The sequence below is a fragment of the Echiichthys vipera genome (genome assembly GCF_963691815.1).
Source record: "Echiichthys vipera genome assembly, chromosome: 8".
NCBI classification, from domain to species: domain Eukaryota; kingdom Metazoa; phylum Chordata; class Actinopteri; order Perciformes; family Trachinidae; genus Echiichthys; species Echiichthys vipera.
In genome coordinates this window covers 13,814,521-13,886,609 of record NC_139833.1, presented here as the reverse complement: position 1 = coordinate 13,886,609, position 72,089 = coordinate 13,814,521, and the positions used below count along the sequence as shown (strand labels likewise).

General features: G+C 42.6%; 1 protein-coding gene across 1 annotated transcript; it reads left to right on the top strand.

The window, feature by feature from the left end:
- The first annotated feature begins 11,705 nt into the window (after positions 1 to 11,705).
- On the top strand, positions 11,706 to 71,505 carry efna3b (ephrin-A3b). Its single transcript, XM_083918225.1, has 6 exons — positions 11,706 to 12,095; positions 12,400 to 12,620; positions 61,990 to 62,282; positions 63,959 to 64,024; positions 65,110 to 65,187; positions 71,175 to 71,505. Exons 2-6 carry the CDS (start codon positions 12,511 to 12,513, stop codon positions 71,291 to 71,293), a joined length of 666 nt encoding a protein of 221 aa, XP_083774351.1. The 5' UTR covers positions 11,706 to 12,095; positions 12,400 to 12,510; the 3' UTR covers positions 71,294 to 71,505.
- Positions 71,506 to 72,089: the final 584 nt, after the last annotated feature.

Here is a 72,089-nt window from a genome sequence, read left to right as displayed (position 1 = left end):
TTATCCCTCGGAACAGTGAACATCTCTACAAAATGTCATGGCCTTCCATGGCCTTGTTGAAATATTTCAGTCCGGACCAAAGTGGCCGACCGACAGACTGACAATGTCAGCCCCATTGCTGCTAGAATGGTTTAAAAATGATGGGCAAATCTATAACATCTATGTAGGAAGAATACTTTAAATGACTGTTTCTGAAATTCTTAATTTGCCTACGTACCTTTGCATCAGCCTGATATTACTTACATTCCTCAAGTGTTTTGGTTGCTTCTGTTTTGTCTGTTATGAATGAAAGTGTACGGTAGTTGGTGCATTCCCATGCTACGGATGTGTGCTCAGGGGTCACATGGAAAAGACAGGCAGGTCGACAGTAGCTTGTTAGTAGGCTCCAACTGTGAGCGCGCTGTGACATTTGACCTGACTCTGGAGCTGCAAACTGTTAGGAGTTCTCCGCTCTGTCTTTCTGTGACTCTGCAGCAAGAAGTCCAGGCCTAGGTCAAATGTCAGGGAGCAAGAAGTATGATAGTAGATGCAAATTAGATTGCTTCACAACATTTTACTATATGTATATTCGGTCATGCTATGTTGTCTGCTATTAACCAACCACTGTTAGTGTTAAAAGATAAAGGTATTCACTTGCATGCCACTTTTAAAACAAATCTGTAACTTCCACAATTATTCTACCTCTCTAATGTAGTAATAAACTACAGATTGCTTGTTGAGTCATGGTCATGAAATGTACAGCTGTTATCAGATCTATCATGGCACTGCACACGGTGTGGGTTTGTATGTGTGGGAGTCATTCAGGGACTTTACTTTGCAAGATGCTCTTTTCTATCCTACCTTATTCGTTATGAGGTTTTTATGTAGAAATAAAACCTTTTAAATAGTAGTCCAGAAGTGATGTGATATAGAGGTGCACATTATAAAGTCCCCCGGACTCAAAAAGGTGTTTTTCTCATTGTTACTTGATGTTTGAGCATCACTGTGCAGAATAATAATAATAATAATAATAAGTGTGTTGAGTTTGACACTAGAAGTGTGATATGGAAACTTGAAGCTTCCAGTGCACATAGTCTTAGAATGACATCTTGTGTCAAGCAGTTAAAATTTGGAAATGAAAAATATTAGCATATTTATAATTTAATGGATTTTTTTTATTGAGTGAGAAGGAATTGATGTTTTAAGAATTTTTAAAAGGGCAATTGAACTAAATTGAAAACACCAATTTCCTTTAAAGAAATAAATTGTTTTGGTGGGCACTGGTTGGGGCGCTGACCACAAACTGCAGCAACGTCCTTTCTTTGAGTTTGGCCTGGAAACTTTGTTGCATTTTGTTCTCCATCTCATCTTTCTAAACCTGTCAATTTCTGTCGTCTCTCAGACAACTCTCCAATAGAGGAACAATATGCTCCAAAATAAAATAAAAATGATAGTCATGTGCAATCACTTGCATTGCGACCACCCAGTGTTTATCGTATTATGTTGCTTCATGCTGTGTATCTATTTATGCCAGAAACAAGATCTGGCATTGACCACCCTCAGCTCCATCCAAACGTATCCCTCATTATTCCCTCCATCTCTGCGGTCTCATGAGGGGACAGGTATGCAGACGACAACAGTGACAGACTGATCTGCTACTCAGTAAGAGCAGGGAATGAGGGGGTGAGCCAGAGGAGGACAGCCAAACGATAAAGAGGACAAGAGTACAGCTCAGAGCCTGAGAGTAAAAAAAGAGAGAGGGGGCTGAAAGCAAGATGAGAAGAGGTAAGTGGTTTACAGTGCTGTATATATTGTATGTAGGAGGAATGGAGAAGGAGCAGCAAGACTAGGAAGCACTGACTGGCTTTGGTGAAACAATAAAAATAGTGCTGACATGGTACAGTCAATGTGTGTGTTTGTCAGCATGAATGCAGGGAAGTGGGAGAGTGGAGATGAAAACCTTCCCGGAGCAGTGATAAAAGCAGAAGGAATGATGTGACAACAAAGAACAGAAGTCAAAGTGAAGGAAAAGGGGCAGAGCGCAGGTTGCTTTAATTACGATTCCACATGTTAAATCACACCTATTTAGTTAACTGCTGATGGGATCGATGGGGGGAAATTGAGATGGGGAAAGGGAAAATGGAGGGAGGAAAATGTGGGATGAAAAGTGGCAGAGAAGGACCGTAGCCAGTGGCGGGAGCATGTGGGGAGAATCATGAGGGGAAATAATGGTTGCCATGCAAAAGCAAGAGCAGTAGAGAACAGAGGTAAAGAAGGACGGAGGGAAAAAGAGGGATGGCGGGTTGCAATGATGGATGTGCTGCTCTCGTTTTGTGCCCCCTAACGAAGACTCTAATTAGTGTTTGTGTAATTCCACACTGTCTCCTCCGCCTGCTCATCTTAATTAACTACATTCATCTTCCCCTCCCTCCATCCATCCCTTTCTCTCGCCCTCCCTACCTCTGCCCTCCTAAAATAACATACTGACTGTCTGAACCCCACCTGGACGAGACCTGCTTTTACTTACCTTCTCTATTTCCCCTCCCCCCTCCTCCCTGACTCGCTTTTATTCCCCCTCCCTTCTCTCCATCCTTTCACTGTATGAATCTGATGTCTCTTTCCCTTTTGTTTTCTTCCCGCCTTACCTCGAGAAAACTCTAGTCTCTTTTTTTCCTGCTCTGTCTCTCTTGTAGCTTACTGTGTTAGTGCTTGGCTGGCGTAAAAAAAAAAAAGCCTGCCCACCCCTGAGAGTCTCCAGAGCCATGTATTGCAATGGCCTTTTTAGTAATTCTGGTCATTAATTTAATCTATAGGCTCATGAAGTAGCAACAACACCACCAGAAACACGTGGCTACTCCAAGTTAGTCATACATAACCCTAACCCTAAAGCCAAGTGACATCCCCCTCCGACCAAAACTGCAAGCCAATAAATTCAGCAGTAACTCTGTAACGAATTTTGAGGACGACAGGCAACTGAAAAAAATCTGGCAGCCAATTGGATGTAGGGTATAGTAACACAAGTGTTTGAATGGTGGAGCGATGGGGGGGTGTGAAGGGCATTTACAGATGGAGATGACAGGGCTGTTGATAACCGGTCTGTATTCTGTTATTATCATTAGCTATGGATGGACTGGAGTACCTGCCATCATTTAGCCCCACAGTCTGAAATTCCTTTCCTGCCTTCAGCCTTTCAGCAGTCAGTCAGTGTGACAAAGGACTGCTGGGAGTCAGAGCCTCTGTTTCACAGCACCCCATCTCCACACACACACACACACACACACACACACACACACACACACACACACACACACACACACACACACACACACACACACACACACACACACACACACACACACACACACACACACACACACACACACATACAGTCGTAAATATTCTGCACACATGGGTACCCATGCACACAAACCCAATCAGACGAGCTGCAGAGCAGGGCCCTTAGCACTCACTGTTGCGCAAATCAGGTGCCACTCAAAGTCGCTACAAGAAAAAAAGATTGTATTTATGTCTTGTGTTCTATATTTGTGTGTGTGTGTGTGTGTGTGTGTGTGTGTGTGTGTGTGTGTGTGTGTTTTAACATGTTCGTGTATATGTGCTGATGCTCTGGACACAGCAGTATAAGCTCTAGTTTGCTGAGAGCAGCAGAAAGGTTTTTTCATCCTCTTAGGTATGGGCACCAAAGACCCACTAACACCCATAACGCATCATCACAACCCAGAATGCATTTCACCCTTTAAATTTGCTGGCTGCCTGTGCTGGCCCAGATAGCCATCATACTGCCCAAATGGAGAAAAGGCACACGCATACACACAAATGCTCAACCTACACCCACACACATGCTACATTGATAGCAATTACAAGTCAATCGGTCCCACCTCCTGCTGAGGGTGAGAGGTTAATCTACCAGGGGTTTCACCTGACAGCGCTTCCTCGTAGCGGCCGAGCAGAAGGAAGAGAGGGAGGCAGAGAGCAGTGGGTAAATAGAGATAGAGCACGGAAGGAGGAAGCCAGGAGCAATAGGGCGACAGAGATAGCTGTGGAGACAGAAATAAGGGGATTGAGATAGAATGACAAAGAGGAAGCTACAGGCAAGATGGAAAGAAATGGAGAGAGGAAAAGAAAGAAGAGAGAGCAACAGAGATACAGGCGTAGAGGACGCTGACTGTCTACCGATCATGCCCAAAATGGGCAAAAATCTCCCCACTGTCCTTTCAACTTCCTTCACAGATATGTCACCATCAGAAACTCCAAGGAGCTGTCCTAGAGGGTGGAAGGTCCCTTTAGGCATTGATCTCAGATCAGCTTAACCACTGCAATACCTAACCTTTAACAATAAAAGGAAAATGCAAATCTGACCTTCGATGACAGTGCAAGTTAAACCGTTTCCCACTCTCCTAATCTCGGTGCCCACTGGGCTCAGCGTCACCTGTGCTGCTGCTGTGGCTGATGAAATGTAGATGTTACAAAGAACGGATGGCAGCTGGCTTTTTCATCCTGCACCTGTTCCTTTTACATGTGTGTCTCTCTGAGCATCCGTAGGGGAGGGGGTGTTCTTGTATATGTGTTTGTCTCTCCGTTTGTGAAAGTGTGCTGTTTCTGTGCTGTCTGCAGAAGTACACTCATGGGGGCTAATACAGTACTGAGACTTGTGATATATGAGGCATCAGGAACATTTGTCTAAATAGCCCAAAAGCCCATTCATAGACAAAAGCTTATAGCAGCGCAGACACACACACACACACACACACACACACACACACACACACACACACACACACACACACACACACACACACACACACACACACACACACACACACACACACACACACACACACACACACACACACACACACACACACACACGCACGCACGCACGCACGCACACCCACCATCCTATAAGTGGTCTAAGCTTTTTACATTCTTGCCAGGTCTGTACTTTGTAGAACCAGTTGACTAAATAAAATGAAAAACATGAATACAGAAACATAATACAGATGCACATCGGTTGCCTGGCTATTGCCAGACTAAGTTCACATTTTTCTGGGAAGACTGCTTTTAAGAGGCGAGCATTGTTCAAAAGGCTGCACGCAATTGGACAGTCCTTCAACCAACAAGACCAACGATCCGGGTGACTTGCTCCATTCGTTTGGCCACCAGCGGGGCAAACTGGTAGATCAAACATTTACCAAAACCAGTTGGCAGTAAAGCAAATACATCCTTTCTTTGGAGGAATTGCTCCAGAGCAAGTTTTTGCTCAGTTTTCAAAGTAAACTTGCCACTGAGATCATTTAAAACTGCTGCAACAGCTGCATAAATGGGTAGCGTTTGCTGCGCTTTGGTGGCCGCCATGTTGAATGTAAAGTGTAAACATAAAACCGCTTGCGAGGATTCTCTGTCGTCATTGGGTTTAACCAGCCAATAGCGTGCCAGGTGAAAAAAAGCCAGCTTGGTGATTGGATCCAGAAAAAAGGAATAGCAAACAGGAGGAATCCAGCTGGTAAGTCAGACATAACATCTTTTCAAAATATGATTTCTGGGTCCAAGTGCTCGGTTGAAACAAAACAGACTGAATTGCTGACCATGTGAACAATAACGATCACCTCTTTTGTCAGTTAGAGACCTTTTTCATCGGTAAGAAAGAGGTAATATGACAATTATGTTGTTTTTTTAAAAACTCAGATCTGTTCAAACGAGGAGCACGGCACTGTGGCGTAGAAATACGACCGGCTTGGACCCGGAAATCATATTTTGAAAGGGCGTTACGTCACAAGTTTACAGCCGGATAAACCTGCTCTTTTCCAGACCCTGAGCAAATTCAAATTTGCCGACAGAGGGGGTGGGGATACCCAGTAGTAGCACTTAGGTGTTCTGCATTATGCAACGAAGCAATTAACATCTTATCATGCTGTAAAATACTGAGAAGCCCCGTTAACACTGATTTTGGATCAATATAGCAAAAATAGAAGCTCTTATTGACTGGACATGTTGAACTCCTGATGGGAGTGGACTTTTAACGGCAACATCCACAAGGCATGTGGGGTCACTGAATGGTTTTGATGAACGCATAAGGGATATTTTTGATGGCAGCACCCACAGCCACATCATCAAACTAAAACAATGGTAATCTCACATCTGCTCATCCTCACATATTGTATTTAATTTGACCTTTTCTCTCATTTTGGTTATGGTTTGTTGCAGTCAATGTACATACAGCAGTGCAGAACTGTGAATGCAGGTATAATGAAATAATGTGTTTTTGAACATTAAAGCATGTAGACATGTTCTAGTATAACACAAAATACAACTATGTACCTTCTCTTTTCATGCCAAGTTTTGCTCAACGCCTTACTGACACTTTTCTTTCCCCTCTACTTGTCACCAATGTGTTGCATGTGGTGTGATCTATCACAGTTTCTCTTTTAAGGTATAAATGCATGGTAGATAAATGCTATTACTGGTATTGCAGTGGTAAATTAAAAGTATGAACTATGAAATGTTATTTTTAGTAGGTGAATCATCAGTAAACACATTAACTGCTCTGTGCTATGTTAGTCATTCATTTTAATTCATCCGTCAAATATGTTGTTTTTTTTTGCACAAAAAATAAAGATTAGTATTATTTTTAGAGATGTATAAACTCATATTTGCCATCCAGAATGTAAGTCAAGTGGGCTTAGTTACTTTATGGCACAGTACATCCCCTGTACATCCCCCTGTTATTACTGAGGCCCTCCTTCCTCATTTTCTTTCCTCTTCATCACTGTAAACTCATATCTCCCTTCACTAATGTGATCTATGTGATTAATGTCTAAGATCTCTGTTTAAAAGATGCAGAGTAAGTGAATGCAGTTTGTGTGTAAGTGTGCTCGGTAGAAAGAGGAGGGTAAAAAGAAAGATTTGCAATTGTGTGTCATTCTCTATATGAGATGCTTGTCAGATTTACATATCTATGCTATGGTAAAATGCCTGCAGGGCTGCACAGCCTGAATTAATTAAAAATTGCATTTATTTATCCAAAAAAAGGACATAAAACTTCATCTCGACACTTTAATAGCAAATGACGGAGGCAGAGAGTGTTGACTCATCAGTGTGGATTTGTGTGTGTGTGAAGTGTCTTCTTAAAGCATCTGAACTTTTCTGTACTTTTTAAATTTCCTTTTTCAAACAAATCGCTCATGTGCTTTCTATGGTTCAGTGCGTTAAATATCATGTCTGAAACGGGAAACTCAGCAGATTCTACTTTTTTGGGGGGGGGGGGGGGGGGGGGTCGGTGCCGACCTCCTCCCTCTTCTGAAATTTGGGATCATCCTCTCGCAGCTACTGACACTGACTTCTGATGTGGAACTTAAATAAATAAAATCATTTCTTCATGGTAATTTCCGTCAAACCTGCCAAATGCAGCCCTAAATATTTGACATGGAAGAAGAGAAGATCAGTGAGAAGTGAGATCAAAGGAGGGGGTGTGTGTATGTATGCGTGCGAGTGTGAGATGGGATGGTGCAAGTAGTGATGAAACGTACTCTGCAGTGTGATATTTTTTTTTCACCACCAAATTCCGCTCCATCTCCTCCACACATGGGAGTAATCCAAACTCAAACCAGTGTTAGTGTCTGTGTGTGTGTATGTGTGTGTGTGTGTGTGTGTGTGTGTGTGTGTGTCTGCCTCCAGCCAGGAGCAACTATTCTTCATATTCCTGTCACCTCTTCTTCTCTCTCATCTTCCTCTGTCTCCAAAACAACACACACACACACACACACACACACACACACACACACACACACACACACACACACACAAAACGATTGTATTTGTCTTTATCAGTCCCTCCATTTTCCTCGCCCCTCCTTGTGTTCGGTCTCCTTCGTTCAATATTTCATGCTGTTGAGAGCGTATCTATTCTGAGCTCTCTCTCTTTCTCTTTCTCTATACACTCCCTCTCCTCCCTCCAGTCCTCTTAAAAAAAACCTCTCTCTACACATCACTCTTGCTGTCCTCTCCCTCCTTCTGCACCTCTATAAATCTCTCTCTCACCCCCTCACTCTCTATATCTCATTGCACTCCTAATGTTCTGTGCCCAATCTAACTCTTTCTCCCAACTCTGACTTACATTCTCTTCCACCCTTTCATTTCCTTTTCCTCCCCCTCCCATCCCCTCTCTCCTCTCCTCTCCTCGGTCCCCTCTACTGGCTCAGTTTGCGTGACTGTTCAGAAGTATCAGCTCCTCTTCTCCTTCCCTTAACCCCTCACTCCATCTCTCTACTCTTCCCCCCTTGGATTCCTCTCCAACCAAAACACAGAGAAAGCCCTGTTCTCTCTTTTTGCACCTCTTTCGTTTCTCGCATCCCCCTCCCCTCAACCCCCCCTCGCCTTTCTCCTTCTCCCATCCAATCTTAGTGGCACCTCTCCTCCTCTGCCTCATCCTCCTCCCTCTTTTTTCCTCCTACTCAGCTCCATCTCCACCCCCCCTCCCCCCTCCAAGCCTTCTCCTTGCTCTTAGCCTGCACTAGTGTTGTTTTAGGCACAGCAGTGAAAGGTAAACAGAGAGATTGAAAATTCGTGTCAGTCAGTCGGGTGAGAGAGGGACAGGGAGGGAGGGAGAGCAGCAGAGGTGGTGAGGGAGCGGGAGGAGGCGGGGGGAGTGTCAGTACAATTTACTAACACAACAGTGAACAGCGAAGCAGGCCAAGACACAGAGCAAGCGGGAGGCGGAGTGAGAAAGACTCCCAAGTTCAAGAATGCCATTGAAATGCAACACACATACAAGTGTACAAAGAAAATATATAAATTGCTTACTGTATATTTACATGATGTTTGTGTACATGCAATGGTGCTGCTGATTTCTTATGTGTATTGTTTACTTCCAGGGGCCCCAGAGGGGGATGCGAGTCTTGTAGGGGCCTAATATCCAATTATCAGCACTATGAGAAAGCTCCGATTAGATTTTGAGGTTGCAGAAAGGAGCACTTGACAGATGTGTTGTTGGCCAGCTCTGGGTTGAAAATGTCATAAGAGCCTAAGTGTCACCGCATGCAGTCAGCCCCGAGGTCGTTTCTCATAATAACCCCAATACAAAAGTAATCCAATAGCACTGCAACCCACGCCTTGAAAATCCAACCTGGATGATGTGAATTGACAGGGGTGTTTGCTGAAACAGAACATGGCAGCATCTGTTTCAAAGAAACCGAACGGAAAAGCGAGAAGTGGACTTTAAAAAAAAATTCAAACAAGTACCAAATCTCTGCTTCCAGTGGTGTTTGATTTCAAACTTTCTCGTCCTGCACCTGATTTACAGTTTCCTTTTAAGATGTAGCCACACAGTATATTTACAACCAGCCCCTCTGTAGCTGCCATACACTCAATCATCCATGCTCTATAAGCTGGAATTTAAAGGTTCAGTTCACCTAAATGGCCAATACAAATTTCCTCACTTATTTCTAAGGGTATCTAGCCATTCAGTAGTATAGTTAAATACTCCTGAGTTTGCTTGGGACCAGACTGAGACCACCTTCTCAAAGGGTCTTAGTGTGGTTGTTTTGGCCCACACCCAAGTGCGATTACCGTGTTCACACCCGCCCAAATAAATCCAACCATGGGGGAAACAAACCTGACTCCAGTTTAACCAGACTTACAGGCGCAGGTGTGAAAATACCCTTAAAAGGAATTATTCGACATCAAATATCCAGGCCATAGCTGTTACCCCTTTCCATGCCTTATGGTAAGGTAAGCTAACTTCCTGTTGGCTCTAGAAGCTTCTGATCTAACTTTCAACAAAAAAAGTGAATAGGATAGTTACCAGAAATGTTGAAGTACAGAAATGTGTGAGACGGACCCAAAACATAGTCTTAATCATAAAATATGTACCTATGTTTATATGGACATGCATACTGTATATCTGGGCATACATATTTAATTGCACCCGGTGTTTAATTATGCTGCTGTGATACAATACACAATAGAGTGTAGTGAAAAACAGAAATACATCACAGAGAGAAAAAAAGAGAAATGATAGACAGAGGAGCGTGGAGGCAAAGGAGGAGTGCTCATTAAAACAGAGAGATGTAGAGAGGGAGAGAGAGGCAGAGGCAGAGAAGGCAGGGAGACCACCAGGGACAACGCTAACAACAGACAGAAGCAAAATAGCAGAGCCAGGTAGCAGAGATCGCAGTGGAAAAAAAGTTTGCATTGGAAATGGGAGAATAGGTGAGGAGAAGAGGAAGAGAGAGGAGAGAGAGACCGAGGAGGGGATGAAATGGACAGCTCATGAGAGAGGTGGAAGGACTGGAAAAGACAGAGGGATTCCCCGATGGCATCTCATATCACCCTCTTTCTTGCTCTCCTTCTACCTATTTCCCTCCTTTTTTCTCCCAATAAATCATTCTGACTTCTCCTTAACCAACTCATTCCCAGCTGGCGGCAAGAAAACTGTAACAATCTTCCTCCTATCTGCTGTCCCTCTCTCTCTCTCTCTCTCTCTCTCTACTCCCTCTCTCTCTTTTCCCCTCCTCCTGTCTCTTGACTCTTTCCCTGTCTGGCCTGTTCCTTTCTCTGTCTCTCTCTCTGTCTGTCTCTCTCTTTCTCTCTCTCTCTCTCTCACACACACACACACACACACACACACACACACACACACACACACACACACACACACACACACACACACACACACACACACACACACACACACACACACACACACACACACACACAGACACAGACACAGACACACACACACACACAAAGCCACACGCACACACACGCACAGACATACACACACGCACACACACACACACACACACACACACACACACACACACACACACACACACACTGATGCACAGTTTGTGGCAGTGGTGGTGACAGTGGGGGGCAAATTACTGAACATTTTTACCATGTCTCCGCAGGACAGAGCTACAGGAATATGTAATATGAGCCACATCACATTTGCATGAAAATAACTCTAATGCTATAATAACTTAATTTGCTTGAATACATTTTAGATGCTGAATTTAATTAACGGGATAATTTGCACAAAATAAAACAGCAAGTCACAACAGCAGTTTGACCAAAACTTGGAGAAAGTCACTATAATGACATCAATGGGAACGTATCACAGCTTGTATTTATTCTTTATGGTCCATACATAGTACAGTATAGTGGTTACGTGAGAGGACATGAGCGCGTGTGTGCGCGCGCGTGAGCATGCATGCGCGTTGATGTGCTGCAGCTATATGAGGCTTGTGCATAAAAGTGCTGTATTTGACTGACTTACAGTGTCTGGTGGATCCATACAAGAAGGAGGAGGAGGTGGTGGTGGAGAATTTAGTGCGTGCGTGAGTTTATTTGCTTTTTTTAGCCTTTGTAATGAAAATGCAAAAGTGTGTGGGTGTATGTGTGTCTGGGTCTAGAAGATGAGGAGGGGGATGAGGAAGGAGGTGGGGGTGTAACGTTGAAAAATAGGCTGCAGATGGTGGCTGCAGACGTATCTGGCAGAGGGGGGGTCCTACTTTTACACCGGCAGTGGAGGTCGAATAGTTGACAAGAAAAACTTCAAGTCGCAGTAATGCCTGATGTGCTGCGACTCGGCCACAATATTGAAGGAATGCGCTTTTGTCGCTCGCGGTGGGTGGAGTTAGAAAGTGAACGAGCGCTGCCTACCAAACAGAGAGAGGGAGAAGGAGGAGAGAAAGAGAGAGACGGGTGGGCAGGCTGCTCACCGTAAACGATGGTTGTCGGATAGAGTCTTGAAGACCTAATGAAACTGGCTGGATGAATTGTTTGCAGCGATTATAGAGCTCAGTAGCGCCGGCGCGCTTTTGCATCTCGGATCAGTGGAGGGCAAGAAAAACTGCAGCAGCACGCAGATAAAAAAAACAGTTTTATATACATCTATATAAGAAAAGACGAGGACTTGCTCAAGATCTATTATTTTACCACCACTCTTAATTTTCCTCCAGTAAGCCTTTTCACGGCAGCATCAACTCTTTTCCCAGCGCCAGGACCTTGTTTCATGTCCGGAGGTAGACCGACCTCCCACTAGGACCAAATACCGGCCTCCCGGACTCTTCTGACGGGCTCAGAAGCAGCAGTTCCCGGTGAGAAGAAGAGAGGAACGGCTCAGTCATTTGGGGGGGGGGGGGGGGGGGGGGGGGGGGGTTGTTGCGCTCATAAGGACTTCCACAAACCTCTTGTTTGAAGCCCCCCAGGATTTGTTGGGGGGGGGGGGGGGTGCGCAGACTGGTTTATGGGGGAGTGGGGGTGGGGGTCACACCGCAATAGACTTTTACAAGTTATTACTCTTAAGAGTCTTTGAACGTATCCGTTTTTTGTATGCATGCATGAAGCTTTTGTTTCCCCCTCCATTTCCTACCCCCTCCCCTCCCCTCTCCCGTCTGTTAGGCATTTGCTGGGATGTTTGAGCCGCGTTGTTTGGTGGGGTGAAGGGACCGAGAGAGTGGCCGGAGAGACCGAAAAAGGGGGGGACGGAGTGCCGAGAGAGGAGCCGAGAGCATGGCTCTGATCGCGCTGTCTCTCTGGGTGCTAACGAGTCTCACCTGGGCGGACGTGGTCCCGGTGTCAGCCAACAGGCATTCTGTTTACTGGAACAGCTCCAACATACAGTAAGACATCCCCATTCCTCTTATTATCAGTATGTGTGTGTGTGCGCGTGTGTGTGTGCGCGTGTGTGATTGTGGTTATCTTTTTGATCTCTCTATTCTCCACCTGTTAAATGAAAATGTGATGGATTTGCACTCCCTGGGCTGTCAGGTTCACACCATCACACTTTCAGTTCATCAGTTTTCTATTCTGTTCTGAGCTTTGCTTTATTGAGTCCCCCGTTCATCGGGGTTGTCACCTTCCCCTCTGTATCTTTTTCTCTTTTTAAGTGGAAGAAATGATTTAGATCCAAAAGGCCTCTCATGTGTATTCTTGAGTCTCCAACTGCTCTGTCAGACCCATTATTCTGAAGTCAAGGTGGCTCCAAACAGTCTTTTCAACACCATATTTAGTTTCCGTGTCTCAATCACTGTGTGCATATTACTATTTATTCAATCATCTCTCCCTCGCTCCCCTCTCTACCTACAGCCGTATATGGCAGAGGAGTGGGAAGAACAGGCTGCATGTGATTTTCTCTCCTTCCCCTATGTCCCTCTGTCATGTGGCTCTCCCTCTCTCAGTCTTTCAGGGCTCTTTCTCTTGTCTTCTCCTCTATCTGGTTCAATTAGAAGCACTTCTTCATCCTGACCCCATTGTGTTGTAGAAGTGTCACTATTCAATCTCTCCTTCTCGCTCCCTCTCCAAGTCGCTCTCTCCTTCTATCCCTCTCTAACCCTCTTTCTTGTTTACACTCAGTCCGTTGGTCTTTTTGTTATCCTCCTAATCCCCCGCTCCTTGCCCCCATCTTGATTTAAGTAAAAAAACGCTTTATTTCCCCCTCCTTTCTCTTTTTTTTGAAAGCTGCCTTTTTTAATACTGTCCATGTGAGTCCATGGCTCTGCTGCTGGCTCCTTAAGAATGTAGCGTCAGTCTGCTGCAGCACAATGTAGGCTTATCTCTCGTCCGACAATCCACAGTACAATCTTGTAAGTTTATGTTGTATTAGCTGCGTTTTTTCCACATGGCCAAGTCTGCACATCCACATTCCTTCTCATCTGCCCAAATTATGCAGTTAGAATGGTGATAATTTGCCAACTGAATGCAAATATTGGCATGAATTATTGGGCCAGTTTTCAAGATTTCCTATTTACAAACAATTCAGCAAACTGTGTGATCTAATGTGATTTGATATTCTCAATAACGTCACAAAATAATTGTTGTCTCAGAGGAGCACGAGAGCGCAAGTCACACCAACACACACCTTCCTTTTTGCTCTCCATCTTGCAGTGAATCCTTTTTGTGTGTAAGCTATACTTCGGCAACCGGGCGGCTTGTGGTATTTTTCCTCTTAAGCGGAATTTACTAGGCCCATAAGATTCAAAGTCAGATATACTGCGACTCACATTTTACGACTGCACTTATTAAAGACGTAAACAAAATGAAAACTCGGAAAAATAAACTGTTGTTTTTTTGCAGGAGGAAGATCGATGATTCTGTCCGCAGATAATATCTCCAGGCCAATGATTTTACTTTACAGCGTGAAATAAAAACTATGAGAGGCAAGTGAATTTATGTTTCACACAACAGAATTACTAAGGATGAAGTACTGCGAAAAGTAATAGGAAGGGAAAACATAAGGTTATTGGTGGTGTTACAGAGCTGTAAACAATATTAGTTTCCTGAATATGAGAAAATGACTTTCCCGCACATTTTAGAGGACCTAATATTGCGTGCACAGTTGCCGCTAATACATTTTAGCTGATATTTCTCTCTCAATGTGGAGGGTGCTCATTTTCAAGTTCTAGACTTTTTCACGCTGCAAAATATTTATAATAAATGCTAATTAAATTCCACCTTCGGTTTCCAGAAGACAGATGTTGATTTAGATAAAATGTGGAAAAAGTGCTTAAAGGCATAAATAAGTGAACCCGAGACCTTGGTATAATCTGCTTGACCTGACATGAGCAGCTATGACCTTGATAAAATGTATCCCCAATTAGGTAATTAGTCAGCTGCTTTTTTTGCGGTATGCTCACACTGTTTGTAAAGTAAAAGAAAACAACCAAGAAGAAGCTGCAGTTGATTTTTCAGACAAAGACAGTGGAAGAACTAAAGCAGTGTGGAGCAGCCTAACCTTTAACCTGTCTGCCCAGGACCTGAGTACTGCAGAGTCCCCGCAGTCTCTCCTCTCTATTTCTCCACACGTTCGCTGCCAATACGCTTTTCATCCCAGCGGCAGAATATTCTTAGCCCCTGCAGTGTGAGTCTTAGTGTGTGTGTGTCTTTTATAAAAGACTGTGGTTAATTAAAGAACACTGCATCTCAGTGGGCCTGCCTCACTCCTGATCGTCCCATGCTTCTCTCACTCTAGCTCTTCTTCTGTGCACGCATACTGTATACTGTGACAGTGTATGAGCAGTGAGTGGGGTTAACTTTTTCATTTCAGCCTACTTACTGAATTAGGAGACAAAGGGGCCATGGACAGTGACACACAAAAGATAGATACACTGCAGGATGACCTGTCTAATCCACTCTTTTCATACACTTCCTAGGTTCCTTTTCAACAGCACAGATCCCAGTACAAGCATTTATTGTAATCTGTGCGCTCAACAACACAACATCCCAAATTCGTAAGGGCTGGCTGGCGTGTCTCTAGCCGTTGGCAATAGGCCTCTCTGGAGTTTCTAACTCAAAGTGCAGTGTGGAGGTTTAGAAGGCCAATAATAAGCTGTAGTATAGCTGTCAGTTTGAATGGTAAACACATTGTAAAGCCTCAGGACGCTGCAGTTTCTCAACCAGCTCCTGACCCCGAGCCAGTCATCAACCACAAGAGACAGACTGAGAGCGTTACCAAGGATTAACCGCTACCCACACACACAAACATGTGTATGCCTATAATTGTCCATTTTCACCAAAAAATCTATGATTATCCGAGTACACACAAACACACACGTTCCCCGCTGTGTACTTTTTTTGACTTCGAGAAGATGGATCATTTCCTGTGTTCGTGTCTTGCACAATGGTTGTTGCCACTGCCTATCAGTCACTTGTCACTGATATCCCTGGGCGTGAGCATGTGTATAATGGCGTGCGCTTTTGTGTGTGTGTGTGTGTGTATGTGTGTGTGTGTGTGTGAGAGAATTTGCGTGCCTGTGTGTTTGCCCTGTTACAGATGTCTCATGTTCATTGATGGGTGACCGAAACAAAAACAAGTCCATCAGTCCGTTAAATCACACATTATCTTTCACCACCTGGCAATTAACCACCGCTGTGAGTGTGAGTGCCTGTGCTCATGAGTGTGTGCGTGCGTATACACGTGTACGTGTGTAATCTAATAACGCAGCAGTTACCAGTTTGCATAATAGATATCTGGTGATATCTCTTAATTTATCAGTTGCATATTTCGGAAAGTGATTAGGTTGTGAATAAACAAATGCAAAAGCTGTAGACAGCAGCTTTGCCTGTGCGTTTGCATATGTGTGTGTGTGTGTGTGTGTTCGTGTGAGTGCGTGCATGTGTATCAATGACTCTGTCACCTCAATGCACGACTCTGGAATAAAACCAGCTATCGCAAGCAGAATTTGCTTCTCATATAAATGCACATCCGTATGTGTGGTAATCGATGCTGAGGTGGATCTTGTTTTATATTCACCCAGCTCGTCAGAGTGTGCAGAGACACGTCATGCAGGGCAGGAGAGAAATAATGCAAGAATGTAAGAAGAGAGAGACTGAGAGAGAAATGCAACGGGATGGTGAGAGGAGAAGGGGATGTCAGGAAGAATACAGGCAGATTTTGTATTGAATTATAATAGAACAGGGGGCGGATGGGTCATCCTAATAATGATAATAATGCTTGTCCAGTGCCCTGATCCACACATTGAATTCTCACATTAGCCACCATAAGACAGTCCCAGTTTATGTGTGTGTATGTGTGTGTGTGTGTGTGTGTGTGTGTGTGTGAGAGAGAGAGAGAGAGAGAGAGAGAGAGCGAGAGAGAGAGAGAGAGAGCGAGAGAGAGAGAGAGAGAGAGAGAGAAACACATACGAGAGGATTAAGCAGGCCAATCAACCATCCCCTTGACAGCAGCACAAAACTATCTGTCTCCCAGCCCCATTTAGGACAACAACATTTACATTTATGAATATCTGCACAAAGGAGAGTATTACTCACTCACTATCACAAGGTGCACGGCCCGCCTGTGCGCGCGCGTCCATGCATACATGTGCGTACAACCCATCCATCGAAGGCGCTCCAAAAGTCGCTACGTATGTCAGCTACCACTGTGGTGTGTATTTGCCCACATGCACACACAAACATAAAACCTGGCGTGCAGGCTCAATGATCATCATAACAGTTATATAGACACACAGTTATCAGACTGTTCATTAGTAACGAATAATAAGGCCACATGGTGAATGGTGAACGAATATCGGTCTGCATAACGACATGTGGTTGTGAAAGTGTGTGTGGCGTGCAGACACTGGCATAGAGACATCATTAATTAAAAGCAATAGGGAACACCTGTGTGATGGATGACTACTGTTCGCATAATAAGATCCAGTGGTCCTCTCTCTCTCTCTCTCTCTCTCTGTCTCTCGTGCTGTCGCTCTCTCTTAATGTGTACACATAGGAGTAAATACATTTTTTGATTGGACTGGTATTGCCTTGTAGGTGAGCTGAGAAATAAGGGACATGTACAAGAAAGGGGAAAATAAAATAAATTAATTATTTTCTCGCTTTTTTTCCACTTTGGGGATGAGCTAGATTTCAGGAGTGTGCTCCCTCTTCTCTATTCTTCTCTTATCCTCCAATTGCCTGATGGAAAAGCACTCCTGTAGTGGTGGTATTTTGGGACCTATATGGTTTGATGTGAATCTGTCAAATTAACTTGGACTAAAATATTTCCAGTGCAATGAAATATGTTGCCATTCTTTGTCTGGCTTTCCCTCACCTCACCTCACCTCACCTCACCTCACCTCACCTCACCTCACCTCACCACACCTCACCTCACCTCACCACACCTCACCTCACCTCACCTTTCCTTCTCTCGACTCTTTGTGTATCCTATACATTTATGCACACGTCAAACACTCACATTGTTCAGCAGAAAAAGACAAGCCTGACATATTGGGCCCACCACGTTTTTTTTCTACATCTCTTGATTGGCTTTTTTCATCTCCTCAATCCCTGTCCCACTTACATGATCGACTAATCGGAAGCATTGCTGTGAAAATGGAGTATTGATGTTCAGCGTTCTCGCTTGCTCCGTCTTGGATCAAACGCAAAATGGTCACTGTAATGGTTTAGATTCAAAGGAAGCGGGTTCTTGGGGATTTTACAGGGATGTAATCCTGCTAAGACCAAGCTTATACAAGAGTCAGGCCAAGTTGGGGAATTCTGATCCAGCCTGGCATAAAGTAAGAGTCTTAAAGGTGTAAATGCCTGGCCCAGGATTGGTATTGATTTAAGCTGTTAGTACAGATACTTGGTAGGCTGTATTTATCAGGAATTTCAGAGTCATTGCTAGAAACCTACCTCAGAGTATGATTAAGTTGTTTTTCTCACGAAAAGTTCAACATAAACTTAGCTAAGAAAGGGCGATACCATTAACAACAATTATAATCATAAAGGTAAATTATGGTGATTATTAAGTTAATCTTAAATTTGAGTAGGGATTGAACACATTCACACCAATGGCTAGATGATGTAGGTAAGGTATGTTGACGCTGGAAAGATAAAATAAAATCCAGAAAATAACATCACTGCTAGTGTTTCCCCACACGATGAGAATTTATTTTTGGTATCAACATCAAGAGAGGTGGAGGTGGAGGTGTAGCGTGGTGTGCTGCAGTGAATTCACAAGCTAAGAACCACACATAAATGTCATGTTCTGGCAGACTTTTCAATCAATGCTCAATTTTGTCAATTTTGCATTTTAGCACAAACTTACTCAGGAAGAAATAATAAATACGAAAACCTCCTTTTGACTTGGCCACCCCAATACATTTTATGTATGGGACTTAAGTCAGTAAAGGCTAAAACATGTTTTTATTAGATTGATAAGCACGACACACAAATTATAGTGGCTAACACTATTTAACTGCATGCCCTATTCTCTTTTTGTCAGAACTCTTTTTAAATTTGAATGTGGATTGGTTAAAAGGATATATTAGACACTGCTGTCGGCCTGGTTTTGATGGTCTGAGCACGTCCGTGTGTCATTTGGCTAAAACATCAAGGATAATGCCTGCAGAACCAATATGTGTTGATAATGTGATATGGATTCACTTTGTATGTGTCTATATCAATGCTTGGATCAGTGATTTATGTCATTCATGACACTGACAAATCACAGAGAGCCATAAATGAACCCAATTTTGAGGAGAATGTGTGGCGGAGCTTTGAGGTTCAGACATTGCATTTTCATTTGTCACATCCCATGTAATTGCTGTATTTCTTTGTTTTCAATAAAGCATGAATGGCAGGTTTGGATGGTGCATAATTTTCCCAGACAAAATGTAAATGATTGAATGGAGTCAGTATCTTTGAGAATGGCATTTGTTGCCTGAAATCACATTTTCTGTGTTGAATATTTCCACATTTATCATATCTATTGTCACCTGGGAACTCCTTATAGGTTAGAGCAACGCTGCAGCTCAGCTTAATCCTGGAGCAGACAGAGTGACTTTTCTCAGTTAAAAAAAAGCTGATAAAATGGCTTTATCGCTATATGCCTGAAGGGATGGCCATGCATCACTCTGAGACTTTCGGGCCACTTAGGACTAGTTTCCTAATCAGAGATGCTTGATAAATATGCTTCCAGGTTTGGTTCTTGTGTGGAGTTCCCTATGTGCGTGGGTTTCCACCTGCTTCCAACAACATGTCATCAGTTAGGTTGGACAGTTAAGATTACCCAAAGGTGTGACCGAGACTGTGAGTGATTGCTCTTCCGGCTGGTCTTCGTGTTAAGGCCACTGTACTGCTCTATCAGAAGTGCTGTTTGGACAGTCTGAAAATGATGAAAAGCTCCTTTCAGGTGTTCGAACAATGCAGGCCTGAGTCGCCCAATTATTGTAACTTTCCGATAAGCTGACCGCCACACCTGTGTCCTGGTCAGGTGTGCACAGGTGCGGAAATGGGGTCCAGCTCCAAATGGGGTGCAAATTCTTGGTAAGGTTGTGTGCGTTCAGAAAAAACAGTTTGGCCTAAAATTGGGATTCAACATCTGAACAACCAGCACAGATATGAGTCCAGATCGCATGCTATAGCTTTGTGGGACCATGGAGTTTTTTTTTAACAGTGGCTTAAAAAACTTTGATCCATTTTACTTTGAAGTTAAGTGACTTTTGATTGCACGAAGAATCACAGGAGATCACACACATTCAAATGCATTAATGTAGGCTTCTCCACTGGTGATTTCAAGATGTTTGGTGGTGCTCACTGTTACCTGGAGGTAAACCAGGGATAGCGTCTGTTGGAGTAATGTAAAGACAGAAAGGAAATGTACAGCCCAGAAATTAAAGTAAACTCTGATAGTAACAGACAGTGACTAAACAGATACTTTCAAGACATTTATCTTAACTATGAATTCTCACAAAGGAGTCACACAGTATTTGCGCTGATTGAAGCTGAAACGCTGCCCTATGAGGCGGATGAATTGCTGTTTTTCAGCCAAATCATTGAATGACCGGCTTCCCTCTTTATCTGTAGATTTTAGGCAAAACGCAGGGCGAAACCGGAATTTATCTTTCCCACTCATGTGTTAAATTTGAACAAATTGTCCACAGAGAACAAATCCCACAGCGATAGGCTGGAGGCAATACACTAAGACACTCCTACACACACATACACACACACACACACACACACACACACACACACACACACACACACACACACACACTCACATGCACACACTCGGATGTTGTTGATATTAACATTATTCTCTGAGCCGACGCCTGAGCTCCAGCAGTGTAATCAGGTGCTAATAACAAGGCTGTGATGTTTACAAGCTGTTCAAAGCGCTTTATGTTTCAGTGTGTGTGTGTGTGTGTGTGTACAGTATGTGTTTGTGAGTATACTCTATGTGATGTCTGCTCTATTCTTCGCCAGCGCTCTTGGGGCTTTTGGGAGGGGGTACTAATAATGTAGACTGTCCCTGCACACACACGAACACACACACCAGATGCTCATATGGTGTGTTTGTGATGTGGCTCATGGAAATGGCATTCTGAGGCCATATGCTGAGCCTGATCACAACAGAACTGAGCGGTCTAGCGTTAATAAACTCTACCGACATGATAATTAGGAACCCCTCCACATAAAACCAATACAGTCACATGCGAAAAATGCAGCTGTTTTCATCAAACGCACTAGAGATCAACTGTCGGCAGCCAGGACCGGACAGACGAGCAGCAGGGAGTGAGACCCATTGCATTCATAGGAAGGATGTTGATTGTCACTGCTCACTGGGCAGAATGATGCTTATTGTTGAGCTTTGATTATGAATAGTGTTACCTGTTTATCAAGCTACAAACAACTTCAGAGGTTTTATTTGGTTTTATTCTGAAGGTAGCTTCTCTGTAACAGGTTTACGTAGGAAACAATTGCTGTGAGATATGAGAAAGTCCTGGTTGAGATGGTTTGATTTAGCAACCAGAGGAGAGGGGGAAAAAAAAGGCAAGGCAAGGTCTTCACTTCGAACGAACTGCAGAGGACACAGAATTATGCTTATTCCATCCACAGAGAGAGCGCAGCGGGGAAGGAGAGAGTCTTTAATTGAGGTTTTATCCATTTAAGCTGTCACTAAGAGGCCAACTCTGAAACCTTTTAACCACTCTCCTTCAGTAATGACACAAATCAGAGAGGAAATGCGTTTGTGTCTGAGCGTCGGCGCGAACGTGCGCGGTGTGCCTGTGTGTGCTTCAGCGCATGTTCGCGTTGGTGAAGCAGGAGGGTAATTATGCGGAAATTGGGAAATGGCTAAGTGAATTATGACCTTGTTTCAGCAGAAGGCTTTAATCAGTCCCAGCCAGGCCACGGAGGGAGGCAGAAATGTTCGCTTCACAAGCACTCTGCTCCTGATGGCAACAGCAACCAGTCAGTAAAACTGTCAACCGGTCTGATGTGTCAGTGGAAAGCAGCCACTCAACCAGCAATTCAAACAGTAACAGGCACATTAAAAAAAAAGGTTGGCAGAAAATTCATGTTTGATCACGAAATAGAGGCTGAAATAGCCTCAGTTATATTCTATTGTTACTGTTTTGGTCTTCCCTGTTTTGTATCTGCATGCATGTGTGGGACTCAGCAATACGAAATCATCATACAGTATATTGACTTTCTAATGTTATCATATTGTGACCAAAAGATTATTAGTGCTGCAACCAACTATTATTATTATTAAGCTAAAGATTATTATTATCGATTTAAAAAGTGAAAATTGCCCATCGCAACGTTCCTGAGCACGTTGCTTGTTTTTTTTCAACCTACAACTCAAAACCCTGAAATATTCAGGTCCTATAAAACACAGCACGTTTTCGAATTTGAGAGGCCGGAACCTGAAAGTGTTTGCTTAACAGTTGGCTTGAATTGCAGCAGATCGGTTTTCCCTCGAAAATCGCTTCAGCTCTGAAGATCATGTCGTGTTCTAATTTACAAAATGCTGTTGCCCAAATGAATCAATCCAAGCTAATTAGATCCGTGAATCAATTATTTATGTTTTCGAAGAGTTCTGTCTGATGTATTGCATGCAGTACTTGCACATAACATTATCTAGAATATTTCCATGTTGTGATATACAGTAGATGAATGTCAGAAAAATATTTGCTTAAAAGGAATACTTCACCCTCAAAATGACCATTTGTATATCAGTTACTCAAAAAATGTTGCCTTGAATTTGTGAAGAAAACCTTGTTGACGCACTGAAGTAATATCAGATCGCATTAAACAACAGCAAAACTAACTAAATCAAACATCACTTCACAAACCCTCACACAACTCGTGCAGTATAATCCAAGGTTGATTTGGAGATGACATTTTGAGATTGAAGTATTCCTTAACTTTGATTTTGATTTCAGCCATGTCGCCCGGCCTTGTACTGTATGCATGTGGGTGATTCATTGTGTCTGAATCTGCTCACAGTCGTCTACAGATTTTGTCCAGTTCCGAAAAGTGCACCTACCGGTACAGTGGAAACAAAATCTCTGGGGGCCGATGCAGATTTACTAACTTGATATCTATTTTCTGCAGGAAGCTTCATGCCTGATGGAGATTGGACTGTCTAGTCATTAGGGTTAGGTATAAGATAGAATACGTTACTGTTTTGTCTTATAGTCTCTGCTTGGGGTTTCATGCTTGCACACATTTCTGTTAATGTAACTGCACAAGTTGTCTCGCAACTCCAGTAATTTTTTTCTCTAAACAGCTAAACTGATTCATAAAGTTAAAAAAAAGAAAATCTGCATGTCCAAATGGACACATTTCAACTCATCATGTGTTGTTGTTGACTGCTTGCAGAGTGATGCTTTGTAAAGAATCTTGAAAGGTATGGCCAAGCACATGCACGCTGTTGCGATCGATGCCGGAACGTGCCATTTTGATTTCATCCTGGCTTTGTTGCCTTTGAAAATATGCACATTTTTAATTTTGTTGTAGCACTTGCATGTTTGTGTATGCACAAATGCTAATGTTTGGATGGCGAGTGTGTTTGCTTGTTCATGTATGAATAGCTCCCGCTGTGCAGATGTGTGTATGGACAGCAGCGCTGCTGTGTGTTGGTGTGTCTCTGAGTGCCTCTGTTGGTTCTGGTCTGGCTGTCTGTTTCTGTCAGTGTTGGATCGATGACGTCCTACAGACACTGCACTCCTCTCCTGGATGTTTCAGCCTGTCCCTCCTCCCTCTCGCCACGTATCTCCCGCTCTGCCCTCCCGCTGGCTCGACTTCTCTGCATTTTCCTCCTCATTGTCCTCCTCTGCATCACCGTACTACTCTCAAGTCTCTCTTCAGATCAGCCAATGAGCTCTCAGTGTGTGTGTGTGTGTGTGTGTGTGTGTGTGTGTGTGTGTGTGTGTAATTTCTGAGAAATTCTTGCTGCTTCCTTATGACGGATTCCTGTTCTTGACTTCACACGTTGGCCAGTTTGTGTTGGTGTGCTGAATGCCAATATAATGCTGCAGCTCTTCTATAATTTTTAAGAAACGTGTGTCGTCTTGTAGCCGGTGTGTGAGCAGGATCTGAAACAATTAGTCGATGAATTTTAAGTCATTGCAACCAAAATGATCAGACAATGATTTTGTTAATCGAATAAGCGTTTCTTGCAAAATGACAAATATTCATTGGTTCAATGTTCCCATATGCTGACAGTTTTCATATATAGTTTGTTGAACATGTTGGAGTTGTGGACAAAAGATGCTGTTTTAAGAAGTCATCTTTCTCACTTTTTTTAATAAAAGAGATTCACAGAAAATTATCATTAAAGTGGATGGGTGATATAGTTACAATATTCTATGATGGTACACTGTATTTGTAGGTTGAAAGAATAATTATTCTCTTAGTCAATGGACACACTATTTTGATCAGTGTATTTTTTGAGTCATTCATCAATCTAAAATGCCAAATAGAGGCTTCTAAAATGTGTTAATATCTCTGTTTTACATAGGTCAAGATGGAATATTTTTGGATTTTGGATGGATTTTAAGAAATCACCCTGGGTTCCTTGAAATGTAATTTTAAATTGCAAGATCAATATAGATATCAAAAAGCTCCTGCGCACCGTTGATCACTTCCATCGTTGATGGAGTGTGTTCAAGGGATGCAGGAGTTTTTGCTATAACAGGGATGCATCTGTTGATACCATTTTCTAGTGTGCAAGGACTTCTATCGAAAAATCATTTGTTGATGGAATAACCTGTTTTTTCATGGAATTAAATACCTAACTAATCCACATACTTAATGACCCCTGTGCAAAAATCCAATACTTCCATATAGCAGTTCTAGTCATTGATTTGCAACGTCACCTGTGATGGCAATCAACAAATTTCCTATTGACGCAAAATTTTGTATCTAACATTATCTTTGAGGTGTTGTTTTTGACCTTTGGTGTACGTGTCTTTACATGAAAGACAGCTTTGTCTCTGTGTGTACATGTGCGTACACTGAACAGAGTCTGTGGTTGTCAATGGGGGGAGATGGAAAGAGGATGGGAGCTAGAGATGCTGTCTGGCCTTGGTGCTAACACCCACACTGTCTGAAGGCTCTGCTTTCCCTTCCTACGCTCTGAGGCATCGGAATGTGCTAGCAATGCTGTAGTAAGGCCGCATATGAATGAGTGTTTACTACCTCTCTCAGCCAGCTTTTCTCTCAGGCTGGACTATCATGTTTTTAATGAAAGCGTAAAGCCCAGGATGGCTGCTGGACGTGGTTACGTACACTATCTTTATTTCACTTGTAATGTAGGAAGGGAGAAAAAGAGCATAGAGGATAGAGTGGAGGGTGGAGGGTGGAGGGGTGAGTGTGTGTGTATGGTGGATGTGGGAGTTGCGGTGTTGTTGTAATGAATGTACTGCAGTTAAAAAGAATTCTGTGTCACTTCCCGGGAGAGAGAAATAAAGGTGGTGGAGGGGGAGAGGAAGATGTGGGAGGAGAGGTTGAGAAATAGGATGTGTTGTGTTGATGGAGCAGAGTTCTTTGCAGCCAGGCAAACTCTCCTCCCATCCTAGCATGTGCGTATACGGTGTGTGTGTGTGTGTGTGTGTGTGTGTGTGTGTGTGTGTGTGTGTGTGTGTGTGTGTGTGTGTTGGGGGGCATAAAGAAGGCTAGAAAGAAGGCATGTGAATGCCCCACAGCCTACAAGCATACCACCCACACACATTACCCACATGTATTAGACCCATACATATGTATACTCTTCATTCTCCACCTCATCTCCTCTATTTCCATTTTCCCCGTTTTCCCCTTCCACACACACACACACACACACACACACACACACACACACACACACACACACACACACACGACCTTTCACTAACACACACACACACACACACACACATGCACACACATACAGGGAATACTCGTTTCACAGTGACAATCTCTGTCATTACCTCCCACAGCTTCCTCAAGGGAGCACATTGTTATTTTCTTCCAACCCTGATCAAATAAAGTGGAGCAAAGAGAACACACACACACTCACACACTCCTCTGCACACAAACATATAGAATAACACACACCGTACCGTACCCTCCTGTGTTTGCTAAACCGTGATTGAATAAAACACAGAATGATGACACCCATCCGCCCACTCGTGTGTGTTGTAAATTGTTGCACACCCCACGCATTGAGTGTTTTATCCCCTTGAGGTGAATAGTAAAACCGAGCATGTATTGCATCACAGGTTGCAATTTTCTACAGTATCAGTTCAGATAATCAAAGGCTCCATGACACTCTCCTCTCAGAGCGGATAGGGCTGCAGATACGGCAGTAGATAAGGAGAAAGACCAGTAAAACTCTACATGAGCCATATCTATGTGGGTCTTGCCTGAGAGAAAAAAAGACAGAAAGAGCACACAACAAGAATGACTAGACAGAGAGAGAGAGAAAAAGAATCATTGATGGAGGGCAAAAAGGGAAGAAGGGAAGGGGGGCACTGAAGAATAGAGAAAGGAGGGCCCTGCAGAACAGTACTGCCAAAACCGAGGTCGATTGTGATGAAAATGACCGTTCACATGACCACAATAGCGGCTGAGTGACAGCACTAAAGCAGCATGGATGAGCTTATCCTGATCACTCAGGGTCTTGACTGGGGAAATCACAATGCCCCTGGAGATCTGTCCTTTTTGGGCTTGGAGGATCACAGAGCGCCCACGGTCCCAAGCTTTGGCCCTGAAACGTCCCTGTCATTACCATATCAATGCCGCCCCAGCTATTCCGCCAAGGAGCAGGGCGGCTAGCGATAGTGCCTCCCCGGTTAGCATTGCCCTGTGCCTTCACAAGGCTATTCAGCAGGGAGTCAATGCTAACTCAATGCTAAGTGTGAATGGGAAGAAGTGTAAGCTCACTCCTGTAGCGTGAACCCATGTCTGGCGGTCCATTCAGGCCGCTGTTTGTGTCTATTCTCTGTGTCTCTCTCTCCCTCTTTATCTCTCTGCCCTACTCTACATTTCACATTTTAAAACTGTAATTGTAAGACAGAGTATCAAACACTTTCAAATACCAAAAGTTGGCATAGAATCCTTGCTCTTCTTCATTTTTGAAAAATAATTTTGCCAGTTAAAGTATTTTATTAAGTTAATTATGTTTGTCTCACTAAAATAGAAGGAGTTATAATGCTGTTCGACTTCACACGTGTGTTGGTGCTGAGGACCTAAGGAAGTGCAGTGTAGAGGATGTGCTCTTGAGACTCACAATTCATTCATATATATATATATATATATATATATATATATATATATATATATACTGTGCTGTGTATTGAGAGGTAATCCCTATTAACTGTTACACTTTTAAACAGTATGCTGGGTACAGCTAACTCTCTGTTGCTCGCTACAGCACATCCAAGACCAGATGAAGAAAGAGAGAACAGAGATGCTACATTGTAGCAAACCCAAACATTTCAGGCATCCGCAAGGTAACTTTCAGAATGAACTTTTTTGTTCCCGGAAACGGCCCAGCCTCAAATAGCTAGCTGTTAGCAAATAATGCCGACACTCTTGTGCTAGTGGACGCCCCTATGTCATGGCAGGTGTGTTGCCCAGGACCTGAGGAAAAACAGTGTTGAGTGTGAAGTTGTTTGGATAAGCGGTTCTTGAGAAATCGCAATACCAGAGGCAAATAATCGTCCAATTCGGAACACATGATAATCCTCAATCGCCTAATGACTGGGGAAACATTTATTGTTAAAAAAAAGCATTTGATGTGCCTGAAAGAAATGCCATTCAACTGACCATATGGTACAGATCTACGGTACCATGACAAATGGAAAAACTCCTTTTTGACTGGGTTGTACCAGCTTTTCCTAAATCCTTTACTAAGCTTGTAGCTAGTTTCAAACTAGTGATTTATTAAATTGGATAGTATAAAATAAGCAAAGTTGTAGCCAGTTAAGACTTAATTAGTTGGTGAGTCTGTAGCTCTCTCCAATTAAAGTAAGCTTTGCCAGTTGGTTCAATTGGCTACGTAACAGTAATACTTGGCAGATGGAATGTGTAAAACTTTAGTAATAATTAATCTCTGCATAAGATTAAAATATAGTTTGAACTTAGTGTATCCAACTCTTGCTGATCAAGATTTTATGATATGTTCACTGTTGTGTATGAACCCACAAAAAAGAGCGTGTTTATAGAACATGCTCATGTTTTTGATGAACGCTGAACTGAATGTATCAGTTTGCAACTAATGAACATGAGCGTGTTTTTCAGCACACAAGGATTACGGCATGACATTGTTGTGTCTGAGACCACTTTTCCATCTTTTTTTCACTTTCCCATCTTCTTGTTTTCCGATTACCTAAACCTTCCCTAAACCTAAACACAGAGTCGGTAACATCATTTTCGCAGGAAGGAAACACTATGTGTGCACTTTGAACACAGTTCAAAAGTCCAAATTATGAACTGTGAACGGAAACTTCATTTTGATCTGCGTGAACTGAACTTTGAGCTAACTCTTGTTATGTGTGAACTTGTATAACATTAGATATTATACATATTTCTCTCAGTATCTATCCCGCACAAACTTGTACAGCTTCTGTCAAATAGAAGCTACTAAAACAGGGTGAGCTGAGGGTGTGCAAGAGAAGACAGTATGGTGTGAGAACAGGTTTCAACCTCCCTGTTTTGTGAGGATCTTATATCACATGACACTCACAGTAGATGGCCCTTGATATCATTACGATGCAATTAGAGATATTAGCCAGTAAGAGTACAAGCCACAATGCAGTGTTAACCTCATTATCACGCGATGGGGAGGAAATGGATGATCTAGAGAAGAACGTTTGGTTTTTAAATGATGCAGGAGGACCGGTGGATGAGATAGAGAGAGGAAGGACGGAAGGAAGGGAGGAGAAAATCGATGGCTAAAAGTAAAGGCTGCGAAACTAAAAGGGCAATGAAGAGAGGAAGACAGGTGAAATATTGGCCGTAGACTTCTTGCTTTGTCATTGAAAATCAGAGCCATGGGGCAGGACACAATTTGATTTTATTGTTCTTGTTCTAATCTGTCAGTCAGTGCCCACACACATACACACACACACACACACACACACGCACGCACACGCACGCACGCACACACACACACATACACACACAGAGATACCCTCCAGTCTGTCACTGAGTATCGGCAGAGAGCTGAGAGGTTATCATGCGTCGTCGGGTGCCAGACTGACTCTTGGTAGCAGGTTTGTCATTTGTAATTAGAGAGTAAAGGAGAGCTGGCTTGTTTTTTCTCATCTCTCTCTCTCTCTTATTCTCTGGCTGAAGGCTGTCTCTGGTAACGACAGACAAGTGACGGGACAGATACACACACACACACGCGCAAATACGGACACAAATACATGCACTGACACACGTTTGATGGGCCAAGTTTGATTCCATTAAGCGGAGTTTGTCAGTTAGTCAGTGAAGTTGTGGGGTTGAATGCTGATGGCCAGGCAGCTAAACCCACCGAGCTAAACGGGACCTGAAGCACAATGTTCAGACACTTACAACACTGAGGGTGACTGAGCAGTGGCTGGCCTAACTATGACTACTATGTCAGTCACACACACACACACACACACACACACACACACACACACACACACACACACACACACACACACACACACACACACACACACACACACACACACACACACACACACACACACACACACACACACACACACACACACTATCTGGTGTTGTATGGCTATGTGGTCAAGGTCAGTGCAGCTCTGAGTTCTGGTCACGGTTACAAAGGCTTCCTCCTTCTGTGGAGGAGGGGGAGTGGAGTCTTAAGACGAAGAAGGAGATTTGTAGGAGGCGGGGAATAAGAGGAGCAGGAGATAATAGGAGAGGGCTAACAGTGGGGGTGGAGGGCTGGGATGGACCAAAGAGGGAGTGAAAAGGAAAAGATAGAGGCGGAAGGTGGGTTTTCTGAGTATGAAAGCTTGCGTGCCTCCATTCCTGCGCCATTGATGTATTCTAATGCTAAGTGTGTAAGGCTGGGCCTCGACTGGTCTCTGGGAGAGACGAGCCTTTGATAGACACAACCAAGCTCTGGGACAGATCCCTCGCATGCCATTCATATGCATATCTCTGTGTGTATATGTGTGTGTGTGTGTGTGTGCATTTGCACACTATTTTTTTTTTCCATTTAAGTAACTGTGTTTTCGCCATTTGCACCAGTAGTAGATTGGTCTAATTTCCATATCAATGTGAGAATGTTTTGGGCTGTTTTGAGCATAGCACACCCTAATCCCAAATTACCCCCTAGGACCAAGCTGGTGGATGTTTTTATGATCTGGCATCCAATGGTTCTGTGTGTGTATGTGTGTGTGTGTGTGTGTGTGTGTGTGTGTGTGTTTTTCCACGGAGTGAGCTTGAGCATGCACTTTTTTGTGTGTGGCCGCAGTGTAACGGACCACATCTGATCATGTAATTGGCCATCTGCAGAAGAGGGCAAAGTGCAGAATCTCAAAGAGGACTACATCTTACCGGCCTGTTCAGGAGGTGTGTGTGTGTGTGTGTGTGTGTGTGTGTGTGTGTGTGTGTGCAGCATGATGCATGTGCGGCCTATTGACTATGTGTGGGTGAAGAGACGGCGCGCTGTTGTGCGTATCGCTTTGTTTGCTGTGTGTTCCGGTTCCCCAACCGATTATAGCATGAAATTCCACACACATTGTATAGCAATGGGGAGTCTCACATGTGGACAGGCACACACAAACATGCGCGCACACACACACACACCCACAATACCAAACCAAAGCGAAAAGTCAGAGAGGGTTGTTAATGACTGTCGGGGAGAGAAAGGGAGAATTACTGTGGTGGCGTCAAGGCTTTGTGACAGATGCTGGTTGTAAAATGCCTTGCTCACAGGTTTATTGTTATGAAAAAAAGTAGCGATCACATTCAGCAAGATTGATGGTATTCCTTCTTTCTACCTCTCTTTTTCACACACACACAGACACACACAGACACACAGACACACACACACACACACACACACACACACACACACACACACACACACACACACACACACACACACACACACACACACACACACACACACACACACACACACATTCCCTGGGTCCTAATCCCCCTCTGAGCCCTGGAGAGTCTGTCCCATCAGTGACCCTCCTTTCATTTGGGCACTAAGGTTTGTTTCTCTCTACTTAGATTTGTTCTTCTACTTCAACCTCCTCTCCTGCTTGTTCATCTTCCTTCACCTCCTCGTATTTATCTGTGTGCGCGCGTCGTTCGTGTGAGTGTATATGTGTTTTTTGTGAGAGATAGGGAGGGGGAGGTGTCAAAGAGTGCTCATCTTTATACTTCTAGTGCCTCTCTTTCTGCTCAGGAATATGATGGATGTTTCAAAACAGAGCAAAGCCTGAATATCAGTGCCTGCCACTGATGTAGCTTTCACCTCCGAGTGTGTGTTTGTGTGCTTGTGTGCTTGTGTGTAGGTGTGTGTGCGCTTAGAGGCACTGGAGGTTATTTGATCTCATTGTGTTGTTGGAGAGGCGGCTGCTCTCTTGCTTTATGACCGGTGCTGTAGGGAGATATTCAGCTTCACCTGCCTCTCCTCCAATCCATCATCCCTCTCTCTCAGCAGGCAAACGTACTCCACTCATCTTATTACTTCCTCTCACACTCTCTCAGAAATATTTAAGACTTGCTCTCGCTCACCTACACGTGCCGTAAATGTATGCACACATCCTCAGACTCTCTCCACAGTTTGTCCCATAAACTGAGACAAACAAGCAAAACTGTGTGTGCGTGCGTCTCACGGTGTATAAATGAGTGACAAAGTGAGTGTGTGCATGTGTTATAATTTTGATTCTGCGAGTGATTATAAGCAGATGCGGTGTGAAAGCAATGCTGCTCCTTCGTTAAGATGTTAAGTGTGTGGTAAACTGAAAAGGGACGAGGACTCAGCTAATGACTGTTTCTGCACACTTCATCAGATTGCTCGTCCGCAGTATTGCCTCATATCACTCTCTGGCACCATTGGTGCTTAATAGTGTGCGTGCGTTTGATAGTTTGTGTGTGTGAGTCTGATCACACAGTATATTGCTTTGTAGAGCCATTACAGTTTAATAGGCGTAGTGGAATGCACGGCGCGTTAAAGCTCCGGCAACATGAAGTAATGACACAATAAAACAATTAAATATGGTGGGGGAGAATTACTTTTTGAACAAGCCACACCTAGAAGCAATTTGGACTGAGACGGAATAAACAGAAAGTACAGATGAGGCTTATTAAGCTCTACCTCTCTCTATCACTCCCTCTTTCCTTCATTGGCTTTCAAATCTCCGTCAGGATGACTGTATCTCTGCTGATTCACAGACTGACGAACCAAAGAGAAATTCTCCTTGGAATTAGAGAGGGGTGATTTCTGAGTGATTATGTGCATGCGTACGTGAGCGTGTTGTAATGGGAGCTAATGCGTTGCTCGAGAACACATTACAGTTTTCCAGATTGAGGGTTATTTCCATTATCGATCGACCTGTCGATTCTTTTTGTAGATTAATTGTTTAGACTATTTGGTGTCCGAAAATTGTGAAAAATGGCCGTGACAATTTCTCAGAGCCCAAGGTAACGTCTTCAAATTGATTTCTTTTTCTTTTGTTAGATGGAAAGTCTTAAATCCAAAGATATTCAATTCACAGTGATATGAAGTAGGAGGAAGCCAATCTTTAGAAGCAGCAAATGTGTGACATGTTTGCTTGATAAATGGATATTTAAATCGTAGACAGTTTTCTGTTAATTGACTAACTGATCAATTGACCAGTCGTTACTGCATTCAGATAAAAATTCATAGTCAATAGTTGTATAAAATCCCAAGACATATCAAACACTTCACCACATAAATAATCATTATTTATTTACAAAAGCTGTTTTTTAAAACTTTGTTATTTCTGTTTGGAGCTTACACGTTCTCTCAGTGTCTGCATGGGTCTCCCTTGGGTGCTCTGGTTTCCTCCAGCAGTCCAAAATCATGCATGTAACTCATAGTTGTGGATGTGGGCATCCTGTCCAAAGTGTACCCCGCCTCCCACCCAATTCCTAGACTTTAGTCACCGTTAGGGCTGGGTATTGGTACTCGATACCATCAACTGAAACAACAGCTAGTATCAAAACTTCTCCACTGAAGTGATGCCTTTTAATATGTTTTTGGTCAGCCAATCACCGCAAGAGTTCGATCTGTGGTGTGGTGAAGTTGAGCAAGGTGTATTTGGCAGAGTTGGGAGTACAGCATGAAACTCTTCCATTCACATGATGTGTATTGAATGCAGTTGAAATAAAGGTATGAAATTAAGCACTGTTGGTATCGGTAGTTCTTTACAGGTGTTAATCGCCGCAACGCTGCTCTGGATAAATGTATTTTTAAAAGTGGATGGCTCAGTGTTAGATTTTTTCAATTCCAATTTTTTACCATTTCAGCTGGTTAAGATCACTGTATTATATCTACTTGAGAAGCCTTTGTACAAATCACAGATTAGAGCAACAACATGTAGGATTTGCTCAGGTTCCCCCTATAGTTGGGAAACAGTATTTTCTCTGACTACTGTTTGCAAAAGTACTTACTAGTCGTCCAACAGCCAAAAGAGCCAGGTCGCCAAGGGTGGTGAATCTCACGTCCCCCCCTCTGTCACGATCCCGTCAGGATACGACAGATTTGTCATTAAACTTATTGCAAGTTGATGTACCATCGCAAGGGTCTTTGAAATATATTATGAAGGTTGAAAAAGTACATGGTGTTGCTTTAATTCTTCTTCTTTCTTATTCTATATAAAGCTGTCAATTATGAAATACTACTATTAGGATATATAGGGAGAAACAGACATCTCAGTTTGGAGATGTTGAACCAAACAAATTTCATGAAACATTTTAATTTTCTGTTTGCGGTAGTATTGCTGTTGTATAGTGTCTCATGTTTGCTCGATTGGCAACAGTATTGTAATGTGTTTTACTTTGGAGAAGGAGTATATTTGCAATACAAGTTGTTACTAATTTGGACAGATACCTACTGTAAGTAAAGTAAGAAGTAAGTTTGAAAGTAGATTTCTCTATGTGTGTATCTCATGGAGCACTGTAACACTAAGCAGAGGCAGCAGTTAGACGTATGCCTCATAGTTTCCTTCTGCATGTATGAAACTGCTATAACACACTAATGAGAAGCATCATTTCTTTCCAAGGTTAATGTGGACCACATAAGTGGTGTCTGGAGTTAATTTAAAAAAAATATGAGCCTTGAGAGCTTTTCCCAGAGTGTTGTTAAAATCTTGCTGGCCTCGGGCAAACTAAGAAACAGAAGAGAGACCAATTAAGGTCAGACCTCCAACCATATTTAGCGTGGGCGACAGCCATATGTGTATATCTGTGTTTAAATGCTGATTTGTGTATGTGTTGGTAAGTGTAGGAGTTAGCGTGAGTGTAACATATCTGACTCACTGACCAGACTGCGAAACCACCGGGAGATTCTGAGGAGATTTGTCAGTTTTTTATATCGGTGTTCGTCTGAAAGTCCCCCTTCTTCTTCCTCTTCTCTCTCTCTCTCTCTCTCTCTCTCTCTCTCTCTCTCTCTCTCTCTCTCTCTCTCTCTTACGTTTGTCTTTATGTAATCGTTTTTAGAGATCTGTTGAGAATTAGGGATCGAAAACCCATTTACAGAGGTTACCTACGTAAAGTCAGCCTATTTGTCTGCTGTGAAATCGAAACCTTACCCTTTGCCTCTCTCTCTCTCTCTCTCTCTCTTTCACTCTCTCTCTCTCTCTCTCATTCTCTCTCTCTCTCATCCTCCACTCTAAAACTCTCTCTCCCCTGGAGGGGTCACTACTCCACAATGGAGGAGTGATAAGAGGGGAGATAAGATGATTGGGAAGAAATGAGGGAATTTGTTAAAAATCGAGGGTTGGACAGAGAGGTCGTTAGTGAGGAATAAAGAGGAGATAGAGTGTTGCCAGGGTGAAGCCACATTTGATGAAGGATGAAGAGCAAGGCCACATAGGTTTTTTGTTGTTGCACTACACCAAACAGTTGATCACTTTAAGAACGGAGCTTGTTCGGAAAATGCTCTCAAAAGTGGGAACAATAAAACTGGCTTAGAAAACATTGGAGCACCACCTTTCACAGACAGTCAAGGACTAGGCGATAACTCTAAACTAAAATGAATACATTGAGATATTGCAGTTTGTGAAATATCTGCACTATATTGCACTCCCAGAACATTCCCAGAGTGGAATAAGATTTAGTTTCCCAGGCACTGTAAATCCCACAATGCAGTAACACATTTTATTGATAACACCAGTCAGCGATAACACAAAATGATGATTGGTAAGTGTCCAAAATCTAATTTTAGCGCTCAAGTAAACCATAGAGTGATTATTATAGAGTAATGAATGATCCATAGCACCCCATACATCAGTCAGGTAACATAAAGCAGCTAACAGTCCATTACTTTTGTGTCTTTGTGATTGTTTATTTTTGGTAGGCAAGCATAGCTGAGGATTCAAAACTGTGTTTTATTGACATATCTTTACTTTTATGTTGTCAGATTGTACACACATTTAAAATACCATAATTTAAGGGTGTCATTGACTACATGCACACTAATTTTCCATATTATTCTGAATAAGACAATATTCTCATTATTCTAATATTTATCAAGTAAAGCCTTTTTCTGAATATAGCATTGGTAGTTTTAGTGGCTAACTTAATCATCACCCTTTGTTGCCTAAACTGGTCGCAGTTTCACAGCATTAAAAAGAATGTCATAAATTGTAAGGTATCTTAAGTACCTGTTTCCGTCATATCTCATAGGACATCATATGAGTAGTTGTGCATACAAGTTCGTAAGATATCAAACAAACTTGTTTATGAGAATACATTGAACAGGTAGAATCTATGACCTTCGATCACAACTTAGTATTTCCTTGAAACCAGATTATATAGAACCCAGATGATAGAAATGATTAGACAAACAATTTTGTGTTTGGCAACTAAGAGTGAAATTATGTCATGTGATGTTTTTTGTGGATTAATGCCTTTTTTGACACAAAAACTGAAAGTATCAAATATATCTGCATACACGTGGTCATGGCTAAAGTGAATGAGAGAGAGAAATTGGAAAATATGGGTTGGATGCGTAATGATGGATGATGCGTAAATGATGCGTGGCGAGCGAAGGGGGGTTGAGGATTTATGGTGAGAAATAGCATGACGTGAGAAAAGAGCGGAGAGCATGGAGTGATGGGAAACAGGATTAGATAGACAACGCTGTGGGGAAGTGGTTTGGGCCTGTAGCGAGAAGAACTGTGAGTGAGTAAAGTGACAGAGAGGGCCAGTGCGAACGTGAGAGGGGGGTGAAAAAAGGGCATAAATGAGTGAAGGTAAGAAATCAGAAAGGATAAGCTGGAGCCCTCAAGGAGGATGGAGTAGATGCGTTGGGGGAGAGGGTCGAGGGGGTTGAGGCAATGACAGGAGAGAAAAGCAGAGGAGAGAGACAGAAAGTCAGTGTAACTGTAACAGAGTCTGACACAAAGCTCCGACCTAAGCTAATAGCCTGTCTATTAATATCTCCTGCTAATGACTGCCACTCCCTGTCACAGAATGGCAGAGAGCGTAATCCTTATTCATCAGTTTTTAACTTTTGCTTCCTGAATAATGATCCTGATAAAGTCTTTAAATATGGAGGAGAACAGAGCGACCTGCTGAGTGATAGTCATTTTTTTTTAAATGACACAGGAGCTGCAGTAGCCTGGGCCCAGTGAGCAGACTGGATTTAAAGGCTGTAAGGTTTCTAATTTGATTCTCTTGACTTGCAGAACACACATGGAAGGGGAATGTGATTCAGTAACCACAGTGTTAAAGGAATAGTTTGACACTATTTTTCTTGTTTACAGTTAGATGAGAAGATTGATATGACTCTCATAGCAGGAAACAGCTAGCCTGCCTGTGTCTGAAGGTAACAAAATCCACCTACCATCAACTCTAAAGCTCTTTATTTACATGTAAGATGACATAAGACATAAAAGTTTGTTTCTTCAGACAGGGCCAGGCTACCCGTCTCTAGGGTTGCCAAGTCTCCGAAAAAATAAATAAGGGAGACCTTATTGGCAGGGCCGGGTGGCCCAGCTGCCTTCATTTTTCCTGGCGTAGTGAATCTTCTTCGTCCTATTTTGTATATGTGAAGCGTTTTTTTTTACTATTTGACTCAAACCTGAATTAAATTAGATGCATATTTGAGTATTTCCCATATTAACCTTATCCAAACATGATTTACACACCATATCTGCCTCTGGCTTTGCCTGGTGGACAATAAATTGGTCTCGGGTTCCCCTAGTTCTGGTGTCCCTTATGTTTCTTGTGTGCCCACCACTGGAAGCCTGTTGCTTTAGGTCAGTTAGTCTACCATGGGCTATGGAAAAGGTCACAGCGCAGTGTGCTTTATAGATATTTATCCTTTATTCTGCACTTTTTCCACCCATGTTTTTCCCTCTAACCATTCCTCTCGGTATTTTTGCATTCTTTTCAGTTTTTTTCTCGGACGAGTAGTTGCATTGCTGCTAGAAGATGTGCCGCCCGAGACCTGTAAAGTCGGCATCACTGCCTTCCCTGTCCAAGCTTTGTTGTCTTCCGGTATCTTCTTCGCAAGCAACAATTCCTCGACCAATGAGATGAGCAGGATTCTGGTTCATCATACTCGTGTGTGAGTGTGCTGTCAGCTCATTGGTCACAGAGCAGGGCACCATTTCTTATAAGGCACCATTTATTCATTCATTGTATTGACATTTTACATACTATTTTCTATTCTAACGGTAATACGGGACAAAGTGCGTCGCTTTTCAGCTCAATACGGGACGTGTACTTTTTTTTCTGAATACGGGACGATTCCGTTTTTCAAGAGACATTTGGCAACCCTACCTGTCTCCCCTTGTTTACAAGCTAGGCTAAGCTAAGCTAAGCAAAATGGCTGTAGCTTCATCTTATTCCCCAAAACACTGAACTATTCCTTTACAAAAAAACAGGTGAGACAATGAAATACAATCCAAAGGCCAGTTTAAGTAAAACATTAAGGAGTGGGAAGTTTTAATAAACTACGCAACACAAAAGTTCACAACACTATGAGGGAGAATTTTACAACTCTGGACAGTTATCCAGACAACAGTCAGCTTTCTTCGCGTATAAAGAAAGTAATGGCTACATTCACGTTACAAAAGTAACCCGTTAAGAATATGTGCTTGCAGATATTTGATTGGCCAATGCGTCTTTTTCTAGATAACACTGCAGTGAAACATCTGCATTGTGCAACGAATGATGGGGGTGCTGATGTTGGTCTTAACTCAGCCTAAAGCTCTTCTCACACTTAGCAAACACTGTTTTTATACCCGTCAGCAAGGCACTGAAAGAGTGACTCCACTGTGACTAGAGTTCTTTTTACACATATTTCACATTTTTCATCCCTCCATTGTTAATTCTGTTTTAATACGCATAGTTAAAGACATTTTTAAGTACTTCTTGCCATACCTCTCAGCCTCATTAATTCCCATTCAATTACAAACAGCACATAAATCCCCTGAGATGCCTAAATCAGTCAGTGAAGGTAATCAGTCAGTGTGAATGAGAAGCCAATAATTGTATTTTAAAGTGTTGCATCAGTACACAGGCACCAGGCGCCACAGCTTTGCAAACAGCAAGTTCGGGTTGCCTCTTCATAAAGATGTACACAACATGTTTAATTATTAATCCAATTTCCTCTCTTTCTTCTCTTAAAATGATGGGGGACCTCAACTGATTTCTGGGTCACTGTTTGAAAGAAGTAAAACAGAGAAGGCAAAGATGTAGGAATTGTGAATTAAGAAAAAACAATCTATTCTTTGTCTCTATAGATGTGTAGAGTCTGCCTTTCGGAAAAAGCATGACCCGCAGATCCGATCGAACTGCTTGGTTTCCAGCATTACACTCTCGGTGGAGAATTAAAGATTCAATACATAAAAAACATAATTAAAGCCAGAATATCAAATTTAAGTGTACAGAAAGTTTATTGCAATGAAATTGCACATGGTTCAATGAATGCTAATAAACAGTATACCCTTACTCCCTTACTTCTCTTCCCCCCTTTTATCTCCACAATTGCCCCAAAATACTTGTCTTTCACTGGGTTCCAGTTTGTGCTTCCTTATTTCCTTCACTAGCATCCTTTCCTTTCTCCATAGTTCCTCCCACTTACTAGGAGAGGAAGAGATGTAAGGCTACAAAGTGAGGACAGACGAGTCAGTGCAACACACTTGTTAAGTGGGATGTCTTTGCTCAGCCAAGCGTCATTGTGTACGACACACATTCCATTTAGAAGCTTCCGCACAGGATGAAGTTGTGTGTCTTTCTCATCGGCCTCCTCTGGAAAGCATCGCCCTCCAAGAACCACTTGAAATGTCCTTGATCACGGAGGGCCTTGATCGATTTTCAGCACACAAGCTGGATGTTGGAGTGTGGCGGAGGTGAAAAACCAAATTGCTCCTTCCTCCGTCTTCTCTTGCAGTCCAGACTGTCTGCCTGCCTCTCTATATTTCTGTAGAATATCTCTTCCTTCAAACACCTCTGTGTCGATGTGACCCTTGACAAACGCACACACGCGCGCACGCACACACGCACGCACACACGCACACACACACACACATACACACAAATGCACACATAAAAAAAGGGTATGTGAGAGCTAAAACAGACACACTCTAATGTTTTGCTCTCTCTCTAGCTGCCCCTCTTTGTTTCTTGCACAGTAGTTATGTAAAGATAGGATAAGTGTGTTCTGACTGCCAGTACTAAGACAAACACACATACACACACACACAAACACACACACACAAACACACACACACAGACAAAGTACAATACATACTGTATAGAAGCATTGTCACGTCATTGTTAAATGGTGCATTAAGCCCCCTGTAACAGGCGCCGATGGGAGCAGTGAGATGTATAAACGACATCTTATAGTCACAGTTGCACAAGACATGATGGTGGTGTGACATCATCGTTTCCCTCTCTGCGATAGGAGCCGCACAGGGAGAGAAGCATGAAGCCAGTGGGGGGAGAAAAGGGAGGTAGGGAGGTAGCGAGGGAGGAAAATAAACAAGTTGAGAAAGAGAGAGACGACAGACAAGGGGGTAATAAAGGGAACGCAGATACATGAAGGCTGACACTGCACATTCATACTCAGTGGGAGGTCCAAAGTGTTATGAGTTTCGTACACCTCTGAAGTTTCTTTGTCTCATTTTAGTGCTCATATCAACAACACTGATGGGTGTGTGTGAGAGAGAGCTACATGTAGCTGGACTTTAACTGGCATGTGGAAGATCTTTAGAGCCACCACGGTGGTATAAAACACACACACACACACACACACACACACACACACACACACACACACACACACACACACACACACACACACACACACACACACACACACACACACACACACACACACACACACACACACACACACACACACACACACACACACACACACTGTCCGTCCGTACCTTTCCCCGTGCCTTAGGGTACTTGTCCCCCCCTACCTTTCCCCCCGCGGCCCAGGCCCGTTTGTACTCACACTACCTGGGCTTCGGCGCGAATGCTTCTTGCTTGCCTATACGTCATCATGGCGTAACACGTCACACGCATTGATTGACGTCATCGCGATGCGTCGCTTTATTTTCAAAAGCGCGCGGCCTTTTGGCCACATAATGGAAAGCAGTGCAGAAAACATGGTAATGTTTTTGGCTTTAGGGTTTTTCACCAACGTGAACCTTTCGCCGCCATTGTTTTAAATGTCTGCACATTGTCCATCCTTCTTTTTTCTATGTCCGAACCGGCGCACATAAAATGACGTCACAACCACCGTAGGCCTCGTGCTTGTGCTGGTAACGCACGTTTGCACACGCTCTTGCTCGTACATGTGCAAACGTACCTTACAAAAGCCCACCTCTCCCAAACGGGCCGCGGCCGGCAAGTGTACCGCGGTTGCACTCACACTGGTCAAACGAACTAGACTTTAGCCGTGAAACGTGCTTAGGCAAGGTACAGATGGACAGTGTGAGTGCGCCCTTACAGAGCATTTCCTCAGACAAAGGGTCTCACACACACACACACACACACACACACACACACACACACACACACACACACACACACACACACACACACACACACACACACACACACACACACACACACACACACACACACACACACTCACACACACACACACACAGTGCATAAGCCAAGTTTGAACGTATGTGTTGCTGAAGGCCCCCCATTTTCTCCCTGACCTCTCTGGCCTCTCCCTCCATCTCTTTCTCCCTCTCCTGACCCTCCTCACTTCCTCCCTCCATCTCTGGCTTCTCCTTCATTTCACATGTCACTCACCCTTCCTCCTTTTTATTTTGCCAATTGCACCACCAGCATCTTTTTTTTTATCCTCCCCTCAGGAAACTTTAGCTCGGGATCCGTTTTCGCAATCAGTGCGCAAACAGATACAACAACAGCAACACATTGGCACGTGCACACGCAGACACACAACATAAACAAGGATTTAATTTGTGTGTTTATGCAAAGCCAGCATTTGCTATTCAAACCAGCCGACCACAACCAATTACAACCAATCCAATTACCTTCTACATGCAACACTTGATATCAAGAAAAGGCCTGCTTAGACCTCAGTGAACAATGTTGCCATTCCAACGAGCACATGTGGATGAGTTTGTGTATGCGTGTGAGTGTGTGTGCTAGCTGACCTGCAGGTTATTCCCTGGTTGGCTCATCGTTATGTCTGATTGGCTGCCTGCCGGTGTCATCACATTGCACCAGAGTCAGATACAGACCTCATGGCCTCTCACCCATAGGTCTCTCTCTCTCTCTCTCTCTCTCTCTCTCTCTCTCTCTCTCTCTCTCTCTCTCTCTCTCTCTCTCTCTCTCTCTCTCTCTCTCTCTCTCTCTCTCTCTCTCTCTCTCTATCTCTATCTCTATCTCTATCTCTATCTCTATCTCTATCTCTCCCTCTCCCTCTCCCTCTCTCTCTCTCTCTCTCAGAGCCAAGTGTTGGCTGACTTTGGTTTTGTCTGGCAGGCCGTGCTGTAGGGAAGCACTTTGATTGAAGAGACAGAACAAAAGCTCACACTTCCATCTTTGAAGCAGCTGTCCTGCGCATCACACGCACACATAATACGCACACACGTGCCAGACAAATCCCAATGGATACACCAACTGACGCACACACACACACACACACTCGCAGGCATACACATATGAGGACGAGTCAGCCTACAGGAGCAGCTGTGATACCTGAAAATGTGTATATAACCTGTCTGCTGCTCACACACATTAGCCAACTAATGTTCCCCTCCCTCACCTGCTCAACACACACACACACACACACACACACACACACACACACACACACACACACACACACACACACACACACACACACACACACACACACACACACACACACACACACACACACACACACACACACACACACACACACACACACACACACACACAAACACACACACCATCTGCTTCCACACATCATCCCTTCGTTAACAGAAAAGGGTTGCTTTATCTTCATTTACTTGAATTTTAGGTGACCAGAGCAACGATCAAATGTCTTGCTTTGTCCCACCAACCGTCCAAAACTCCTTAAACATTCAATTTACAGTTTTCTTGAAAAACTACCTGTGAGGTGATTCATTTTCTCTGGATTCATTATCTCATATAAGAATAACAACATATGTCGAAATACCTTTTCTTTAAATTTAATATAGAATGTGTATATGGGATTGAAAAAGGGGAGGTTAATTAACAATAGCGATAACTCAATAATGCAGCCATTAAGACTAGGAAAAGATGATGATTACCAAATGCACTCTTCTCAACGTATCTCATTCACTTTACCTCTGTACCTCTGACTCGGGGAAAAAGAAAGAGAGAATGATGGCATAAAAATGTCAGAGCAGAAAATGTGAGAGAGACTGGCTGACATGGAGAAATAGAGAAGAATAGATGGGGATGGTAGAGAGAGGGGAAGGAACACATGTGGAGCTAAATGCAGATGCAAGTTCAGAGCTGCCGCCGCTGTTACCTCGCTGGCGCTGATAAACGTTACAGCAAACTAATGGATGGACGAGTCGGTTGCCGCGGCTTCTGATGTTGCTTTATCTTCTCTCTGAACATGATTGCTCACAACCTCCACGGCCTCAGACGGGTAACGTGTGCTAAGCAAAATCGCCGACTGCACGGACCAACAATAAAGCTCGGGTTTGAATTTCAATCAGCCCGTGACCGGGAGGAGGGATGGAAAGATGGATGCAGGCAGGCAGAAGGAGGGCGCTGATGAGAGCAGGAGAGATAGAAGGATGGAGGGAAAGAGGGGAGAGATGAAGGGGTCAGCCCAGTGAGATAAGGGAGGGCAGGGAATGGAAAATGGAGTATGAAAGTGAATGCAGATGGAGATATTTTACATAGAGGCAGATAGATGGATGACAGGGGGTTGCAACAAGGGGACAGGGCGGAGAGATAATTACTAAGATAGAGAGGGAAGTAAACGACAGGAGAGAGGGAAAGGGATTACGACTTTACACCACGGTAGATAGATTGGCAGTGGCAGACGGAGAAAAAGGGAGGACAGGGAGGTGCAGGTAGACGGGGGGAACAGGTGATGTCAAACAGAGGCAGAAAAAGACTGAAAAGCAAAGTGTTTGAAGGAGAGTTAGGACAGGAAGTAAGGACGAAAGTCCTTGCCAGAGGGGACGAAAACGTCAGGAAACAAACACTGCACTGTTGATTCATTTTTCTCTTTTGCTTTTTTTTGTAATGTCAGCTTGGCACGTTTGTGTACTCTCCGCACTACACACATCTGTGAACACGCACGCACTCACTAACTCATACGGCATCAATGCCTAGCCAGCCACACACACAAACACGCACTGTGCCATTCATAGAGGCACAACAACGGCCTTCCAAGACATGACAGCATCTTTTCATATTCCTGAAATTGGCTGAATCAAAGTGCTGTTAACAAGGCAAGGAGTCGGTCTGTCAAAAGAGTTCCACAGCAGCTGAGGTGAGCAGGTGGCACATCTGGTTTCAAAAGAGATATTTTTAAATCTCATACCTAAAGGCAGCGATCTACCAACAACAGTCCCTGAGTATTCCTGTTTCCACATTTGGGGCAGTATCCAGTACACTAGAGTGTATACCGGAGCAAACTGGAGGTGTGTAGTCCTCCAGTTTGTAGTGGTTGTTTAGTGGGAGGATATATTTTAGGCGTCCGGGTTTCCGGGGAGTAAGTCTTGTTCATTTTATGCATAGGAAATGTCTTCAGTAGAAAAGATGAGCAGCTAGAAAATATACGGTCAAACTTACAAGCCTTTTGGAGCTGCAAAGATTTATCAAATAGTTGTCAACTATTAGATTAATTGCCAAATATTTTGATAATTGGTCAATCGGTAGAGAAAAGAAAAGAAAAAAGGGCAAAATTCTCTGGTTGTAGCTTCTTAAATGTGAATATTTTCTGTTTTCTTTACTCCTCTGTGACAATTGACTGAATATCTGGACCAAACAAGCGATTAGGGACGTCATCATGGGCTTTGCGTAATACTGAAATACCATTTTCTGACGTTTTATAGAGCAAACAATAACTGATAGTTTAACTGAGATATCGACAGATTACTCAACAATGGAAATAATGGTTAGTCACAGGCGTCAAGCCTTTGTACATAAAATCTTTAGGAGAGAAAATCAACGACGACTTCCAATATCCAGTCATCACGCTTAAAATTATGCTGCGTGTGTTGCTAATGATGCTAACAAATATGATGTGTAAATGGAAAGCGCATTTTCTGTTAGGGGTAAATTAACAAATCCAACAGTGACATACATGTTTTTCTTTGCTTTTTTTCTCTAAACCTGACATACTTTTAGATTCTGTATACATTTGAGATTAATTTGGCTACTATGGTGCAGTATTTTGATGCAACAACAATAGGTTCTGACTCCATGTCTCCGACTGGCTTCTTCTCAACAGTTGAGGCCCATGGGTAATGTAGGGCCAGTATTTAGAGCCATACCAAATTGATGAGGAAAAAAATGTTTTGTTAGCTGTTGGCCAAAATGACATAAACATATACTATTGTTAAATTACCCAGGACACTGTGTATATTACGTATAGGAAATTGGAATTGGCAGTGGAGAAAAATACTTCCCCAACCAGCAGTTCCTCCAACTTTGCACCTCTACACATAAAGAAAGTAAATTATTACAACTGCAGGTAAAGATTGAATTTCCCCAACTTCTGCCCTCTACTGTGAAGGTGAAAACAAGGTGGCATTTGGAAAAAAAAATCTGGGAGGTACACACATACTGCACAGTTTGTCGAACTCTCATTCTTGCCTCATTGTTACAAATAAAGTAAGAGCTTTTCACCGACCTGAATAGGCTTTTTAGACCAAAGTGTGAATTATCAAGAAAACAGTGCACATTAGCAGACTGATGTTGGCTCAACCTGGGCTGACAACTTTTAGGAAAAGTAGGATGGAGGGATGAGGGAGGAAGGGTTGAAGGAGTAAAGAGATTAGATAAAGACGAAGCCCGTCTTGTAGCTGTCCTGTTTGCGTGTGCTCCTGTCTCTGTCTGCATGGATGATAGAATATGACGATGACTTAGTGTCAGACTCCTTGCTGACACATAGTGTCGTTAGAATGAGATTAGAGAGATGTGAGAGAAAGGAGGGGAAGGGAGGAAGAGAGATAGAGGGTGAGGGATGAAGAGAAAGAGATGAAACAGGACAGATGCCTCACCCAGTGGAAGTATGTGTTTTAAGTTGTCATTTCTGTAAATCCAAGTGAATTATACCCTTTTTTTTCTGGTTTGTCTCGTTACACGTCACAACGCCAGTGACAATGTTACGGGGGTTACTTTTTTAAAATATCTGTTACTTATTCAGTCCGTCTAGTCAGACTAATTTGGAATGATGTTCAAGTTCTGCTTTCATGGAGACAGACGGCTTCTGCGGCTGAGATGACAAAGAGTCGCAGAAGTTACAGACGCGCATCACAGCATCACGCTGTGATGTGTGTCCACGCGGGTGTCATGTTTCAGTCACTGCTGATCTGCGGAGATGCAGACGATAAACACTCGTGATTACTGCAGTTATACCAGAAATGATGCCAGTGGCACCTTTCCCACTAAAGATAAAAGCAAGATGTTTGTGGATGTTAGGGGTTTTTTTGGACAGTAGGAAAGGTTCTTGATAATTTACTCTCCGCCTGAGTAATTCTGTTTTTCTTCCTCATCTCAACCCTCTATGTCTTCATCTCTCAGCTTCACTTTTTGTCCACCCCTTCCTCCCTCCTTCGTTGTTATACTGCTCTGTTAACAGTTTCCCTGACTTTGCTCTGTATCTGTGCATTTGTTGTCACTCTTTGCAAAACCAACTGGTCATGAGTTGGGCTTTCTCTGATTTACTGTCACTGTGACTTTGACTCTCCCTCTCCCTTTATCTGTCTATCTCTCCCTTTTTCACTCTCTCCTTGTGAATCTCATATTAAATTTTTAATTCCCTGCAGTGGAGGGCCAGAGAGCCTGAAAGTGACAGAGCCTGACAGAGGCATGGTAAAGAAAATATAGACAGAGTGACAGCTTGAAAGGGTGGCACGTGTGTGTGTGTGTGTGTGTGTGTGTGTGTGTGTGTGTGTGTGTGTGTTGTGTGTGCGTGTGTGTGTGTGTCTGTTATGTGACAGCTGTTCGTAATGTATTTAGATTACGAATGTGAAGTGAGCAAATATACACAAATGTTACATCTCTTCTCTTTCCCTAATGTGTGTGTGTGTGTGTGTGTGTGTGTGTGTGTGTGTGTGTGTGTGTGTGTGTGTGTGTGTGTGTGTGTGTGTGTGTGTGTGTGTGTGTGTGTGTGTGTGTGTGTTGCGCATGCCTTTGCCTGTTATTGCGTGTGCTCTGTCAGCAGAAAGTTGGCACTGAAACTGATAAACCATTATGCACAACGTGGGAGTGCATGTTTATGTGCCATTTTGTGTGTACATGCGTGTGCAAGCCAACCTCTGTGTGTTGCGTTTAATGATCTTTTTTGATGGTGTGGTGTAGCGGATATTGAGATGGATGGTCCATATGCTCTTTATGATCCATGCATCTTTCATATTCCAGCAGAGGAGCAGAGCAGAGCAGGCATTGCTTATATGGCCAGGATGTTGCACTGGGACGTGGGCTGACTTTATGAGAGCTCATATACACATCCCACTGCTTTGTCCCCTTTGAATAAACGCCCAAGTACAACTAAATACAAAAAGTTTCATAGCGCTTCTAGAAAAACACCTACGAATACATAAACCGTAATGTTGCACATGGAATGTCAGATCTTAAATGGACCCATGTGGCTGATCGCTAAATGATTCACTGCTGTTGTCAATGGGGCAGTTTACTCAGTTCAGAGGACATTTAAAGCTCCATATTGTAAAAAGTGAGAGTTCCATGTCTTTTTTAATATAAAGCATGTCGAGGTGCTATATAAATACTATATAAATACTTTGAAAGTATCAAAGGCTCAATCCACTGAAAGATGCACTCAGCCTGTATTCAGAAAATGTGTCTTTTAAAGAGCCGTAAGGACTTCTATACGGTTGTGATGTCACAACTCTACAGTATAGGTAGAAAGTGCCCCTACAGTGCTGTTACAGTAGTTCCCCGGCTGATTTGGCAGTGCAGAAAAGCTGAGATACTGAAGACCTTGAAACACTGACCAATCAGAGCAGACTGTGCTTTCCCAGGAGGGGTCTTAAAGAGACAAGCGCTAAAACAGTGTGTTTCAGGGTATGTCCACGCAATCGAAAACAACCTTTTTTTCTCCTTCGTTTTTAATAAGTTTTCCGTCCAAACAGACTCCGCTCAAGAAATAACTGCGTCCACACGAAACCAGTGAAACCGGCTTAAAACGCTGTAATATACATGCCGGGTCTGGATGTGGCGCTGTAACTGCCACAGAAATACACCAACACGGAGAAGAAGAGAGGCAGAGGCGCTGTTGTGTATAATCATAATACAAACACTGGAGAGTTTCTGGCTAAATCTCAGGACTTCCTAAATCCTGGACTTCCTCTCTAACCTAGAGAGAAATCTAGCGACTTTTTCTGGTGTTATTGGAGACTCTGATGCACAAATTACTCTGTAGTCACCCCTTAACGAGCAGCGGGTTCTGCTGTGAGCCCCTTCCCAGTCCCAAAGCACTCACAGAAGGGCACTGTCTCGCTACTTTTTGCGAACTTTTTGACAACTTTATTTATAAAAAGCTACTAGCGACCAATTTAGCGACTTATTCAGACCATAGGGGAAAAGGGAGAAATACTGCATATGGTCGACCTAATTCATTCCCATGCATGTTCCTCTGAGTACAGTTCAGTCTGTGGGTCCGTGTCTCTCTCCACGCAGCAGCACTGTTGTTGTTATGTGACGCAGCGAGGGTTAGAGGTCTGAAGTGGGGCGATGACTGCATCTTAACAAAGTATGCAGTTTCGCTGTCCAGACGACAAAGCCACGGGGGCATTCTTGAATCTTCCCAGTTTACAAAAAATACTGTTTTCAGGCTCCGATAACACCGGCTACATGTGGATTATCGGCCAAAACGATACTAAAGTTTTGCGGTTACAAAAAAACTCAACATTGAACATTAAAACATGTAAATATGTTCTAAACAAAACCCCAAATACAAGAATGAACCTGAAAATGAGCATTATATTAATGTCCCCTTTAGAGTAATAACTTGAAGTATCTTTATATGAATAAATGCTAACTTTGCTACTCCCCATTTATTAAACACAGTGGTGATTCAGCCGATACCTTTTTTCATTTCCTGTTCTTTCTTGAGAAATACCCCTAGGCGCACAGAAAGTTATGTATTTTATGCTTCCAACAGCAGCAGCAGCAGTTTGTTTTGGAATACACAGATGAACAGCTCAATGGTTAGAACGAAATAAAAGAGCGAAACCTACAGAAAGTCAGACCTCATCATAATAAAGTGCAATGGAGAGAGGCATCACAGCGTTTCATATTTTGCTGCAATATTTCAGTGATATAGGGAGCGCAGGGCAAAAGCACCTACGGTGAGCAACGATCAGTTAGAGGATGTTGCCAAAAAAATAAAAAAAATAAAGGTCTATGTGGATCACCACTTAAATTAAAGCCGTAAGTCACAGTGAAGCTGCCGCGTGGGCACAGACACATGCATTACACCCCCACACAAACACAGATTTTTGGAATTGCTTCGTCAAGTCCATGATGCGCTTCATTAGAGGTGGTTTGTCACCTTCTGCTGACTCATTGCATATGCACAAATTCACACAACTGCTTAGGATGGCAACTTCATGTTCATGTATTTGAGTGGTTTATGTGTTTGTAAACATGGAAAATTGAGAGACATTATTTCTGATATCCGAGCAACTAAAGAGGCAGGAATCTTTACTTTCCCTTTGAATAATAATTGGATGGCTGACAAGGATAATATGTTATTTACCACATGTCCTGTGATGCATTTGGAAAAGCCCCCACACAAGTGCACATACACAAAGCCCACATGGATCCACATTTTGCTGACTGTCTTATGATGACTGACAGGTCGCCACCACATGGAGAGACTTTGTGAGAGAGAGAGAGAGAGAGAGAGAGAGAGAGAGAGAGAGAGAGAGAGAGAGAGAGAGAGAGAGAGGGAGAGAGGGAGAGAGGGCGGGGGCGACAGATTGACAGGCCAGAAGAGGTAGACAGAAAGGGAGGGAGAGGTGTCGTCGGAGGAGGAGTGAGAGGACGTCAAAAAGATTGAACCTGAAATGAAAAATTGAACGAGAAACGGATGGAAGGACACTGATAAGGATGGAGAGACAGAGGAGGAGAAGAGGGCAGAGTGAAGGCATAGTGGGGGAGAAAGAGAGAGGGGAGGGAAACGGGAGAGGGATGTTCCACTGATAGACTGTCGAGTCTGACAGACTCTGCTCATGTTCAGTGGAGAGAGTCGGCCACATCATGGAGTACTGACACCCACAAACACACACACACACACACTGATACACAAGATTTTAGAATCAACAGGATTTAAAGGTAAATGTGTGCAATCGTATTCTAACAAGTTCCATTTACTTACGCTTTAATTGCCATGCTTGGGTCCAGCATGTGTCCCCTTGTCTCCTGGCCTCAAGCTAAATACGTTTCTTTGCTATTTATTCCATTTTCATCATTTGCCTACTCAATTTCCATGTTTTATTGTCTGTATCGACTCTCGCAGGCTGTACAGCGCTGTTTGTTCCTGACAGGTAATTTACTGGAGTGTAAGGGAGATATCATGCAGCAGGTTGGACTCAGAGCCCAGTATTGGCTGACTCTGGTAACTCAATTTATCCGGCATGGTTAGGAGGAATAATGAAGATAACGGGTCAAAGCTTTATATAGTTGTATCTGTTAAAGTAATAATTACATATATATTACATCAGCATATTGCTGGTGTTTCCTGGCTTTGGACCATTTCGTCCTCTCTGCCATGGCTCCTTCTCTTTGCAAGCGTTCAGCAGCGGAGAAGACACAGGGGTTTTACGTCATTGTTTTTGCAGTGTCAGAAAAACACGCCGGCGTCGATAAAAGATTATTGATAAACTCTGAGGCATCCGATTGCGATGGATCAGACCATTTTGATTCCCATCCCTAACTAGTCACTTGTAAGGCTGTTATGTGCAGAGGTAAAAATCTGGCATTGATCGAATTTTTTGCTCATTCATCACCAAAACAGAATCTTTTTGTTACTGTTATCACTTTGGCCCACGCACTGTGGAAGGTCTTAGTGCTGAAAACATCTTTGCTGTGTTTGTGTTTTATGTTTTGCTTTGATAAAAAAAATAAAAATAGAAAACTCTGAGGCTGAACATTGTTTTTTTCTTTTTTCTTTTGGAGTGCAGTCTTTTTTTTTATCCTTTCATTGTTTTGCTCCATTGATTCCAGTGCTGCAGAATGATTTTCCTAAATGGGTAATTGGGCACTTATCACTTAGATTAGCATTGTGTCTCAATCTGCATGCTTTAATTTCAGGCCTTTGTGACTGAGTATATGTGAATACATTTAATTAATTCCCCCATGTCACAGTGCATTAATAGATCATACATCCATAATGCCTGAAATGTTCGAGCTCAATTTCATCTTCTATCTGACAAGAATACCCAGACGCATTTAAACACTTAAAGTCTCCATGCTGATGCCTGCTCATCCTACCAAGTCTGCTATTTATCTGGCTGCCCTTTTGTGTGTGTGTGTATGGGCTTTAGAGTGTGTGTGTGTGTGTGTGTGTGTGTGTGTGTGTTTATCTATGCGCCGTACCCTGAGAGCAACAGAGCTTCTATTTGCCCTTTAAACCCACGTGCTTGCTCTGTTTCTTCCCTTGTTGCAGTATGTTTTATCTTTCTGACTAATTAAAAGTTTTGAGAGATAAATGTAGTTTAGTTTAAATTTAGAGTTACAACTTTCCATTTGGTTGGTTGACTGAAGAATTTCAGAATAATGCTTCTTTTTTAGCAGTTTAATTGATGTTACAGGTTATAAACTTTCATAAAGTTGTCTCTTCAGCTCTTATTTCATCTTTGGATGTCCCCACTAGTATCCACATGAAGTGACCCAGCCCTGCACGTCTAGCTGGTTGTACAATACATGACCAATCCAAAATTTGCCTGTAGCCCTTAGTTACACACCGCTGCTCCCCCCATCTGCTTTTAGCATTAATTCTATGTTCCTATTGAAGCCAAACTGAGATGCAACAAAAAAAATCCAGCATGAAACAGAATTTGACACAGTAATAGTTCATTTGTGATAATGCGAAATAGTAATAAGTGCTACTTAATTAGCCATTAGAGAGACAGAGGGGAGATGGTGGATAAAGAGAGGATAGATGGGTTTTTACACAAAGCAATGAACCCCTGTAGCCCCCTTTTTTCTACAATAGCTCCATAGCTAGGGCTTCCTCTGTCGTCATGGAGACTAATGTTGAAAGCCAGCTGTGGTTTTGTCTTGGAAGCCCATTAGGCTGGAGCTCAGTTGGCACTCCTCTCTGTCTCGCTTTTCTTTCTGGCTTTGCCTCCTCGGACACACAATGGCGAAAAATATTCTCTCCGTGTTGAACTTGTCTGCGATATCAGACGTGGGTCAAACAACAGTTGCAAATCATTCCTAGCTTTTGTTTTGCCGTTTTTGAAGTACTATATACTAGCCAATTTGGCCACGCACATGCACGGTGGCAACAGCACAGACAAAAAGAAAGTGAGTTTTAACTAGTTTCCTTTATTGGCTAATTTACTTAATATTGAGACCCCACTAGCAGTTTAAGTTGATTAAAACATGTGCAAGCGGATGAAGAATTAATTGCAAAGTGTATCTGACCCAGGTCTTCTTAGATGGATCGCACTACTTCTCATACTGCATTGTCCTTTTGTCTGGCAAAGCACTGTTTCTTTCACCCGATCTCTTATTAAATGTGGCTCAGGAGAGGGATCTGAGTGATGTTGTTGTTGAGAACGGTTTATCCCAGCGCTGGAGCTCGTTTCCCTGCGCCCCTGATATTCAAGCCTCCAGACCCAGACCCAAACATATCAGTCAGCGGGACACGGGTGCCTCGGCCAGGAAGTGGGCTGAGGCAGGCGGGGAGAATGATTGTTATGCAGCAGATTGATCAGGTTTCACAGGACACCGGCAAACTATTAATCTGAAAACTGTACACACAGGCGAGCGTGTGTGTGTGTGTGTGTGTGTGTGTGTGTTTTTGTGTGGTTTTTGCGCTGGCAGGGTCAAGACTAGTGTTTTGTGTTTGGGGCAGCAAATGCAAAGAATCAATAGCTGGGTCAGAGGGTAATGTCTCACTGAGTGCTGAGTCTATACACAGCCATCAGACAGGATCACTATCAATCATGGGAGAGCTTAGGGAACATACACACTCTTTCTCTTCTCCGTGTGTCTCTTTGCCTCTGCTGCTGGCCCTAGTGTCTGATGGGATCACTTGTGCTCATGTAAGGGCTTTGGTAACAGAGACAGCGGGAGATGAAGGGAAACAGAGAAATAGAGCAGGCCTAGGAAGGATTGATGGGAGCAAAGTGATAGAATAAGAGGGAGAGATCGGTTGGTATTGGCATATACTTGGTGAATGACACTTGAGAGGAAGAAGAAGCCTTAAACTGAAAAAACCCTCTGGAGCGTTAAATAAGATGAGAGCGGGAGGCTTGCGAAATGGACGATAAATTAAAGTTGAAAACAAAATCAATAAACACGCAAATTAAGGTAAAGACCACAAGTCCCAATCTCCTTCACAGGTTAAACAACATTTTTCTTAATCAAAGTGCACTGTCTTTCCTCTTTCCTGCTCTTGTCTTTCATCCTTTAATCCGCCCGCATCTCTGATCTCCTCTTCCTCCGCTTCTTCTTCTTTGTCTTCGTATTCTACACATGTTCCCGCCATCTGCTGTTTCATGCAGTTGTTCATTTTTAATTTCCTCTCATCCATCCATCTGTGTTATGCGTGTTCAGACAAACTCCAACAAAATAAAGCGTGCGTGATTGATTGCAAACATGCATGTGCAGGGAGAACATGCCCGTCGTACGCATAATGGGTAAGGAGCGTGTCTGCCCAACGTGGCTCTGTGTGAAAGCGAGACAGCTCGGTTCAAAGGGCTAATAACGCCTGCCATTAGGTTTTCGTGCTGCCGGAGCACTCTCTCTTTCACACACCACATAGTCAATATCCACGGGCGGATAGAGGAAGGGAGGAAGAGGATGATGGATGGAGGAAGGAAAATAGGAAGGAGAAAGAGTCCTTAAGAGCTCGAGAGAAGTAAGACATGAGCAGAAAAATGGAGCAAACGAGGTAGAAGATGTAAGAAAAGGGTGGAAGTAGAGAGAGAGCGATTCGGACAACGTCGCCCGTGTTATGGGATCATGTCAGTGCTGCGTGTGAGGCCGCTTGGCAAGAAACCCTGTTAGCTGTAATACTTTGATCAATTACCAATGATGAACCATCGCTCTGCAGGGCAGGACTGTGTGTGTGTGTGTGTGTGTGTGTGTGTGTGTGTGTGTGTGTGTGTGTGTGTGTGTGTGTGTGTGTGTGTGTGTGTGTGTGTGTGTGTGTGATGTGTGTGTGGAGCGGCCTTGAGAGAAGGCAGCATATTCCAGTCTGTTGGACACACTCTAGACAGGTATTGATTTCAATGGGGAGAATTTAGAACCTACTCAACCACTACACCCTATCACACACACACACACACACACACACACACACACACACACACACACACACACACCCCTACAGGCATGTTCCTCCAGTGGTGCAGGGAGACATGAGGAAGGGATACAGAGGAAAAGAATAAAAAAAGGCGGACTGATGGTATTCTTATTTGCCAGCAATCGCACATGTCAATATCTTTAATGTCAACCAATATTGAATTATACGCCATCACTGAGGGACATGCATGCACACACATTCTTTTGCCTGCATGCTACCTCTCAGACCTTAGACAAAAAATAAACAGAGAAAGTGAGAACAAATGGAGGTGAGGAGACAAAAGAGAGAGGAAGAGCAGAGGGAGTGGGAAGAGGATACAGTAGAAGGACTCCTGCCTGTGTTTGATGAGGCCCTCATTGATGCTACAGATCTCTGGGAGTCTCCATTCAGCGGGGGGAGCCATTCAATTATACCTGCCGCTCTGCTGGCTGATTGGCGTCTTCCCGCAACAATGTTTGCATCGCTGTACAGAACTGAGATGGGATTAAGAATTCTGTCCTCAGGAGGCAGCGTGGCTTTTTCAAATCCTGATTGGCAATCATTTGTAACACTGCTGGACAAGTTTTAATCCAGCCCAACATTGTACCCATCAGCAGTGTCTCCTTTGATTTCTTTAACCTTAATTTACCTTGGCATGCATGTCTTTTTTTGGGGCAGTTAAAGACACGTACACCCTCGCAACCCAATCAGCCACCCGTGGTTTTCTACTTTTGATCATTGAGCACTTAGTCGTTAGAAAGAATAATAAATGTATGTCCACATGTGCCCTGTAGATCTAGGCAAAGCGCTCCCTCTGCTAAGTGCCTTTTAAAGAAAATACTAGACACTAGAACTAGACAAGGTCAAGCATCTCTGGAGGAGTACGTGTCTTTTTGTATTTTATAATTCAGAACAATTTTTAATCGAAGTCTTACAAGTTTGTGTGAAATGGAACACCTTGACAAAACTCACATTGTCATTCAACACAGTTTCAGAAGTATAGAAATAGACGGAAGGTGAATTAAATAAATAAAGATACAAATAAAAACAAAACACTCTTGTGGTAGTTGTATAAAATGCTAAAAAGCTACCTGATGAGGGTCGTTTAGATTGAAATGTTATATTAAAAACATCAACCAGCAGTAAATGAGTCAACGACTACTTTTTCTTCCACTGAGTATGTGATGAACTCATGGCTGCTCATTTGGAACTGCTCTAAAAGGAAACTTGAGTTCTTTTATAATGAAAAATCAAGAGATCTTTTTCAAGGCCGTTGTTTAAAGTAGGTGTTACTGATAAAATTAATGGTGGGTCTGCTCTATTCAAGTGTCCCAGTAAGCCAAGAAAGAGTGGCAGTGAGCCAGAATGAACTAAACCATTACCCTGAAACCGAAGAAGCTACATGGAATTAAGCCATCTTTCATGTTCTAATTTACACCTGTGCTTTTTCCTGCTGTGACATGTCAAAATGTCTTCTTTCAAAAAGGCCCTGTTAATGTCGATATATTAATGTGAGAGTTTGCAGTCTTTTATTTCCCAAAGTTCACACTTTATATTTAGACTTCTGGTAGCAAGGTCTCCCATTGGCTGATTGTTGCATTGTTCTTTATTATGCCTTCCCCTCTCGTTTCCGTGGGCGACTGATAAGATTATGTTTGCTGCATTTGCTGACCTGTAATCACAAGAGAGTTTAATAAGTCATGTGTAAAAAGTACCTAAATAAGTAACATTTCCCACCTGAGAGTATATTTAGGTGAAGCACCTGTGAGCTTTCACCGTAGAATCTATAAAATATGGACGTAGTCTCCATCACCCATAGGTTTCTGAAGAGACTTTGTGAAGCTCAGTGTGTCTCAATGTTGCCTCATCTGCCTGACTCCACCTGCTCCTGGGCAAAGAGGTAGTGTGCATGGAGATTAGGCGGGCCGAATGAAACCTACTGTCTATGCAAATTTATAATTTTTATTGTGTTGGAGCCATTAAGGTTTTTTTTGTTTACAATACTTTTAAAATAACTTTGTTTTGAGTTATGGTTTAAATAATGAATTATAAAATGAATGAAATATACACCTAAGTTTGATTTGGATTAATATGTATTTGTTTGTTACCTGTGCTTCACTTGGGAAATAGGTGTGTCGGTTCACGTCATGCTCTGACCTAGGTACTGTCATTATAAGGGAGGCATAGTCATTTTGTTTGGATTAGGAGGGACACAAAGCAAACAATTTTCTGACCGCATTTACTGCATTTATTTCATATCATTCAGTCACTTTTGTTAGCATTACACCGTCATCTTGTTCGCGTAAATAGCGACAGTTTCTGTTTGTGTTTTGTTTTATTTTTCCGGGAAAGTCAACCAGAGATTATTGTTGTTAGAATAAATATCAGACATCAAGACAACACTCTCTGTGCGTGCTTTAAAGAACATGTGACGGACAACCTGTGCCTAAAATGGAATAAAACTAATCAAAGGATTTGGTACAGAGACCATACCTGTTTTTTGTACCAGACTGTAGACATGTTTATTTCTGCTGTGTATTTGGGCATTTTGGAGATCGACTTGCTTTTGGAGTCAACCTCGAGTGGCCATTTGAGTAACTGAAGTGTTTGGCTTCATTTTTCAGCCCCGGAAGTTATCGTTTGGCTTTCTCATCGACACTTGTGATTGGTTTGGACAATTTGAACAACTGAGAATACTGTTAGCATAGAATCACAGATTGACCACCCCCATGTAAATACACACATGGATTATTTTAAGCTTGGTCATTGCTGATGTGATATATTGACCAATGTACTTGGTTGAAGGGGGAAAACACTCGCTGCTTAAATCTTTGAGCTTCCAGTCCGCCCACCCCCCAACCCACTACAAAGTCTGCCATCTAACCAACAGAGAACAGCAGAGTATGCTGCTCCTCCAAGCTCTTGTTACAAAAAGGAATGATTGCTCTTACTGTCAAAGTGTTTTATTGATGTGTGGTGCTCCAACAGGCCAGCCAGATAATAGGCAGGCAGGGGGTAACTCTGTGGCATTATGTTGCTCGCAACTGATTTATATAGGCAACATACTCTCTCTCCTTCTCTCTTGCACTCTCTGATGTGATTTTACAGTAGTGACATTGATCCAGGCCCACTTTGATCTTGCTCTTAGCTGTTGCTCCCTCTCGCTCCCTCCCGCTATCACCCTCTGCTCCCTGGTGGCCAGACTCTACAGCTTTTAACCCCAACCACCCCTCGTCTCATCCTATAAACCCTCCCATCTTTCTCTCCATCTTTCCATCGCTCCATCCCTCTGGTGGATCTGTAGACATAAGTGTTCTCTTGCTCATTGAAGCCTCTGCTGTGTTCGTCAAGAGTTGCGCTGTCGACGAAACATCCCGCTTCATCTCTCGGCCCCTGCCGCTATCAGCTTCAACTAACCAGGTGTCACGTTCAAGGGAGGAAATTAGTGGTGATCCAACACAAAATGAAAGGGAGGCCTCAGGAGAGGGCAGAGGAAAGCAGCACATCATAACATTTCATAAGCTACTCCACCTCTTATTTCTATATAGCTGTGCCTCTCAATCTCTCTTTATGTGAAATTTTCAGGGAGCCTTACTATCCAATAAACTCCTACTATGGAATAAAAAAGCCTCCGAAATAGGGCTGCACATTTCAGGATAAAATGAGAATCGTGATTTCCTCTGTTGGAGTGGATTTTCTCTTACAATTCTTAGAAGAGCCGGATTTTAAAATTGAAATTGCATTCTCTTTTGTCTTGAAAGAGACTGAAGGAAGAGTATGATCATGGATGTCACACCAACTTTTGCACAAAGGAAAGGACACATCCCAACAGACAGTTTATAGCCAACTGCTTCACTTAAATTATGAATATAATATAAAAACTTAAGTCACAGCGCGGACAGTTCATTGATCTTTCATTCGGTTGTCTGAGAAAAGTGATTTTCTTTTCATTGTCACATAGCTTATTTTATTAATGGATTTCTTTATGCGACCAGACTGTAGTCACACCGCTCAAAAAGCAGCACACGCGCACACGCACACACGCGGACACACACACACACACACACGCTCATCTGTGTGTAACGTAGCGTTTTTTCTGCATGCCACTACGACATTAAACAGCCAATCACCAACATTATTAGATCTTGGTACAGTACAAGCATGCTGCATGCTTACTGTCTCACTGGCGCTGATGAGATTTACTTCTTATGTATTGAAATTTGGTAGGCTATACTCGATACTATGGATGCCCTAACCGTGACTGTACTTTATGGTGTACTTAATACATATTAAAACATTTCTTCCTAATAATTATGGTATTTTTAAACTAAATGACATATGCAGGAGCTACAGTTTTAGAGACACCTTAAAAATACAGTGGCATTGGCATTCAAAATGTACAGTATAAATAGGGATCAGTCTCTTCTAGGTGGTACTTAATTATTCTGGGTATTGGTACCGATCTAATACATCAGATAAAAATTCAGAGAAAAAATCTGCATATATCTCGCTTTGTGTAACTCACCACAAAGTTCTATCTATGAAAGATTAACAACACATAATTCCCAGCTTGAAGTGAAAGCATTCATATGACAACATTCCTCACTCCTTATATGGATCGGTCACAAACGGACCTAATTTATCAATAAGTCAGTATAGATCCAGTATATCAGAAGACCAAGACTGTTGTATTGGTTTGCGTTATATTGTACAGGGTTTTCTACATTCCTGGTTACTCAATGAACAAATGAGACAGCAGTTATGATTAAGAATCCTAAAACCTTTAATCCTACAAAACATGCTCTCGTCAACACAAACTCACTCTTCAGCTGTATCTATTTTCTGTGATTCGAAAGACTGAGCGTAATGTGGTCTTAGACAGATTATTGTAACACTGAAGGATGGATTCGTATGTCCCTTTTTAAATGATATTGGGTTTACAGTTGAGAGACCTATAATAAATTACCCATTTTTTATTGTTTTGTTTATGTGCGCACATGTACAAGGACGCATATTTCCTTTTAACATAACGGAGACACGTATGAAGCCACAGACATATTTCCTGCAACTGGGTGGATTTTTACACATTTATGGGTTGGTTTATGGTGGAAATGCCTGTATTCATGAAAAGAAAAAAACACAGATGACAATTTAAAATATAAAACTAATAATATGACATCCAAGATACCTATTCTATTATGACTTTATTCTCGAAATCTCAGATTATCATATTTTTTTCTGACAGTGGCCCTAATGCTCTGTTATAGTTGACAGACTAGTCTACCTTCTAGTTATTATTTCTGCTGTAATTTGCGGCTATATTAGAGCAGCTTTTGCCGTGTTTATTTCATCTATGAAAGCCTCAACATTGCTTCTTCTTTCTGTTTTATGGCAGATTTCAACTGTTGCTTTGGAGGTTGCATACTGCCCCCTGCTTTACTTGAGACATTGTTGCATCTTTGAGTTCTAGCAGTTCTTTGAGATAAAAGTCCTCTGCTACTTTCATGTTTTCATTGGGGGCGGGGGGCAAATGCACATGCTCTCAATATTGAGGGCGACTTATTCCCTGCGTCCCCCAGGCTCTGTACCCATGCACGTGTGTGTCTGTCAGAAACACACCCCTAGAGATGTCACTCCATCAAATATATAAAAGGTTGGCAGGTGAGATGCTTTGGTGTCACACAGAAATGCACACACAAACCAAAGATGCACTTACTCACATACGTAGACACACACAATCACACACACACACAAACACACACACACACACACACACACACACACACACACACACACACACACACACACACACACACACACACACACACACACACACACACACACACACACTCACACTCACAGTTGGAATCCTAAAGCCAGCTTTTATCTGAAAGAAGTAATTTACTCTCAGATTAGTCAAGATGCTCCGAGTTGCCCTCCCCCTCATTTTTCTCCCTTTCTTTTCTGCCATTATCCCTTCATCTCAGAGAACTTGCTTTTCTTTGGTAACGTAAAACTCTCCAACCGTCTCTTTTTTTTCCAGTCTGCTGCATTCTGGCTCTCGCTGCTCTTTTACTCAATTTGCATTCACGCCTCCCTGGTGGAACTAAACTCATCCCTCACTCAATTCTCAAACTTAATTCTCTCTCTCTCTCTCTCTCTCTCTCTCTCTCTCTCTCTCGCTCTCTCGCTCTCTCGCTCTCTCTCTCTCTCGCTCTCTCTCTCTCTCTCTTTCTCTCTCTCTCTCTCTTGCATTCACTATAAATATAGTTCCCTTGAAGCATTTGACACTTTTTCTATCACTAATACCCTCTGTAGGCTAGTAAATGATGTAATGAGAGAAAGAGAGGAGTGAAGGAAGAGAGCAAAGGATGAATGTTGAACAATTAATCTTCTGTACATGTCAGTCTGAAAGAAAGGGATGAGAGGAATGGAGAGCAGAGGGGGGAAGACAAATTCAGGAAAGGTTTGAAGAGAGCAGTAAGAAGTGATGGAGAGAGGCAGACATTGGCAACAGTGTTTCAATCTCCATTTAATAATTGAATAATAATCCCCCTTGAGACATGACCTAGAACTGGCAAAGAGAAAGGCAGCATCGGGCTGAGAACGACACACTGCTGCCCCCTTGTGATTTTGCGATGTCACCACTAAATTATCTGAGTGAGCGAGGGAGTGAGTGTGTATGCTCATTGGCGTGTGTATGATTTACAACTGCAACCTGTCTCTGTCACAAAGATATGGGCCTGTGTCTGTGAAGGGGAGTAAAGGAGGACTTTCAGATGTCAGGAAAAAAATCTGTTTTACTTTGTCACACAAACTGCACACACATACACTCTTAGACACATATTCGGACCTTATCTTTATGTCATGCCGAGTCTTTTTTGGGGTTGACGCTGATATATGAGCTTTGGGGTGGGAGAACGTGGCCAGGACGTTGACGGTTGCGCTCAGGTTGATGTACGAGCGCTGGGGTTAGGGGACAATGCTGCGCTGACACCAGGAGAAGGAGCTGTGGCCCTGGGGCCTTCAGTCCAAACTGAAGAGCCAGCTCCGCAGTCTCTGCCTGCAGCAGCCATGCAGCCACAAATATGCACACTTACACACTCACACACCTGCTTTGTATTATTAATAACTCAATAGCTCTCAATCAAAGATTTGTATGACCCTTGGTGAACATTCAATCGAAATGCATGGTGTTATGTTGTCTTTGCAGTGATGTATTTGAGTGAGTGTTGTGTAAAGGCCCAAAGAATGTGTGTATTTAGTTACAACAAGTTAAGTAACAACAAATAGGCCAGCTACACTGAATTTGTGAGTGTGCGTGCGTGTGTGTGTCATTTAGTGAACAATATTGTGTTTGAATGTGTGTAATACTAACAAGGATTTTACCTTTGAAATTACGTTTTTTTTAAATAGACCATACAATTACTGAGGAGTCTGTTCATCATGTTTTGTATGCATTTTATTTTGGGATCCTTTATTTATTTTGTGGGGGTTTTTCTAAGCGCTGTGTGCAGCATTCAATACATGACTTGTAACACTGTAACATTTCTTGTTATTCATTTGAGAAGCACATGGTTAATATTTTCATTGGGGGCAATTATGAAAATACTTTGTGAATTTCTCTGTGTGTTGTAACAATCATGAACATGTCCAATTATGTTAAGTTGACCCTAGTTAGTTTAGTTAGTTTGAAATTGCCTTTTATGATATTTTAAAGCAATTATTTTTATTGTCTGAATGAAACTACTTTAATTAGTATAATAATAATGAATATGACATGATATGTGTATTGTGCAGCTTTCTAATCATGCTAATTTCCGTGTGTGTGTGTCCAGTCTGCGTAGGGAGGGCTACACAATGCAGGTGAACGTCAACGACTACCTGGACATCTACTGCCCTCATTACAACGACAGCCAGCGCATGGGGAGCACCGGCGAGCAGTACGTTCTCTACATGGTCAGTTACCGCGGTTACAGGAACTGTGACCCCCAGCTGGGCTTCAAGAGGTGGGAGTGTAACCGGCCCCACGCCCCGCACGCGCCCATCAAGTTCTCTGAGAAGTTCCAGCGCTACAGCGCCTTCTCGCTGGGCTACGAGTTCCATGTGGGTCAGGAGTACTACTACATCTGTGAGTGGAATCAAACCAATATCATTTTAATACATCATCACTATTAAGTGCTTGTTTATATCCTCAGAATATAGATGAAAACACTATAAATTATAGTAAAAGCTTAAGCAGTAATGTGACAAGCACTCTCTGTAAGATTAAACATGTTATTCTTTCATTGTTAAGTGGATTTGATGATTAACTCAGTTTAGTCCATCCTCACGTAATTTCAGGATAACAAATTGCTGTTTCACATCCAGTCACGTCACCCTGCAGTGAGGCAAGGCTCATCCATTTTGTTGATTGCTAATCAAATTAACTCACAACACCTTGCACCAATATGACACTGTATAAATAATGGACTTTAAGCTTGACATGAAACAATTTAAAAACAAATCTTTCAGGCAATGGATAAATGTCTCATGCATTAAATGGCTATATAATGAGTGCAACACTCATTTAACCTACATTATGAACTTGATGGAAGACATCTCTGGGAAGTTTTTTGTTCTGCAACACCATAATCAGAAAGCTGCTCAGTGCTTCATTACGAAGAAACACCTCCTTGTTTTGGGGTTTTCTGCAGGCTGGTGCTTGCAAAACCTTTAAAAAATGTCTTTCAATCAACACATCAAAGTGACATATACATTTAAGACATAGTGCAGTTGATTTGTTAGATTATTTAGACATTTTAACCTAAAGGGAAAGTTTGACAATTTAAATGTATGTTTTTTTAACACAGCTTTAAAGATCCTATATTGTAAAAAAAAAAAAAAAAAAGGCTTCATGGCTTCTTTGATTATAAAGCAGGTCAAGGTGTTATAAATACTGTTAAAGTATCAAAATGCTCAGTCCACAGAGAAATGCACACAGCCCTCAGAAACTGTGTCATTAAACGAGCCGTCAGGACTACTGTACAGTTGTGATGTCACAACTATACAAACTACATATGTATATATATATATATATATATATATATATATATATATATATATATATATATACTTGGAAAGGCTGACCAATCAGAGTATTCTGGGCTTTTTTACAGGAGGGGGGCTTAAAGAGACGGGCACCAAAATATAGCGTTTCAGGCAGAGGGTGGATATACTGGTATATTCAGACAGACAGCATGTGCTTGAGTTTTTTTTTAACACTAAAACACGTGAACATGTTCTAGTAGAAACCCCAAATAAAGGTAAAGTATGAACCTTCATTTAGTAAACAGCAATAAAAACACCATGTTAGCCTACCACAGTCGCTGTTTTAGGTAGCAGCACCTAGAATTGAACATTGCCTCTTCATACACGAAGTGCTCATTTCACTCTGCAGTAATGTGTACGATACAGTTCAAGACCTGACTATCTTTAGTAAATGCTCTTGTAAGTCACAAACAGTGACTGTATAATGGTAGCTTGTGTGCCCTAGTGCATCATGGGATAATAAAATTAAGTTCAGTGTGATGAGGCACGTAACGTTCTATGTTATGTGTCAAATTGTATGTTAACTGTGCAGTCCCATGATGTCTGGCTGATATACAGTATAATCAGTTTCATAAGGTCAGTATCAGTACTTACTGATATTACTGTTGATCTGTTTACATTTGAAGCAGCAAAAGCTTTCGCTGACCACATAATTGAAAGCATTAAACGCATGTGATTACACAGTGTTTATGTTTTGTGCATTTTATGTTTTTACAGCCACGCCCACCCACCATCATGGTCGCAGCTGTCTGAGACTACGGGTGTACGTCTGCTGCTCCACGGGTGAGTCTTTCACTGTGTGTGTGTGTGTGTGTGTGTGTGTGGTGTGTGACCTGTAATGCTTGGACCTGTTTGCAGACTGTACCTGCACCCATCCGCCCACTGTACCCATCTGGCAGGAGCAGGGCTTCCTTCGAACCCCACACACACTAACAACTCTTTCACATACACACACACACACACACACACACACACCGGCTGCATACAGATTCATACATAATCTAAGCACAGTCTAAAACAGGCAAAGCTATTAATACTCCAGCTGAGTTCCCCCTGCAGCATTTTCACTCACAGCACAGAATCCCCTTTGCTCCTCTTTTTCTGTCTTATTTCTCTTCCTGCTCTCCCTCCACAGAAGCAAAGAGGAGCAGCTCTAACTTTGAAGGCCCCTCAAACCCCCACCCCCTTCCACTCCTCCCCCATCCTCTCTACGCCCTCTTTCCTCCTCTTTCACCCCTCCCCCCTCGCTCCCTGTCAGAACCCATTTATTGCTGTGTGCGGTCAGTGGGTGGCTATGTATATGTAGTGTTAACCTCTCTCGCTCGCTCTCCTGGCTTCCTTCAATCCCTCGGCCCTCTCACACACACACACACACACACACACACACACACACACACACACACACACACACACACACACACACACTCACACTCACACGTATACACACAGACTTTGATCCTTGGCCTGTCCGGTCCTTTTAACTTCCACAGGCCTGTAGTATTAACCTCTCCTCCCCTTCACCCCCCTTTCCCGACTCCATCACTCTCCTTGCCTTTTCACACACTGCCTATCTTCAGTTTGAGCTGCTTCCCCTCGCCTTCTCTCTCTCTCTCTCTCTCTCTCTCTCTCTCTCTCTCTCTCTCTCTCTCTCTGGGCTGCTGGTGATGTTATGGCTTGTCAGTCTGTCTGCTCTAGGGGATTTTTCTTTAACCATTGCCTTGCTTATCTCTTACATGTTTCTCTCTAGATGTCAAGTTGAATCTAATTAAAATCTTTTGGGGTTGGAGCGGCGGTTTAACCCATGCTCCCTAACCCTCTGTCACCCTGTTTTTCCGTCTCACTCAATTTCTTTTCTCTCTGTCTTTCAGCCTCTGACGTGGATGATGAGCCAGAGCCTACAGAACCAGACTACACTCTTAGACCAGGCCTAAAAATTGATGATATTGGTGAGTCATGCACACACTTAACGGAAACTTACTCACATTCACCCGTCTCGTCTGGATTCATAAAAACAGACACAAAGAAGACTCATGTCAGTCACATCACATTAGTTTCACATCATGGAAATGATATGATTCACAGGTTTCAAGCTGCCATATTGAATTTAAAAGACAATTATTCCGCTTCATTCTTCCATCAACTGACAACAGTGTGTTGGTCAATCTCTCAATACTTTCTGATTTCCATAACCTGTCTGTGGCACAAGCCCTTTTTTTGCTGAAGATATAAATAGGTAAAGCAATTTCCTTTAAAAGCTTGGTGGGGACTATTTTAAGTGGTGGATTAATACCCATTTGGTACTTTAATTACTAATAACTGCTACAAGATTGAGCATGCAGGACTCAAAGTACAGTGCCCTTGTTCATTGCAATGAAGGAACATGTTACCCACATTAAATGTGGCTTATTTATGTTTTTTTAATAATTTTAACAATGAAGGTCTAGTGCATGCCTCAGCTATAAAGGCAACATTTGTTATAGGGATAGAGTATTGTTGAAAAAATGAATACTATCCCTGATATTTTCTGGAATATTAAGCATTTTTATTAACATGAGATAGAACTTACTTACTCATTATAAAGTTGGTTTCATAATAACGGTAGTTTAACTAATGAATTTGATTTTCTTTGTATTAATAATTAGATTCCTTAATACAGACCTGAAAACTAAAATGACCTGTCCATGAGAAGAAGGAAGAAATTACACACTTATTATTTCATGGAATTGGTTGACAATAACAAAAGAAGAAGAAGAATTACTTTATTTTTATCCCACACGGGGAAATTCAATTTTTTCACTCTTATTATCATACATGTTACACACACAGGCCCGAAATACACACATGCACAACCAGGACCTATACATGCAATTGAGGAGAGATGTTAGAGCGAGGGGGCTGCCAGTGACCAGCGCCCCGAGCAGTTGGGGGTTCGGTGCCTTGCTCAACAGCACCTCGGCAGTGCCCAGGAGATGAACTGGCACCTCTCCAGCCACCAGTCCACGCTCCATACATGGTCCACAAAGGGACTTGAACGAGCGACCCTACGGTTCCCAGCCAAGTCACCTATGGACTGAGCTACTGCCGCCCCAACAAAAATATAGAATATCCGTGGCTTCATCATTTAAATATGGACAGCATATTGATCGCTGATATTTGATGGCAGAGGTCATTGGCCATGCAGCATCAGCAGTAGCCGGCTAAAGAGAGATGTGCTATTTTCAAAAGAGACCTTCAGCAGTTAACTTCACAGCACCAGCTGGCTTGGCAAGCTGCTGTTCCTGTTAAACAACTACATGCATATTCATTTCGAACACAGAGTTTCATGGTTAAAATAACTCAGTTTCAATTTCAATCAGATTTACTCTACTTAACTTGTAGATTGTTCCCACATTACACAACACAATCACAGTTATGCGAATCGTGCTAAAGTCTTTTAGCACGGGAACTGTATGAAACTTGGCAGCTATTTAAAGGAGAAGCTGAGCAGTAAATCAATAAGTGCCAGACTTTAGGATAATCTCACACATCATCATGTGGTTGTTTCTCAGTGTTATGAGCAGCACAATAACAACATGTACAGCTAGCAAAGCCTAGGTAGCTGCCACCCATTACACAACCAGACATGTGGGTATCAATCATCATCCTGTCTTCCTTTAACACCCTTCTCCAAGATAGCCTGTAAAGTATGGTGCTGCGTTGTTGTTAATCTGTGTGTGCGGGTGCGCTCGCATGCGTGCCTTTGCCTAATAAATCAGTCTGTTCTCATAAATGTCATAAGAAAACTCATCACTGGCTGCAGCGAATGGCTGCATGTCATATGAGTTTGTCAAGATACCTCCCCCTCACTTCTTTTTACTCCCTCCATCATCCTTTCATCTAATTTTCCTCCCTCACTCCATCTTGTTTTTCCATGCCCTCCTCATCTTCCTGCTCTTTAATTCCCATCCTCCATTTTCCTCCCCCAGCACAAGTTGGAAAGCAGTGGAAAGCCACCGAAACTCAGTTTATTCACCTTCTGATGTGTGAAATTGAGTTTTACCTTTTTAAAAAACATCAGATTGATGTAAACTATGTTCAAACTGAAATTATTTAATTCCAAAATGATATATTTTTTTACCTTTCAGGAAGCACAGATATCAGTTAGTTCACCAATACAGTACTTTTGTTTGCCATGGCATCGCTAAGTATTCATTTACAATCTCATCATGTTTACCTTCCTTCCTTTCCTGCAAATATGTGTAAACAAAGAGTAAATACTACAGATGCTCATTCCAATAACAGAAGATAATAGCACATTGTACACTTAATTAAAAACTACACCGAAGAATATACCGAAAAGTTATTTCCAAAGAAGAATAGCACTTGAACAGATAAGAATGTGAACTACCTGAAAATACTGTTAATATTAAATGAACGGCTGACACAATAGCAGAACACAAATTACCCCAGCTCCTATGGGTCATTTTCACCTGTAGTGCTGTGTTGCCAATTAAATTAATAGGATAACTCAAGTGGTGTGAGAGGAAGTGAGTAAGTCAGCAGGGAGCTGTGAAATGAACTGAAAACAAAGAAGCGCTGCAGTTTCCTATTCCCTTTCCCTCGTTCTCCATCCTCCTGACTGCCGATTGGACTCATCACATCATTTTAATTACTGGTAATCAAAGTTCACATCAGCACATTCACACAAACACGAGGCAACACGCAAACTGTTCAGTTGAAATCTGCCTGATTACCGTACCTGAAAATGTTTAACTAAGCTGAATGTTGCACGCTCATATTGTACAGCACCCCGTCTCTCTCCCCTTCACTGCTCACAGTTTATTTCCTGGGTGCTGCCCCTTTCAATCAGTGTCTACAGCTCAACAGTGGTTCCCTACTGAATACGGCCTCTAGTATTAGATTTCATTTAGATCTCATTTACAACACAGATGGAATGGTGCTAGCAGCTCCCCATGCAGCCATGTGATTACTGATGGCTTTCAGTGGGAGGATACTCATTTACCAACCCTGTTGGCTCAGGTTACTGCATCTGACGGTTAGGACAGGGCCATTAGTGGAGGCTCTTTCTTTAATGGGGTCTATTGTCACAATTAGCACTCCTTTAAGCAGTGCGCTCGGGTTGCTTTGCCAGCAACTTCAGGTCGAGCATTAGGAGGCAGAACACAGCACAAACTGCATGTCGCTGACATTTGTATAAACAGCTTTGATGTGTTTTAGTATTAGTTCAAAATATCCTTTATCAAGTTCTGGGAACCGTATGTAGTAAAATGTAAAAAGTAAGTATAAAAGACTATTTCTATTTTATCTTGCAGTATTATGACCACTTATATAAATTGAATACATCAATTATACACATATGTACACACTTATTTAATAACACATGCTCATTTAGAGTTACGTGACATTGTTACAGTTTCAAGCGTCCTTACGTTAAAACCACCAAGGAGGCTAATACCCATAACCATCCAATGTTGCAGCTCCAGTTAACTCAACGCGGGTCAGGAAGTGTGTCTCAGCCTTCATTTAATAGCCTTGAAAACCACCAGGAAGATGTATCATCAGCTAATTAATACCAGGTGTGCCGGCTGATTGCTCAGGTGCATTAATTATTAGACTGATGATGTCACAACCCTAAACTGCTTTTGAGATGTGTTGATATGTCAGCACATCTCAACACCCGGTGTTCTCAACAACATGCAATCGACTTTAGTTCCTTAGATGCCTTTAAACCACTGTTTTAAAAAAGTTTTTATCTGCTAGTGTCAAATGTTTCTTCTTCTTCTATTCTCTCCATGGTGATTATTGGGAATGTTAAAGTACATGACTTAGCGCAATATTTACCATTACAAAAATGTGACATTATGCATCATGGGTCTTAAAAATTATACTCATTATTTTTGTTTGCATGCACCAAAAGGTGCAGTTAAATTACATATATACAGTATGACACCTGGATCACTCATTGTACATGTTAAAGTTGAAATTTGATTAAATTTACGAGTCGCATGGAGCCTCTAGAAATATTTGTGTATTGTCTTCTGTGTTAAGGTTTGAGTTGAAAGACATGGGTACTATAAACCAGTCAAGGGGGGTCTAATAAAAGATGCTGTTCTATCAATTATGTCTCCAAAGTCCCAGAACTATATGAGGTTGCAATACTAAACCTGGAATTACCCTTTATTGAGGACAGTATGATCTGGGAACACCACAAATTATGATGTCTAAGATAGATGACACATAGTTGAATCAACACCTCCCTTACAACTACAATTAAAGGTAACTGTTATTTAACTATTTTTTACCATACAACCATACATAACGTAGCAATGTGCGGAGGATTCTATTTTTTTCAGGTAAATCATTTTACATAAAATACAGTGTCTGGGGCATTAAATTATATACAGTATATACTGTATATATATATATATATATATATATATATATATATACATAAGTATTATATTGTACTGCAGACAGAAACCACTACAGTTGATGGCTACTGACAAACACACATAGATGTCGCACACAGACAGATAATGTCATAATCACAATCACAGACTAAGATATCTCCTTCTTCTTGTCAACATGACATTCACATTCATAAACACCTCCAAGTGTCTGAGCATCCTAATCATCCGGCGGATGTTGCCCACTATTCTGCTCCAATATGCGGCATGCACACACACTCACAAACACAATTATGCACACCACTTCCTCATGTAAGCTGATGGAACTTGTCAGAAGGTCATGATGCCCCATGCACAAACATCACACTAAAAAACATGCGCCAATGATTATGTTTTTTATCTGTGAAAACTAGTGAGAGACGGTGTGTGCGTGTGTGTGTGTGTGTGTGTGTGTGTGTGTGTGTGTGTGTGTGTGTGTGTGTGTGTGTGTGTGTGTGTGTGTGTGTGTGTGTGTGTGTGTGTGTGTGTGTGTGTGTGTGTGTGTGTGTGTGTGTGTGTGTGTGTGTAAATGTATAATGAGGTGATTAGTAGAGTCACACTTTAGAACCAGTTTTGCAAGATGGTTTGCAGTCTGCTGTTTTCCTTCAAAAACACATTCCTCTTTCCGTCAGCGCCAAAGTATCAGTGCCCGACCCCTCGGCTGCATGCTCGGTTACAGAGCGGTCAAAGCATTTAACCTGAGCTCCACTGCTGCATAGACCTCATTAGATCGGTGAGCAGAGCATACCAGAACAGGCCATCTCTAAAACCAGGTGTCAGCCAGTCATTACTCTGCTGTCTGACCCAACAGAGCAGCTGGAAATACTTCTTGAACTAGATATGGAAACACTGAGAATATCCCCTACTTCACTTCGATGCCATCGGACCGTTAACACAATAGCTCCTAATCAGACGGAAAATCATGCTTCTGTCTTGTCTTCAGACATTAATCAAGTGAGGGTGTGTCAGGGTGCATGTGTGTCTCATAGGCTTGCGGCGAACTGTCTAGTGTTTTTTTGTACAGCAACTAGACGTGGGCGCTCTACGGGTAGCCCGCGACTAAAGACCGCAAACTATTTTTAGGACATCACCAGCAGGTGTACATGCAGGGAGACTGGAGGGGGGTGGGGGGGGATTACAGTATATACAGCGTGTCTTGTGTGTAAAAGTATTTGAAGTGTGTGACTGGGAATGTGTCACTTTATTAGAACAATAGGAGCTCTCTAATGACAGCTGCAGCAGTGTGCCGTAGCCCTGCTGTTGTCTTTGCAGCTGACTTTTTTTGTTGTGGGAATTTTTTTCCCCACTCAGTCTGTTTCATTAAAAAAAAATGTTCTAGTAAAAGCCATGCTGTAGATTTTAGCACATATTAACTTTTTTCTTGTTTTCTTTTAAAGTGTAGATTAAAACCTCTGGTAAGATGAGATGAGTTGATATAAAGTCACCACTCTGCCTCATTCTTTGTTTCTGTCTTTCTGTTTTTCTAGATGAATTTAACCCTTTTGTTCCCAAGCTGGAGAAGAGTGTCAGCGGAAGCAGCCCATCCAGGGATCGCCTTCTCCTCACCGTGACGATGCTTCTTCTGGTCGCTCTCTTCATCTCCTAGCAACGGCCATCCCATCAGCGTCACCATGCCAACTAGCCTTGGGAGGGTGTACAATATCAGCGGGTGGGAGAGTTGAGGGGAGGTAGAAGAGAGAGAGAGAGATTGAGAGAGAGAGAGGAGAGTTAAGATACCACAAATAGAGCAGAAGGAAAGAGGAGCAAGAAATGATAGTTTTCAAGCATTATAGTGTGTGTGTGTGTGTGTGTGTGTGTGTGTGTGTATGTGTGTGTGTGTGTGTGTGTGTGTGTGTGTGTGTGTGTGTGTGTGTGTGTGTGTGTGTGTGTGTGTGTGTGTGTGTGTGTGTGTGTGTGTGTGTGTGTAGCTGTGTGTTTAATTTGGTTTTGGTGGAGTTGAAAGACCTTCAGGCACTCGGTGACACAGACTGAACCGTATGTTGCATTAAAGTCCGCCTGTGCTGATCCAGGTGTGAAGACTGGGAGTATGTGTGTGTGTGTGTGTGTGTGTGTGTGTGTGTGTGTGTGTGTGTGTGTGTGTGTGTGTGTGTGTGTGTGTGTGTGTGTGTGTGTGTGTGTGTGTGTGTGTGTGTGTGTGTGTGTGTGTGTGTGTGTTTGAGCAGGCTACAGGTTGAGCTTGTTGAATCATGCACACCACACAAAGCATTTATACACCAGGAGAGGCGGGGCTGAAATCCTAGTAAAAAGAAGGAGACACATCAAATCCACCCACACAATTGAAAACCATTTGAAGACTTTCCCTGGGATCTGATTGGCTGAAACACGTCCTTGGGGCTAGTTGCCATAGTTTCTTGCAACAAGAATTAAACTGAACTCAAATG

What these genes read in the sequence shown, in the direction of transcription:
- efna3b (XM_083918225.1), top strand. Translation starts at nt 12,511, where the DNA reads ATGGCTCTGATCGCGCTGTCTCTCTGGGTGCTAACGAGTCTCACCTGG. An exon ending in TCAGGAGTACTACTACATCT is followed by an intron (nt 62,283 to 63,958) that starts GTGAGTGGAATC and finishes ATGTTTTTACAG; the next exon opens with CCACGCCCACCCACCATCAT. An exon ending in GTACGTCTGCTGCTCCACGG is followed by an intron (nt 64,025 to 65,109) that starts GTGAGTCTTTCA and finishes TCTGTCTTTCAG; the next exon opens with CCTCTGACGTGGATGATGAG.